This window comes from Metarhizium acridum (genome assembly GCF_019434415.1).
Source record: "Metarhizium acridum strain ARSEF 324 chromosome Unknown scaffold_29, whole genome shotgun sequence".
In the NCBI taxonomy this organism is placed as follows: Eukaryota; Fungi; Ascomycota; class Sordariomycetes; order Hypocreales; family Clavicipitaceae; genus Metarhizium; species Metarhizium acridum.
The window spans coordinates 90,992-143,827 of NW_027094017.1; the positions used below are offsets into that span (position 1 = coordinate 90,992).

Below are 52,836 nucleotides of genomic sequence, written 5' to 3' on the forward strand. Positions count from 1 at the left end.
TAATTCTAATAATTAATTCTACTATCATATCTTTAAAAATAAAAATAAATTTAATGCTATTACTAAACTATTATCCCTTACTAATAACTTACTAAGAAATAGAACTTAATATAAGGGATAAGAATAAAGACTTAAATACTCCTTAAATAAACTCGTATAATTCTAGTTCTTTTAAGTTAAAGTATAATATAATTATATAAAGATTAAACGATAATTTTAAAATAAACGCTATTATTAGTTTTAATAATATTTTAATTAATCTAGACTTATTAATTACATAAATATTACCTTTTAATTATAGTTAAATAACATCTTTAAACTCTATTAATAGTATAAAAAGAAATTACTAGTAAAACGTTAATTAAAATAAAATGTTTTATAAGATTACTTTTAAGGTTTTAAGGGAAACTAATTTTAATTAAAAATAATGTTTTTATAAGTCTTAGGGATCTTATTTAAGAAGTATAAGAGAAGCTACTTTTATAATTTAATAATTATTTAGCGTTAATTATTTATACGATAAACTTAAGATTAATACTTTAATAGTTTTATTTATAGGTAGATTAAATTAGTAATATAAGTTGAAAATATTATTCTAGAAATTAAGAAATTACTTATTTATATTTAAATTTTACACTTTTACGCGTTTTAGAATTTAGAAAATATACTAAAAGGTATTAGATTTCTTAAAGTATAATAAGCTATTATATTACTAGGGGAATTAAGGCCTTTAATAATCTTTATATATTAGGTTTAAGTGAAAAGATACTAGTAATATAAACTATTTATATTACTTTATAATAGCTTTATTACATTTACTAGTTATTAATTATATTAAGATATAAAGTTTACCTTACTTTAATTAATATTATAAATTTTATAATAAAATACCTATATTATTCTCTTTATATCCCTTAATTACGCGGTAATAATATTCACTATAAATTTTAATATAAAGTTATAATAGGCGAATATATATTCTATTTAATATATATTTATTAATAAGATTAATTAATTTTAATTAACTATTAAAAATTAATAATATATTTAAGCGTATATATATTATTTTTTAAGAGTTTATTAAGTATTAACATATATTTTATAAATTAAATAAATCCCTTTATACTAATAATATACTTATTAATTAATATTATATTAGACTTAATAAATATAAACTCTTAACTTTAAGGGTAAGCTTAATAATTATAAAACACGGTGTTTAATTAATTTAACCTTATACGTGGTTAATATCGTACTAACACGCCCTAAAAGCATGTCTAACGCGATATCGCAAACACCCCCCCCCCACGGTACAGTAGGTAAGTACGCAATCTCGGTACGGAGTATTTAAAATACCTACTAGGTATAAGTTTGCAGCAGTTTACAGCTTGCGTGTCCTGCTGGGCGCGGCTTCTGCAGTAAAGTCTGGTTAGTAATACCGCCTAGGCGCCATATTGACATTATTCGAGTGCACCCGCCTGGGTTTGTCGCCTCGGAGCTTACCTGATATGTCCATTGAATGTACGGAAGAGTTGCTCCGTTCACTACCTCTAGGTACCTAGGTAGGTACCTAGGTACTTCAGCCTGAGCCTCAATGTCTGGCAGTTGACAGGCCTAGTCCACTAACCCTCAGCATTCAACACCAGTTGACCCCTCCACCTTCCCCTCCTCCACCGTACTAAAGTTCCAAAAAGTGTCCCGCTTGTCACGGGGAAACAAACCAAACACCCAGGTAGGCATCACCAAAAATTTTTAGGGTCTTCTCGCGCCGGCCCAACCACGCCTTGGCTTTCGTCTCGTCGCAGACCACTATTGTTATTTATTTTATTTTACTTGATTTTATTTCATTTCATTTTCCTTCCTGTGCTCTGGTGTCCTCCGGCCGCTCTTAAACTGCACGAATCCATCGAGATGCCGCCAAAGAAGAAGGGCAATAAGAAAGCCCAGGACGACTGGGAAGCCGATCTGGGTGAAACCATCGCACCCCACGCCAACGAGCCGAATGTCGCTGCTGCTGACGCCAATGTCGATGCTGATGCCAACGGTGATGATGCCACCGGTGGAGGTGGTTTGATGGCCATGCTACGAAAGAACAAGGAGAAGCGAAAGAAGAAGGGCCTGGCAGATGACGACTTTGTTCAAGGCGAAGACGCCCCCGGTGCCGGCCCGGCGGAGCTGAACACCAAGGCACCACAAGAGGCTACCTTGGAGGATGAGTTTGCGTTGCCTGAAAAGAAAGGTAAAGCAGCCAAGGGAAAGCCAGCGGCCAGAAAGGGCGAGCCCGCAGATGAGGATGATGATGATGATGTCAACGGTGGCAGAATTCTCACCAAAGCCGAAAAGGAAAAGTTGAAAAAGGAGCGTGAGAAGCAGCGTAAGAAGGAACAAGTATGTCTTTTCTCCGCATGTCAAAGGCTCTACTTGGGCATCGCCCTATGATGCCTAGCTTGTCCAGTTCTCAGAGCAAAGACCCTATGTCGCCTCAATTCTGCGGCTTGCTAACGCCTGACAACTTTCTCTCTTTCACATTAGGCCGCTAAGAAGAAGACCACTGCTCCAGCAAAGGCTGCAGAACCAAGCAAACCAGCAGCTCCCCCCAAAGATGCCACCGCCGCCCCAGCTAGCCTGGCACCTGCCGCTGGTACGGAGGCGGGAGGGAAAAAGAAGAAGATTCCTGCACATCTCGCCATGCTCCAGAAGCAGCAGGAAGAGCTCAGAAAGAGGAGAGAGGAAGAAGAGCGTATGCAAGCCGAAGCCAAGGCCCGTGCTGAGGAGGAAGAAAGACTTGCCGAGGAGGAGATCAAGCGTAGAGAGGAAGCAAAGGCTCTCAAGAAACAAAAAGAAAAGGAGAGAATCGAGCAGCTGAAGAAGGAGGGCAAATTCCTTACTAAGGCTCAGAAAGAAGAAAAGGCCCGAAATGAGCGTAAACTCCAGCAAATGTTGGCTGCAGGCATCAAGGTCGGGCCACAAGAGTCATCTGACGAGCCCAAGAAGAAGGTGGTTTATGATAACAAGAAGAAGAAGCCCAGAAACGAGAAAGTGAGTGTGATCCCGTCTTGTGTTAGAGTCTCGAGTCTCTCATATCGCGGAACATGTGCTAATTGTATTCTAGGTCGATGAGGACGCAGCCCTTGCGGAAGCTGCGGAGAGAGCTCGGCTGCAAGCCGAGAAGGCGCTCAAAGAAGCCGAGGAGAAGGCCGCTCTCGAGAAGGCAGAGGCAGAGGCCAAGGCTGCCGCAGAGAAGGCTACCGCGGAGAGTGATATTGAGGATGACTGGGAAGCCGCCGCTGCCTCAGAAGACGATGTCAAGGATAATTGGGATGCGGATTCCGAGGAAGAAGAACATTCAGCTGCTACCAAGACAAACGGTAAAGGCGACGTCAAGCCCGATGTGGAGAAGGATGAAGAAAGGGACGACGACGATGACGACGAGGACGATGATGATGATCAGTCCGAATCGGAAGACGAAGAACTCTCAGCTGCCCAACAAGCGGAAATGCAGCGCAAGAAGGAGGCTGCTGAGAGAAGGGAAAAAGCCCATCAAGCTGCCTTGGCAGCCCGATCCAAGGACAACCTGCGGTCTCCTATTTGCTGTATTCTCGGACATGTCGATACCGGAAAAACCAAATTGCTCGATAAAATACGTCAAACCAATGTCCAGGAAGGCGAGGCTGGTGGCATTACCCAGCAGATTGGTGCTACATACTTTCCCGTCGATGCTATCAAGCAGAAGACTGCCGTAGTCAACCAGAACAACGAGTTTGAATTCAAGGTACCCGGTCTGCTCGTCATTGACACGCCTGGTCACGAGTCCTTCTCCAACTTGCGGTCCCGTGGTTCATCTCTTTGCAATATTGCCATCCTAGTAGTGGATATTATGCACGGTTTAGAGCCTCAAACTCTTGAGTCTATGCGCCTCCTTCGAGACCGTAAAACTCCATTCATTGTTGCCCTCAACAAGATTGACAGACTTTACGGGTGGAAGAAAGTTGATAATAACGGTTTCCGCGAGAGTCTGGCTTTGCAAAATAAGGCCGTCCACAATGAATTCAAGAAGCGATTGGACGAGACCAAACTTGCGTTTGCTGAGCAAGGATTCAATTCTGAACTCTTTTACGAGAACAAGTCCATGTCCAAGTTTGTATCTCTGGTACCTACGTCTGCTCACACCGGAGAAGGTATTCCTGACATGCTCAAATTGATCGTTCAGCTCACTCAAGAGCGCATGGTTGGCTCGCTTATGTATCTTTCCGAGGTCCAAGCTACTGTTCTCGAAGTCAAGGCTATCGAGGGTTTTGGTATGACCATCGATGTGATTTTATCAAATGGTATTCTTCGGGAAGGCGACCGAATAGTATTGTGTGGCACGGAAGGTGCTATCAAAACAAATATCAGAGCCTTGCTAACACCAGCACCCCTGCGTGAGCTGCGCCTGAAGTCACAGTACGTGCACAATAAGGAAGTTAAGGCTGCGTTGGGTGTCAAGATCAGTGCCCCTGGCCTTGAAGGCGCCATTGCTGGCTCTCGACTAATGGTTGTCGGCCCTGATGATGACGAAGAAGATATTGAAGACGAAGTAGTGGCAGACCTGGCAAGCCTGCTCAGCAGAGTTGAAAAGACTGGTCGAGGGGTCAGTGTCCAGGCATCTACCCTTGGTTCCCTGGAAGCCTTGCTGGACTTCCTGAAGGACTGTAAGATCCCTGTTGCAAATGTTGGAATCGGTCCCGTTTATAAACGAGATGTCATGCAGTGCGGTATCATGCTGGAAAAGGCTCCAGATTATGCTGTCATGCTTTGCTTTGATGTCAAGGTAGACAAGGAAGCACAAGTGTATGCTGAAGAACAAGGCATAAAGATCTTTACTGCTGATATCATCTACCACTTGTTTGACTCGTTTACCAAGCACATGGACGAAATGTTGGAGAAGAAGAAGGAAGAATCCAAGATGCTGGCGGTTTTCCCTTGTGTCCTCAAGCCTGTCGCTGTGTTCAACAAGACCAGCCCCATTGTCATAGGTGTTGATGTTGTCGAAGGTCAGCTCAAGATTAACACGCCAATTGCCGCTGTCAAGACGAATTCAGTCACCGGCGCCAAGGAGATTATCAATCTTGGTAGAGTGTGAGTTGAACATAATTCCTTGCTTACTCCTTACCTCCGCCCTCAATCAAAGACCTTTTGGGAGGGGGAAAGGGGGGGGGGGGGTTGGACTATATATCGTTATGAATGCTGACGTCTGTCTGTCTCAATAGTACCTCAATCGAGCGAGAGCACAAGCAGATCCCTGTTTGCAAAAAAGGTCAGCCATCCGTCGCGGTCAAGGTCGAAATGGGTGGTCATCAACCCACTTATGGCCGACAGCTCGAGGAAGGTGACACTTTGTACAGTCTGATCTCTCGGGCTAGTATTGACTGCCTGAAGGAGTTCTACCGCAAAGAAGTAGCTACCGATGAGTGGCAACTAATTATTAAGTTGAAGCCACTTTTCGACATCAACTAGTTAATTGGACGGTTAGCCCGCTTCCAGGTAGGCAAGTTCTGGGAAAACTCAACGACAGAACCTGAAAGGCGGCTGTATTTCCTGATTTATTTTACATCGATGTGGTATACTAAATGTACAACGTCGGCCGAAATATCGCTAGCGTTGATGGAAAACGGAAGCAGTCAGTTATGCTGCATTTCTCAAGCTCTTTCCTTTATACTGGCAATTGTTTCCTGGCAGATAGTAGGGGCAGCAGCAGCAATAAGATATGGGCGAGAAGAAATGAGCCATGCAGGTTCCAGAGAGCAAGGTTGCCCCTCAGCCTTCCTTGCGCCAAAATCGTCGGCTTTGATGGTTTAAGCTTGTAATTTCAATAGCTAAGGATGACATTATACGGTTCAATGTTAGACGTAAATTGTTAATATGCCACCATACAAGGAAAGATTGAACTGTGTAATGTCTCAAGGTCTTCTTATCTGGTAGCGTGCCACAGGTGGGGCTTTGTGATGGGTCACAGCCACAGCGTAATGTAATGACTTTCTGATGATACCACATGGATGGAACTCTGCTACGTTAATCCTATGTCTAGAATGGCATAAGCGAACTATGCAGCATGGCGTCAGGTGTGTATGGGTGCAAGCTTCGGCTCAAGGTGCATATATTTAAGTAACGATAGCAATGGCATGTAAGCAATTATTATCCAGCCCTCGCTTTCTCTCGCTAAGAATGGCGTACAGTTATGTCTACGAAAAAAAACACAACTTCCTGGCCTTTAGAAATCTTCTATACTACTTTTGTGATTGGTCCTCTTTTTGCGATATAAACCCCATGGAGAACTTCATTCCACCCTGTATTGTATATTTCATTTTTGATGCGTAAGTGCCATCCATTTCTCCACCATATTTACTTATTTCCCATCTATTCATGCAGATCCTCTTCAAACATGTCTATTTATTTGGACTCCGCAGGCTCTTCTGGCTGGGTCTGAGGGGCGTCGGCATCCTTCATCTCCTGGTCGTTAGACCCTTGCTGAGCAGCCTTTTCCGCCTCAGCAGCCTTGCGAGCCTCTTCCTCAGCGGCTCTTTTGGCAGCCTGCTCGGCCTCAATACGCTCCTGAACGGCACGTCTCTCGGCCTCAATTTTCTCAAAGTGGCGCTGAACGATAGGCCCAGCAAGAGCTCTCAGCTCGTCAAGCTTGGCAATATAGACGCCCTTGGAGGCATCGTCGCCCTCATCATAGAGCCATTCCTAGAGAAATTAGTCTCACGATCACGTTTTTGGTCTTGGGTAATGCGCCTACCTCGGCAGTTTCCAACTTGGCCTTGATACTCGTCTTCTCTTCGTCACTGGCAAACTCGGCGTACTGTTCGTCGAGTTTAGCGCGAAGATCATAAATGAAAGTTTCAAGCTCGTTCTTCTTCTCTTCCGTATCAGCGACGAGTTTGTCCTCCATGACCATGGCTGACTCCTTCTCGCTCAAGGCGGCCTTCTGCGCGGCATCCAAAGAAGAGGTTCCACTGGAAATGGGCAAGTCGCCCTTTCGGACCTGCTTCTTAACCTTTCTAGTCTTCTTAGGGGCATCCTCTTTTTTATCTGTATCCATGGCCTGCAGTAAAGTATCAGATTTGGGATTCACAGGAGGAAAAATTTCATGAACAGGGCAAGAGAAACTTACATCGGGATCCTTTTTCTCACCGTCCTCCTTTTCGTCTTCCTTAATTTCCTCCTCAACTTCCTGGTCTTCGACATAGTAACCATTTTCGACATTAAGGATGCCGTGAATGTTGACGCGAGCCTTGAGTTTGCAAATCATGAACTCATCCTGACCCTCGGCCTTGACGCCCTTGACAGAGAATCGTCCAATCCAAGGGTTCTGCTTGCCTGGCAGGTCTTCGGGCTTGGCATACCGAGCTTCGAGATCGAATGGTTGCTTGCGGTAAAAGGTCAAGATCTTAGTCGACGGAAGAACATTACCCTTGTTGAAGACAGTCAGGCTAGTATCTTCGTCGGGGATGTCGGCAGCTTTCTCCCAGGCAAATTCGATGGGGTAGCTGATGATATCTTGGACTGAGAAGTCACGCACGCGAAACACTGGCGACAAAATCGCGCAGCTGAAAGCGCAGCCACGGGCGACGGCCTCGTCAGCATTCATTGTATAAGAGAGGGGTTTCCCGAAAAAGGCCTGGATACGCTCCTTGAGAGCAGGAACACGAGAGCCGCCACCGACAATCTCCACGATATCAATATCATCCTTGGTGAGCTTAGCCTGTGCCAAGGCCTGCTCGAGAGGTACCTGCGTACGGTTCAGAAGGGGTTCAACCATAGCCTCAAACTCCTGGCGAGTGATCATGGCGGCAACATCGATATCGTTCATTAGAGACTCAATATTGACAGGAGCCTGTTGGTTGGCTGACAAAATCTTCTTCGTCTTCTCGGCGGCGGCGATTGTACGGGCCATGGCGCGTCCGTGAGTGTAGATGTCGACCTTATACTTGCCCTTGAACTCCTTGGCAAGATGGTCAACAAGGGCTTTGTCAAAGTCCCGGCCTCCAAAATTGTGGTCCCAAGCAGTACCCTTGACGGCGAGTTCTCCTTTCTTGAATTCGACAACGGAGCAGGTGAAGTTGGCGTGGCCGATGTCCACGAAGCACACACGACGGGGCTTCTCCTCTGGAGCGGGAAGGTCGAGCTTGGTGATACCCCAACCGAGAGCAGCCGCAGTGTTGTCATTGATGAGGCGGAGGAGTTTCAAGCCAGCAATCTCAGCGGCATCAAGTAGGGCTCGGCGCTGAACATCAGAGAACCACGGCGGAACGCTCATGCAGAGATCTGAAACAGGCAACTTGAGTTCGGTAGCAGCAATCTGCTTGATTTTGCTCAAGTAGGTGGCAACGAGCTGAGTAGCTGTGAATTTCTCCGTCTTGCCGAGATAGGATACCTCGACACCAACCTGTCCATTGATATCAACAAGTGGGGCGGTGATGTACTGCTGCTCAATTTTGACGTCGGGGTCGTTGAAGGATCGACCAGCGAGGCGCTTCAAGCAGCTCACTGTGTTCTTGAGATTGGTGATCTCTTGGGTCTTGGCGGCCTCTCCAATATAGCGATTCTTGGAGCCGAAACCAACCATGGAGCTATGACAGCGAGCATTGTCAGTGTACGAGGAACTCAAGAGGAGGGGGGCATAAGAGCAAGACAGCAAGTTGAACACATGGTTGCTTGTGATGGGAATTGGAGCAGTGGGTCGACAGATGATCGGCATGAACTTACGGGGTAGCTCTGTTGGAAACCTCGTTGGTGATCTATGAGTAGGATGTCTATTAGCACGATGTATTGCAAAATAGGTGAGTCAAAACGGAAGAACGACATGGGCGGAAGGGACAAGGCAGGAAAGGTGCAGGAAGTATCGTCAACATACCACGTCGACGCCACGGTTTCTGGCGACAGCGACCACCGTTTGAAGCGTTCCAAAATCGACACCTGTTGAAGATGGTACGGTCAGCACATTGCTCCCAACTTCTGGTCACACGTACAAAGAGATGGAGGGCAGCAAGGCGCTAGAAGCTAAAAACCGCCAGCGAGCAGCCCATAGCGATGCCCGTCGGCAATTTCCAGGCCGAGGACGAGCATTATAGCTTCCAGTACCCCAAATGCTGGTGCACCTACGTACCCACGACGCTCATTGTGCCTGTAGTTTGCAGACTTGGCGCTCTGCAGTGTGATTTTTCAAAGTCGTTATGTTGTCTCTATCTCTTATCGCAGCCACAGAGAGGGGAATCGGGCGGGACGCGGGGTGTTGACGACGTGCAAGACACAAGTACAGCGTAGCGTGGAGGAGGAAAGCGATGCGAAAGAAGAGGAGAAGGAAAAGGATTCTGATTATTGAGACGTTATAGACGTCAGAGGGCACTCGGCAGAAAAGGTAACAGCGGGAGAGGGCAGGTTCGGGCTTGGGGATGAGAGAAGGCTGGCCGGCAGAGTGGATGCACCTTGTTCGGGTCGACAGGACGTTCGTTGGCTGGTCGAGTGGGCGGTGTGTGTTGCAGTTTTTTAACTAGTGGTTTATTATTATTATTTTTTTTTGTTCTCTTCCATGAACTTCGCAACGGAGGGGTTGAGGGGCAACACCTTTTTTTTAAACACACACACACACTGTACTGGGTACGCAGGGGGAGGAGCCATCGCATGGCAGCTTCTAGTTCTTACGGCGTCCTTGTGGAGATACCCGCCATGACAAGGGGGCATCTGGCCAAGGCAACAGTTCAGAACCATCCTGGAATACGTCTTTGATTAAACTAGCAACCTGCCACATCTGAGCTTTCAATTTCACTTTCTACTTCCAACTTTCAAGGTCAAGATGCTGTACCACGTTGAGGGCATCAATCACCCAGGTATGGAGGTCCCAGGATACTTGGATTATTGGCAAAGCCCACTAAGGTCGGATGGCCGGAGCTGTACCTCCGCCGTCTCCAGTCGCCTGAATACCTACTAGGAACATGAAGGAGTATGTATGCCCCCAGCCCCCATATGAGCATAGGTACCCAGTACCTAGGTACTCCGTACCCCATGGCGTCCGAGCTGGGTCGATGTGGCTGCTCCATGTATGTGGAAGCAGGAAGAAGTTTCTAGAGTCAACCTTGAACGACGACATTCTGTATACCTACCTACCAGGTGTCCAAGCACAGGAGGCGCAAGAGGCCTGGTGTTTTAGTGACTATCACTAACCTCATCAGCTACAACAAGACGGCTCTTTAGTATTTTTATTTAATATATCAGGCTTTTGACAGCTCGTCAGTGTCGTCACAAGTTTAGGAGGTAGTAAGTATATCTTCCACCATCAGCCCTGCAACCGGACGCAACGCGCTGTATAATACACAAGTGGCCCATTTTCCTCTCGTGGGCCTCTTATGAGCACATGATGTCTTGTCAAATTTCATCTTGGCGCATATTAGTAGTACTCTGCACGTCAGCCCCATTTCCATACGTGTGAGGGCGGCAAGGCGGTTGGCGGTTCGCAAACCTGATAATTTTCTTCTCGTCAGGCATTCTGTAGCCTAATCCAGCAGAGCCCGAGCCCGAGCCCGAGCCCGAGGCAGGGCAGGGCCCAACATGCCTGGCTATGCATCGCATCGCAAACCGGACCATTGATGCGCCAAGGCAATGCCAACCAAGCTCGCCTAGTGTCACGCAAACTCAAGAATTGCATCAATGGAATGTACATCTCCTGTTGGCCTTGTATTGCCATTCACAGATATTCACAGCATTTGTACTTGTCTCTTGTTATCGTCAGTGCCATACAAAGAAAACGGATGACACTAAAGGGTTCCAAACGACGAAACCATGTATGGATCAAGTCCGCAATTACACCACAACTATCATCAGTCTGCTAAGATGCCGGCTTTTTGCCAGTGACAGCCAAACTCAACAGTTGGCATTTAAAAAGCAATTCCCACGTCATCAACTTGATTCCTGCCCTGGGAAGTTTCGCTTGCTTGCGGACCGTTTTGCCATCTGGCGTTTAGGCTAGGGCCTGTTCGTGGACGTTGCTCGAGTCGCAGTCTTTGAGCCTGGTGAGCTATGGCGTATTTCCTCTTGTCCTCATCACTCATGTACGCATCACCCTCACCGCCACGCGCCAATATCCCATCAGCATCGTAGGCTGGCCATGGGTTGGCTTGTTCGGAAATTGGCTCAGCATGCTGGAGATGTCGTCTACTGGCGTACGGTACACCCTTGATATTCCTCGGACCGGAAAACTGGCCATCGACAACGTCTGGAGGGCGCACAACACTTCTCTTGCGGACGATTGGAATTCCAGGGCCTTGGTTCTGATGAACTATTGTCCTTGCCTCCTTTGCCGGTTTAAATGTTTCCGGGACAATATTTAACTCGTCGCCTTGCCTCTCTGCCTGCTCCGCAGCTTCTCTGGCTGTAGTGTGTATGTCGGCCGCAGCAGCATCCGCTCGTGGGCCCCCCCACGTCCGTTGCCCAGCCGTCAGAATTCCGTACACCATGTAGTACCAGTTAAACAGGGGGTTTAGGACGAACATTAGAGGATAAAACCATATCTTGAACCTCTTCAACTTTGCGCCGAAATATAGCATAAGGAGCCAGTTCAGTCCCAGAGACACTGCCATAAACCCCACAGGCAGATTGCGGACGCTCGCTGTAGTAGTTAAGAGCGCCAAAACCATGACAAAAAATAAAAGTGCCGTGGTTCGAATGGTATTTTGCATGAACCGCACTAATATCAACGCTGGATATCTCTTCCATAGCCTCCAGTCAGTTAGCATACAGACCTCGTTCGTTATAAAACCCAGGAACCATCGGCGTCTTTGCTTGACGAGAGATGCATAAGTTTGTACCGCTTCTGTCTTGCAAAAGGCGGAAGTGCACATCTGAATTTGATACCGCTGTTTGGCTCCTATCATGAAGAGATGGGTGAGCCAGCGATCCTCGCCGAGGTGACATTTGGCATAGTCAAACAAGTCATCGCACTCCTCAGCCTTGTCAGCAAAGTAGTATTTGGCCATCCTTCTGAATGCTGAAAAGCGGAGCATTGTCAATGCCCCAGGAAGACACGTGACCGAGCCACAGCCAGACTCCACGGTGCGTTCGAATAGTTGGCCGTGAATGTACTCCATGTCTTGGAGCAGTGTAATAATGCTGTGTTTCTTGGTCGTCGAGGTGATTACTCCAGTCATGGCGAGCATTTTTCTTGAATTTCCAGGGCTGAGTTCCATATCGTAAACAAAGTTCTGGAGGCATACTCTATCAAGGATGCAATCTGAATCGATAAATAGGATAAAAATGTTGTCATTCTGCTTGATGTAGTCGGCGTACACGCGATCAATAAGTTCAAAGGTTGACTTTTGACACTGTCTTTTGCCGCCATGAGAAAATCGGGACACTGTGATTCGAACACCCTTGTAAATAACGTCGATGCAGTTAGGATACGAGTCTAATGTAGTTGGTACCCCAAGCAAGCCCAGTGTGTTAAGATAGAGCTCATCTACCTGTTCACCATCAAAAGAAAGGAAGACGTGAATGCATGGGGCAGGATAGTCACATTGGACAACAGAATCAATTGCGCTGATGAGGACGTCAGGCTCCTCGCGATAGCATGGCATGACAACAACGACTTTGGGAGCCGTGTAATCATCCAGAACCCTCTTTATACGCTTTGTGCGCCCCAAATGGTTTGTGACGAGTTGGTAGATGCAAAAGAGCCATGGAACCGTGAGTAAGATGGAGAAACTCCAAAAGGCAAACCACTGCAGGAAAGATGTGACAGCTTCTGGCCACCAGTTTGCTATAGCGGGTGGCAGGGGAAGAGTGACGATCATAATAGGGAGGAAAATGCATCTTTTGATCTCCGAGTTAATTGCAACGCACTGCGGGTAAGGGCATAGCGACACCGAGTCCTGTCTTGCCAGGCAGGCGTGGGAGCTCTAGACTTACCGAAGCAAAACAAAAGCAGAGCCAACAACTAGGCAGAGAGCCCGAATAGACCAGTGCTCTGCCTTTCCGAACACCTTGATTAAGCAGTACATGAAAGCCGCGAGCCAAAGAAACCACTCAAAACAGGCCATCAGCATGAGGAGTCCGACAATGATGGTGTATATAACCTATGTCGAGCAGAATACTGTTAGTTATCTCGTCACGACTACCTTGACGATTGGAACAGAAGATCCAGAAGGGCCTACATCTTTAAGCGGCCAATCTCCGATAATGACAGCCATTATGCCTGCGCAAAACGTTGGACAGTAAACGTCCGGGCTGAAGAGGAATAGGCCCTATTCTCGGTCAAGGACAAATACACGATGGGTAGAATCTGTCTCGCCAGTTGTGCAAGGTGAGAGGCGAGCATGGAGTTCAGGAAGAGATGCAACTGAAAGATCTGAAACAGGAATCCCGTTTTAGCTACATATAACTAGTTACCTAGGCAGTTACACACACAATGGTCCTTGGATCGGGGTGAGGTCTGAGCTTGTGGTTGGCTGTGCACGGCAAGGGGAATTTTCTGGGCCGTCCCTCGCACTCATCGAACGATTCGATTGGTATGCTCAAAATCAGAGAATAATGATGAGGTCCCAAGTTCGTTCATCGATTGGATTTACAACATTAACTTAAATCCATGCGAGGTCCCCAGCGCCTGAATATCTGCTCAGTCGGGTGCTTGGGACCAGACGCACAGTGCCGAGAAAGGCCCAGCGCTGAACCGTGGTGCTGAGTTTAGAACGGGAAGGTACGAAGGCACCTTCTGGGATTGATTCGATTGATTACTTTAGGTACCTATACGTACTTAGGAGGCGGTAGGGGTGTTTTGGTGACTGTGACCAACTCATCAGCTATGACGAGACAGCTTATTAGGGTTTTTTTATTTAATGTATTAAACTTCTGGTAGCTGGTGACAATGTAACCTGTCTTGTGTGTGATAGTTGTGCTGTCAACAGAACCACGGGCCGCGTGAGTAGGTACGTAGTACCCAAGGTGTATTTGACATCCCACGATACTACAAAAAATGGCATGGGTGCCCATCGATTGGCTAGTAATTATGCATGTCACGCCGTTTCTTATGCAAAAACATTAACTAAAAAAAATCCACAAAATGTTGTCGAAGGAGTCTATTGTCTCTCACATTTGGGGGCCCTTTTGGCATATGCTAGTCAAGATCGATCAGCTTGGAGATGCAAAAGCCGGCGGCAGACAATTCGTCGTGCCCATCTGATCTGGTAGCGCCAGCAGTAACATGAGATTGACAGCTGCTCAGCGGCAGGTCTTGGCCTGTACACAGCAAGCCTCGTCTAAGAAAGGCCTGCTCTCTGAACTACCTAGGTGGTCAAGGTATATCGTGATCACCCTCTAGCTGTGGACACTCGGTTTGCATTATAATCTGGAATCAGCTCTCTGAAGCGGCTCCAATGGAAAGATGTTCGTCATCGCGGCGCAATCCAGCAATCCAGTCTGAAGAACTGATGTCACTTTTGCCCGCATCATCCGCCTCAACGTCTAACCGACGTATCATGGGGAACTTTTCTGATTCTGTTCCCGACATTCTTGCGCGTTCGTCCCATCAGCCCATTGGTTCATTGAAACCCTTCTCTCACAACCAGCCACCGTCACGCAGCCCCAAGTGCTAGACTCTCATATGCTATTTGTGCGCTGTAGTTGCTCCTGTTATGGCGAATCAAGTCTTTCTCTGGTCTTTTCATGACCCGTTTTGACTAAACGAATTTTTGGTGCGGATTATAATGTATCATTGTTGACCTTGTGCCGAATTATTACCAATCAACATCACTCAATTGAAGCTTTCTAACCCTCTGACCCCGATCCTTACTCGAACGGTCAACTCGGTTGTGATGAAATGTTGTTGCTTTCTCACTACCTACAGAGAATGTTAGTGGAATAAATGGTACAGGACGGGTCTAGCTTCGCCAATCTTACCTTCCTGGTCTTCGCTTTGTTGGAGATCGTAGTTGAGGACCAGATTCTTGATGCGCTGCTGTTCTTCCTTTTCAGCCTGCTGCTGAGTCTTCATAGCGATAGCGAAGGTAGAATCAGATGGCAGCTCAACAGTGCGAGTCTACGTGTGCGCCATTAGTGAACAATACGATGAACATAGAACCCTTGCATCATGAATACAAACCTGTTGTCGGTTGCCTTTCTTTGTCAAAAGCGAAAAAAGCCATTTTATGGTTCGGAGCAGACGGTTCCTGATCTTGAGAAGCACCCATAGACGATTCCCGATTCTTTGGTCTCACGGGTAGAGGCACATCGAACAGTGGCTTACGTTCGAACTTCCGAGACTCAAGGCTTTCAGCCAGCATCTTCGCATATTCTCGCTCAAAATCAGCCTCGTCTTCGGGGTCAACAACTTCCTCCTGGCGGGTGACCACGATGGCTTCATCATTGAAGTCACTATCATTGGCAGACTCATCATCTCCATCCTGTTATTCTCAACGTTAAAAAAATAAACGACGACTACAACGGTATTCAGCTTACCTCAACCTCATCATCTTCCGAGGCACTTTCTTCATCCCCCTCACCGTCTTGTTCGACGTCATCTACATCAGCATTATCGTCGTCGGATGACGCTCCACTGGTGGCGTCATCTACTTCGGCAGCCCTATCAATACCTGCAGTCTTTTGATCTTGGATTATGGCAAGTTGAAGCGCTTTAGTTGCTTCTTCAAGACTGGTGGCGATTTTCCATTGTGGTCTGGTGAGTGAAAAGACGTCTTGAACGACAAACTCGATGTCCATAGGCAGGGAAGATTTCGTTTGAACATAGTACTATCAAACAATATTAGCTGGCATTCAGTGTCACAAAACTGAAACATGCCCTAGTGTTGCAGCCCTTACCTGGAAGAAAGATAGAAAGTAATCCAGCTTCTTGCCGGCAGCTCCTCGATTAAAAAACATTCCGCAGGTTTCCAACATCGTAGAAATGAGGCGAATACGAAAGAAGTCATCTGGAGCGTCGAATGGGTTAAGTCGACCGGGAATTGGTGGTCCTCCTACGGCAATAATAAGCAAAAAAAAAGAGAAAGAAAGAAAGAAAGAAAAGAAAGAAGGAAAGAATCCTTTGCCAGGGAGCCCATTGTAACTACTCACCATATCCAAATGTAAGAATTTTGTACATGGTGTCAAAGATGACAGGGTGCTCTAGCATCCTGTAATTATAAAGTTCTCCGAGATATTTCACTTCTGCAATTCGGCGTTGGAAGAATCGAAAATCATTTTGTTCTAAGCCTAAGTTGACCGACTCAATAACATTGTCGATCACTTTAACAACGAATTCTGGGTGATAACGGTAGACAGCGCTCAGGAGAATGCCTAGCAGGTGAATATTTCCATACTTCACCTTTCCAGGTTTGGAAAAAACCTTTTCAAGGATAGACACGACCTGGTAAATCTGAGTCAGCAATCTCTGTGTGGATTTCGGTCGGACCTGCGATCATGATCCGCCCAGCCATACCTCAGTTTCTTCCCAGTGGAGCCTCCGAATTTGCTTCAGAATTTTGCTATAGTTGCGTTTAGTCATGTCGCTATACACCAACTTCGCAATAAAGAGTTCCATTGGAGTTCGTTCCTTCTGCTCAATAGCAGGCCGTTCAGGAGGATCGACGTAGTATACAGCATTGTCGATGAGCATACGCTCGGGTTGTCCAATGTGCTGTACAGATTTTTTTCGCTGCAAAGTTTCGAGAAAGCTGGCCATACGTGGTGCAGTCTCGGGGTTCTTGAGAAGGTATCTGCCACAATTTTCGATCAGGTTGCACAAAATTTCGATATTCATGCGCGAAAAGTCGTCAAGGCTGACTTTAAGGCAATGAAATACAACATGTTCAGGTACGACACCAAACTTGGTAAGTTCAGCCAGGTATCGAATATTGCTGAGCCTGACTTGTCCCAAAAAATCCTTTTCTTTTCTCCGCTGCAAGCTTCGAAATTCTGCATCTAGGTAATCAACCAGTCCTTTGGGTACGTCGGGCATATATCTGCCAAGTGTAGCTACTAATCGTGACCAGGACGGGAGTAAGTCGCTTCTCCCCTTCGGAACTTCTGTGAGGGCTTTCACAAGTCGATTGCGAGAGGCTTTGGAGTTGAGAAAGCAAAAGTCAATGGCAGTTTGGTCAATAACGTCCTTGTTTGTAAGCTCTGGTAAACGGGCCAACAAGGCATCGACTTGAGCACCAATAGTCTTATTAGCTATCGCCATTGATTGATCTTCAACAGCTTCAGCAGCAGCCTTTGCGGAGTCCGAGTATTCGGAGACGGCGTCCGTTCTCTTGCCAACTTGTTCCTCGCCGTCGGCCTTCTTCCTCCTGCCGTCTTCAAGTAGAATCGGCGGGACTTTGCCTTTGAGGTCGACGAGATTTTCATAAAATCGACGCTCATCCTCATCTGTCCATATTCCGGCACCTTCGCCCATAGTTCGCAAATACTCGCTAGTCTTGACCAAGCCTATTGAGCCACTGGAGCTGGCAAGGGCATCGTCCGACTCTTTCAAATCGGGCATCTCAGCGCCAATAGCATCAGCAATGACCTGCGCATTAGATACCAGGCGTTCCTGCGCTTTGACCTGCTTCTCGTAGTTCGCTTGGCGGTCCTCGAACACTTCACCGGATTTTACGTAGGCTTCGGCATTTCGACGAGCTTGAGACTGGATAGACTTTTGGTCCCTCACAATATGCGCTGCCACATCGTCAAAATACTTTTTCAAAACTTTCCTGAATCGCTCTGCCATGTCGGGTGGTGTGAATGGTTGCTGATCTAGAGTCTGGTTTAACTCGGTGGCTTCGTCCACCACTTGTAAGATGTCGTTCTGGCTGCTTGTAGCACCATCTTCCTCGACCGTTTTCCGACCGTCTGACCCGGTCGGCTTGATGCCTAAAATATCCCAGCTGAATGATTTAACAAAAATGACAAGTAGTGGCAAATTGGCGTGTTCCCGGTCATAGCCAAGGAGGTCTTTGAGCACTTCTAGGGGGAAAGGTTCAGCAGCACCACCAGCCTTTGTTGAGCTCGCTCGATTCTTGAGCTCAACAGCCTTCCCAGTAGCAGCACCCTTTGTGGCATCATCAGGTTTCGTGGCATCATCCAGGGTTCTGACAACGCCAACCAACCACAGCTCGGTGATGACTCGCAGGAGGGCTCTCTGACGGGTGATTCTTTCTTTTTCTTCTTTCTCGCGGACATCGATGGCCAGACTCTTGAGAGAAGTCTTGTCGGGAGTAGCCATTCCCTTACCCAGTAGCCAGGCGAGGTACTCGGTGAACTCGGTCGGTCCAAAGCGCTGGTGTAGGGCGCTCACAATCTCAACGCCAGCTTCAATCTCCCCCGGAGACTTGAGCCTGCAAAGACCCTCATAGCAGGCGGCTATTATCTCGGAGAGATACTTGTGCAGGCTCAGAGTCCGAATTTCTTGTAAAAAAGTGGCCAGTGTAGCGGGGCTGATGGCGGTCCGAAGACGCTTGATGAAGGCTGTATTTTTTTTCAGCGATGAATCGAGTGAATTGGAAATGACAAGAATATCTGCATAGGGACTAGGTTAGCTAGAGTTCAGTGAGCAGTAGATGATATGAGAGACAAACCATCCTCCCCATCCCATGCCCTCATATTCAGGGTGCGCAGCTCGCCTGTTGTCAAGTGTTGTCAGTCATGGCAACAGATGTTTAATGGTAAGCGAACAGGTTACATACGCTTCCTTTGCCGGTCCATGACAAACCCTTGATGCTCGTGACAAGCCAAACGTAGCTCGAGGATGGCGGTAGATAGTTGACGATGACGATGCACGTGGAGAGGGCAATCAGAAACGGCACTGCAGGTGTTGCTGTCAAAAGCCAATCAGCGAGCAGATTTGCAAGATTTTGTGGGCTGTGCTGCATGTCAAGACATTATTAACTAATGTCTAGTCTAGTAAGTTAGTAACTACCTAGGTACCCAGTGCCTACTCCGTCCAGTTGCACGAAGAGCATTCAAGGCTCCAGTTTGCAATTTGCTCGGTGAATATTGAATATTAAACTGGTGTGTCCTAACAGAGTTAAACAAATTCCGAGGTTGCTTATGGTCGTATGTTTTTCTGTCTAGGGCGGCCGGAGTCAAAATTTTCAATGTTGTCAAATGTCTACCGGGAACCTGGTGTTGCTCCCGTCCCTGTCCCCTTCCTCCGCGGCAGTCACAGAGTCACAGTGCCTCAGGTACCGAGCTACTAGGCACCTACTAGGTGGAATAGTATGGGCCAGCATGGCAAGTAACGTCAACGTTGAAATGGTCTATGTCATCCTGCTGCATGTGCCGACAACTTGCGGGACATGGGACCTATCAATTGATTTGTACCTACTAGTAGTAGGTTCATGTCGTCTGGTGCTTCTACGCTGGACAGACTACGGAGTGCGCGTAATTTAATGTAAAGTTGCGGGAGAAGCCAGTTGCACTGGCGTCCCCAACCCAATGTCAAGGCCATGCATGGAACCTAAGACCCCAGATGCCCTTATCACATTCAAGATAAGCTTCGACGCCACGACATGGGGCCTCCCTACACCAGTTAACAACTTCCAACCACACAGAGGCCTCGGCCGGTCGATAAGTTCACCGTATCGACTATCAACATACGCCTCATTCGAAATGATAACAACTCATGTGCACAAATATCAATCCCTCCAACATGACTGGACATGGCCAAGGTGTCCGCCCTGGCTAGCTGCTTCTAGACTGGCCGCACGCGCCTCCGTTCTGATTAGTCTTACGGAGTAGAATCCCCTCTGTCCGGCCCGGCCACAAGACTAATGATGCGTCGGACGACCTGAAGCATATTATTCCAAAGACTACATTGAAAGCCTTGGAAAGCCTCATCCACGGCACTAAGTTGGCGGTAGCTACCGGGACCGCGATTTTTGTCAGAACTTCCGTCGCTCAATCTTGGCTTCCTGCCCGCGGCGTGGAAAAGGCCTAGTTCGTTTGTCACCACCCATGACGTGAATTCAACCTTCCTCCCTCCATGGTCGGCGTCAAATGTCTCCCTGGCACTAGTTACAGAGTCGCATACCGAGACCGTGCCCCATATCCGATAGTGGTCCGATTCTTTTGAAGCCGACCCAGCCGTTTAACCATCGCCTTTGTCCGTGACCATCGCCATTGCCGCGGCTCATGCATCTCCGGAGAGTGAACCCTTATCTCCATCCACTCCACAACCCCCTGATACCCTTCTGCGTCGCAAATGGAGATTTCCGCGGAAGCAAGCTGGTCTTGGAGTACATACGGTCTATCAAATGCTGTCTCGTCAACGCGTGACGTTCAGACTCGAGAGTGGCATGGCTATGATTGGCAACTTTCCAACCTTAGAAAAGTAATCGGCTTGAAATTGTGCAGTCAAAAAGGGCATACCATGTGTAAGATTTATTCCGCATATCCGGGTGCTTCGAGCTTTGACACTTGATGAGATTCTGGTAATTTCTATCCCGTCTGGACAATCTCGACCTGAAAAGCAAAGCATCTTTATTCCACGCTATATCCTCCGATAATGCGGATAGCTTTTTAGGGACTTGCTATTTTGCATCATACATGTGCCTTCTCTATTCACCCCAATCCGTTGTCCATTACTTGCTTGGAGCGCCTGTTACGTGTAGCTCTATCCTTTAGCCTTCGACTGAACCTTTATCTCCCGCACGCCCTGTGTCTGTTTGAGGTTCAACATGCCCCACTCTGGAAGCAACTCGGAACCGGGTTTACTACAGACAACCGTTGTATTCCCTCCGAGCCCCCCTAGCACCGTGGGAAGATCTCGAAGGTGTAGTGTGGATGGCAATCCCAACGATATCGCCTTCCCTGTATCGCCTACCGTAGCAAACGACGACTCCCCTATCTATCCTCTACCCCCAAAAAATTCGAAAAAATCAGTTCGACCAGAGGACCTCAAAACACCAGATAGCCACGTTGCAAGAGACGCTCGCCTGATTCGACTAACCGGCATACACCCATTCAATTGCGAACCTCCCCTGCGCGACTTATACGATGAAGGGTTTTTGACTAGTGAGGACCTTCACTATGTTAGAAACCATGGACCGGTACCCCGATGTGACGATGGTGACATGGATCAGTGGACATTCACCGTCGAGGGCCTGGTTGAGAATCCATTTACTCTTAGCGTCGGGGAGCTCATCGCATCTTATGAACAGGTGACATACCCCATCACTCTTGTCTGCGCGGGCAATCGCCGCAAGGAACAAAATGTGGTCCGCAAGTCAAAAGGTTTCTCCTGGGGCTCGGCCGGTCTCTCAACAGCTCTGTGGACTGGTGTTGCCCTTTGCGATTTGATAGCCAAGGCAAGACCGAGGAGAGGTGCGAGATATGTATGTTTCGAAGGAGCTGATAAACTGCCAAACGGCCACTATGGGACGTCTGTTAAGCTCAATTGGTGCCTAGATCCAAACAGAGGTATTATGGTCTCTCATAAAATGAACGGTTGTGTTCTGCACCCTGATCACGGCAAGCCTGTTCGAGTCGTTATCCCTGGACAAATCGGAGGCCGCAGTGTCAAATGGTTGAAGAGGATAACAGTTACCGAGAAACCAAGCGACAACTGGTATCACATCTATGATAATAGAGTTCTGCCAACTATGGTGACACCCGAGGCAAGTGCCGACCTGCCGGATACGTGGAAAGATGAGCGGTATGCCATATATGACCTTAACACCAATAGTGTCATCTGTTACCCGGCTCACAATGAAAAACTCTTACTAAATGGCGACTTGAGCACGTATAAAGTCCGGGGATACGCATATGGTGGTGGAGGTAAACGGATTACTCGGATCGAGGTTACTTTGGACAAGGGCAAGACTTGGAGATTGGCCAATATTGATTACCCCGAGGACCGATATCGCCTTGCTCCCGACGGAGAAAGACTATATGGCGGGAGAGTTGACATGTGGTGGCGGGAGACATCGTTTTGTTGGTGTTTCTGGGAGCTCGACATTGACATCGAAGATCTCAAAACAGTGACGGATATCATGGTCAGAGCAATGGACGAAAGCCTCACGGTACAGCCCAGGGACATGTATTGGAGTGTTTTGGGTATGATGAACAACCCTTGGTTCAGGGTTGTTGTCCATAATATCGGCCACGCATTGCAGTTTGAGCACCCTACGCAACCAGCTCTGATTCCCGGTGGGTGGATGGAGAGGATCAAGAAGGCAGGAGGCAATCTCACAAATGGCTCGTGGGATGAAAAGTTGGCTGGCCAATCTGAAGATGTAACGAAACAAGAACCAGAAAAAGATGTATGCATGACTAACCCCAGAGCTAGCCGTCTGGTTACCATGTGTGAAATGAAATCCCACAGTGGTGAACATGAACCTTGGTTCATTGTTAATGGACAGGTATACGACGGGACACCATTTTTGGAGGGTCATCCCGGTGGCTCTGCATCAATATTCGGAGCTGCTGGACAAGATGTTACGGAGGAATTTGTCACAATTCGTAAGAATAGCCTCCCAATCAAGGCGTGCTCCATCCTGCTCTGCTGTTGGTATGCTGTCTATGCTAACTATGGCTCAACTCAGACAGTGAAAACGCCAAAGCCATGATGCCTGCGCATCATATTGGAAAACTCGACGAATATGCACTAGCGCAACTGTCCGGCGAGACTAATGAATGCGATCCCAGTAGACCCGTGTTTCTTGACAGCAAAGTCTGGACAAAAGCAACCCTGCAGGAAAAGATCAGCGTTTCTTCAGACTCCAAGATATTCAGATTCAAACTAGATCACGCCGAGCAAGAAGTCGGTTTGCCTGTTGGGCAGCACCTGGTGATGAGGCTGCGCGATCCGGTAACTCGAGAGTCAATCATCCGGGCTTATACTCCAATTTCTGAAGGTACAGACCGAGGATGGCTTGATGTTTTGATCAAAATTTACCACGACACTCCTGAACGAAGAGGTGGCAAAATGACACAGGCACTTGATTCTATTCCAGTGGGACACTTTGTTGACTTCAAGGGACCAGTGGGAAAATTTGAGTACCTTGGAAAGGGCCTCTGTTCTATATCTGGGAAGTCTCGCCATGTATCCAGGTTTAACATGATATGTGGCGGGTCGGGCATCACGCCGATATTTCAGGTATTTCGAGCCATGGTAAAGGGTGCCGATGACCCCACTGGGTGCATTATTTTGGACGGAAATCGTGGGGAGGAAGACATCTTGTGTAGACGGGAGCTCGACCAAATGGCATCGACCGCGAAGCATAGGTGTAGCCTGCTCCATTGTCTCAGTCGTCCGTCTTCTACATGGAAAGGACGGACTGGCCGAATTGACAAGGACCTGATTTCAACCGAAATTGGACCGCCAAGGTTAAACAAAGATGACATAGTTCTGGTCTGTGGCCCGGAACAAATGGAGAAGGGTGTCTGCGAAACACTGAGGGTTTTGGGGTGGCCGGATGAGAACATTGTGGTATTCTGAGTAAAGTAATCCTAGGCGAAAGGACCACCGTCTTTTCAAGCACTTTTCTTCCTAGATACTAATAGGTACATAAGTACCTAGTAGGTAGGTAGGTACCTAGGTATGTAGTCATATGCTTTTTAGCACGTGTCCTGACCCTGTGATCTTTGTGAAGAGAAGAAGAAGAAGAAGTAGAAGTATTTTTATACGTAGAATAACCAAATTTTCATAACTAGATCTGTAAGAGTTAACGTAACCTATTCCATCTTTTTGCGGAGGATGGTGGCCATTAAGTCCCTAGCAAATGCGAGGCATCGTGTTACCGGGCCAGGCCTTTCCAAAGTTCGCGAAGAGCCTCTCTCCATACTTTTTCACCAAGTTTTTATTCTCTTCTCGTGACTCTGAGGCGAATTCAAGGAGTCAGTCAAATACTTTACAGCAAAATATGGAACATTGCCGCCTAACAGAATGTAACGTCTTGCCCGTCCTTTCTAGTTGAGCTCTGTTATGAATTCCAGCCACATAGGCCGCAGATAAACCACTGGTACTTAGTACATGCAATATTCTCAATGGATAAAGGGGGCTGGTCTGGACACTTGTCCGAAGAGCATGACGAGTTCTTCCACAGGCGTTGACTATTCAAGCAAGGAGAGCCGGATATTAGGTTCAGCTGCTGACATCTAGATTCTCTGTGACGAGACATTCACATCGTACAATTAAAATATATCATGGCCAGTCTTGTGCGAACCGGGTTGAGTACAATCGCAAGAAGGTTCGAATGCCGAGTTGGTTAACGCAGGACGCCGAAACGACGAGCGCCCAGCGTCTTCTCGAATGGATAGCACAGCATACGCATGTGGAACTTATCACACTACTCTGCAGTCGTGACTGTAAGGTCTGGAAGGTGCCTCTCCGTGGTGGCTGTTATTTGTAGTATGGATTCAATACCTGCGTGTGGCATTGTCGAATGCACGCATGCTAACCAGGGCCAATCTCGGCCCATCCATCCAGCCCACCCATGTAAGACACATCACCATGAGGTTATCCGTCCTGCCTCACGCTTTTCATCGTGCCAATCTTCGTTCTTGCTTGGCCTCCGCAAGGTACAGGCTGAGCTGGTATAACAGTCTCAAAGGCCACTGGGCTAAATTCTTCCGGCCCCATTGGGAGCTGATCAACGTCAATTTCCATATTCAGCAGACTCCTGATCACAACACGGCACCCGGCCTTGCTCATTACTTCGTTAGACTCTTTACACATGGCCGATGCCACACATTCAACACAGCCACGCTGGCATAGGCAAGCTTCAACGCGCCGCAGCGCCATGTTCAATAAATGATCTATGTGATCAAATGCCTTCGTGCTGATGCCCGATCCGCTAGCACCACCTTTTGCGTCATAAAATGTGAGTCTTGCAGGCCGCTTTCTTTGCGATTCCTTCTTGGAGAACTCCTTCAGCGCCACTTTACACTCAGTTCTGACGTCTTCTGGCATGCTAATGACAAATGTTGGAAGTAAGCTCATGACTGCATGTTCTGCGGCATGGATCGCTGCCGCCGAATTCAGGCGTCGGTCTTGAAGGATGTCCAGTGCTGTTTTTGGAACATCTAACCACATGCCCTTGCTGTACCGGACAACTGGCGGGTTGTCGACTTGAACGGCATCCAGAACTCGCCCCTTCCTGTCCACTTTGAAATACCCAAACACATTTTGCTGGATCCTAACTGTTCCATAGTAAGCCTGGGATAAGGAGCATGAGATCTTCCGAATCGCCTCTGTCTCTGTTGGATCAATATCTGTGAAGTCTCGCTGGGTAGTTGTCCAGTCCACCTTCACCTTTTCTACCTTGGCCATTTTTCTGTCAGGGAGAAAGTCTCGCACAAGGTACGTATTTCCTTGGTGAAGGAATATGGCTCCATCGTATATGGTAAATGTAGCTCTTGACGCTTCTAGCTCCTCTAATACGGTATTTCGGCCATTTGTGATGTCGATAATGGCAAAATGCTCGTCTTCTGTGTCCCGTATTGCGACATGGCGAGATGGTTGAGGTCGAAATCGATCATGGCAATGATAATAACCCATCTCATCCTGAATCAAACGGGTCTTGCAAACGTCTGATATATCAGCTCCAAAATATTGAGCATCTTGGTCGGGTCTAATTGGCAATTCGTACGCCGCACATTGGATATGCCCTTCCCGAACTAGCATGTTGCTAAGATCGACTTGAAGTTCGCAGTTAGGTTTAGTAAACAGCTCGTCTGGATTTTGCATGTAATGTTGGTCTGTCGGGTATCCATCCCCAACAAGAATAGACAAGGAGTCCTTGTTACGCCGCCCCGCGCGACCACTCTGTTGACGCAAATTTGCAATTGTATAAGGAAACCCCCAACTCATGACAGAGTCAAGAGTACCAATGTCAATGCCCAATTCCAGCGCTGTAGTCGAGACAATTCCTAGCAATTTCCCCTCAAACATTTCAGATTCGATACGGCGGCGATCTGCGGCGGTATAACCACCTCGGTAGCCCATAACTAGATTTATACACTCTGGTCGACCGAGAGACTCCAGTTCTTGCTTGATTGCATTAACCAAGATCTCACACTGGGCTCGAACCCGACAAAACGCTATGATTCGGACGCCTCTCAACAGGAGGGCGCAGAAAAGTCTGGCACATTCAAGCTTCGCATTCCCACGCCCGCTCGCAGGGTCACCTGGATCCTTGTATGGTGTATTCCAGCACAAGAACTCCTTACGTCCCGAAGGGGATCCGTCGTAGTCAATCAACGCCACATTTTTAATCCCGAATATCGTTTCGAAGTGCTCCTTTGGGTTGGCAACAGTTGCAGAACAAGAGATGAAGCGGACTCGCCGGTTCCCCACCGCAGCGCAAATGCGTCTTAGTCTTCTCATGATGAAAGCAACATGTGAACCGAGCTGCCCGTTGTAGTAGTGAAGTTCGTCAACTGGATACAATGTCAAATTAGTGAGTGATAATGCAGACGGATAGGCAGGCATCTACAGACCTACTACGTATTTCAAATGTTTCAGGAAACTTCTCCAACGTTCTTCCTGTGGCAATATTGTGACATGAAGCATGTCAGGGTTCGTGAATATAATCCTGGCTTCTTCACGAATTGTGGTCCGTTCACTCATTGGCGTATCACCGTCGAAGGTTTCAACGACTGTGGCTTCAAGGCCAGGCATATAGACCATCAATTCTTTCAAACTCCGCTTCTGGTCCTGCGCTAATGCCTTTGTCGGGAAAATGTACATGGCTCTGGAGTTGTAGTCTTTTTCAAGCGCGTATAGAACCGGGAGCTGGTATATCAAAGACTTGCCCGAGCTGGTCGACGTTGCCACGACGACACTTTTGCCTTCGTGGAGGTGGTTTAGGGCCTCTGCTTGATGAGCATAGAAGCGGGTGATACCTTTGGCATTATACAGCGCGTTGACAAGATCTTGAGTCAACAAAAAACCAAGATCACCGTAAATAGCCTCTTGAGACTCGAAAACCCTATGGCCGTCCGGTACGATTTGCCCTGTATACCAGGAGCTTTCTTTTAGCTCTTGCACAATCTCTGGTATCGATTTACGCTCCTTCGGGATATTCTCTGGTATGATATTTGGTCTTAACTCTGCTGCGACTTCGTTCATTGGAGATGGTTTCGGGATGAATGCCTGCGCCTGCTCCCTGAGGGTTACATCAGGATCCAGTTCATCTTGCACACACTTGTTCAGAAATATATTTATAGCATTTTTGAACTTCTGGTTTCTCCTCTCAATTAGCTGGGTCATTTGTTTCTGCCCATATATTGGCATCTTCAGCTGCTCGTCGCGAAGTTTGCGGTTTGGCCGCACAGGCTCTCCTGTCTTCTTGTCTTTCACCTGGCGTTTTAGGTCTCCGTCGACGAACTCAAAGAATAGCACCTCTCGGCTACCATTGCCTGTTTTACTGCGGCTGTGATCATCCAGGCTCTCGCTTCCCGTCCATCCGCCTACGGATGCATCATGCGCGGGTGCCTGCGAGCGAGCGGATCCCGAGGGCTTAAACGTGTCATCTCTTTCTGAGCCCTTAATATCGAGCTGTAACATGAGCTCATCCACGTACGCAAAATTGATACCCTCGGGTCGCAAGGCGACTACTAATGCCACCTCTTCCTCCATTAGCGGTCGCTTAATGTGAGTTTCGACTGTCGGCTTTATGTTCTCAAACGTCGTTGCAAGATGTTTCCGGCTGCAACAAAATGTAAAGACTAGATTCAAAGCCTTGTGAGTCTTTTCCAACGCTTTGAACGTATCAGGCCATTCTATGACACAGCCCGTACACAGAGACGACTCCTTCTTCACAGTCGGTTTAAACCTTCCTCCTGATTCGACCTGGTTTTTTTCGTGATCGGCGAATTTTCCAAGTACATCTTTTCCATGTTGTACCAAGCAGGGGCTCTGTTGCTCATTGAAGGAGTGTTTGCGCTTCTTATTAGGATGGCTATCATGAGCATCAGCCTGCTGATCATTGAGATCAGAATCAGGCTTCATCACAAATCAGCGACCAGAAAAATATTACTAGAAAGTTTGTTACTCGTACAGTCGTGCAGAGCAATTTTGCCAAATGTGCAGACCGTACCTGCATCCAAAGCTGCTTAAACCCAGTTCGCCTTGGAGCGTGAGTGGGCTTTCGTGGTGGCAACGCGTAGTCACGTGCGTGGTGCCACGGACGGTGCGCGGGTAACCACCTACCTACTTAAGTACTTAAGTAGGTAGGTGGACATTTATGGATTCTCTAAACAATGTTGTCTACATTTGTCAGTTTCTTTGTATTGCGTCTCTGTATCCTTTAATGCCTGGATATTTGAGTAAACGCCTTCTGAAGCCTCTAAATCACCCTTTTCTTTTATTGATAACCTTCATACTCATACATGTTGTCGTCAAGCCCCCTTCGTAAACAGCCCTCTGTTGCAACGGTACCTTGTGCTACAAATCCGTCAGCAGATCACTCATTAATTTAGTGCGCGGTCGGATTGAACCCCAAGTTAATTGACACACCAGAAACATGCGACTAGTTCCCCCGTAGTTCCCTTTGTATAGCACCAACTTCATTCAGAAAAAGTTTTGAATTGGCTGCAGACATCTGTAACTCAATTAGTACGTTCTGCACCAACCGAAAAGTGTATAACTGCGAAGATCTTACTCTGATTGTGATGCTCACAGGTTTCGTTTCTGCTCCTTCGAAAGCGGTGAACAGGATACCGACAGATTTCAGAGAAGCTTTCTCTTGAAATTCCATGGCGGGGAGAATTGCTGTGTTTAGTATGACTCGGTGGGTTTGGTCTTGACGCAAGATGAGACGAGCAACTTTGGGACCCGCAGACTCGCCCTCAGCAGAGTCGTCATTTGTTTCTAGACATGACGCGTCGAAGCTGCCTGGAATCACAGCGCCATCGTCGTCAAACTCAACGCTTGCATGAGGGACATTGATTTTCAACATGCCAGCTCCCCGCTCTTTCCAGCCTTCTTTCTTGTCCAGACAAAACATCTTTGCCCGTACAGACAGAACCGTAACCTCACCAGCCTCGCCATCATCAACCGCAACTGTTGTGGTAGTCCGGTCAGTGCCAAGTCAATACAATAGCAAACCAAGACCAAGAAAGGTCAACGTACTCTTGTGGAGCTTAGGTCGTTTCTTCTCATCTGCATCTTTCTCCGGCGATGCGCCTCGTTCTTGATCATCGGGTTGACTCTCTTCATCCCCTTCCTCATTATCGTTATCATCGTCATCATCAGCATCGCTTTCCGGTGCTCCAAAGGGCTTTGCTGCTTTCTCGCTCTGGAGGGGCTTTGTACCAGCAGCGCCGAAACTGCCCAATGGTTTAATTCCTGACAGCCCGGAGCCGAATCTACTATTTCCAAGTCCATTAGTTCCTGAGCCGAGTCCTGCAAAGGGCGAAAGGCCTGAATTTGAAGCGAACGACAGCTTCGGGACATGTCCGGCTTGCCCTTTGTTTGCTTCCGCCCCGCTTGTTTCTGAGTTTGATACAGGCTTCACCGACGCAAAGGACGATAGAGCTGGCTTAGTTGAAGCGAACCCGCCGCCTTGGGATGATCCCAAAGTTGCAAAGCCCGAAGAGCTTGATGCCAGTTTGCCGAACGCCGACTCCGCAAATGTACTGCTAGAGCTTTCCTTCGTCGGTTGACTAGGCATTTTGCTATGATTTTGAGTTAATTGATCTACTTCTTCTGTGCCTGGTGGAGGATGCTGCGATAAGTCAAATTGACCTTACGTCAGTCGAAGTCATTTGAGTGGGTGAACGTTTTCTCTTTGGCTGTAACAGTAAGGTTGGACGTACCGACACTGTACCAACAGGCTCTTCATCACGATGCCTCTTCTTTTCCGGCTCAAGCCGCACGGCTCTGTCTTTAGCAGAGTCGGTAGATGTGACACTCGTAGCATCGTTGTCTTGCGAATCTTCTTCCCCATCTAGCTGGTCATGGGCACGCTTCTTCTTAGGCGAGGAGACCTGCTCCTTCAGCTCATCGCTCTTCTCATCCGATATGCCAACAGAAGGCGTTTCCGGGCGGTTTTCGTCGGTATCAGTTATTTTGCCAGGTTGGTCAGAGATGGATGACTGCTTAAGCTCCCGTCTAGTAGCGCGCGTCTCAGCATCTTCGGTAGTTTCGACATGCGTCGGTTCATTCTTGGGGCTGAATCCTGCTCCTTGTACATCGTCGGCCATGACGGGTAGGTGCGTAGTCGCAACGGTGTTCTAAAAGTGATAGTTGACGCGGCGAGTAATGCGCAACCTGCGCAGTTTCATTAAGCTAGGCGCAGAGACCCCGATAAGAACAACTTGGTAGATTGAGAAAAAGTCGTCACGAGATCAGTGGCCGTAGTTTTACCGTATAAAGGGAGCAAAATAGCTATTATAGTGCCCCCTGAAGAAAAATCGGTAGATTATCTGCGTCAAGCAGTCTGTTTGCTGTCAGGATCTTTGGTTGCGTAGAGACAGATCAGGCCCCAACAGGACAGGAGAAAAGAGGCGAGGGCTGCCTAAATGGTGTCAGGGGTCCGTCGTTCCTTGAAGTCAGTGGGAGTGCTCAATCGGTCGGTCGGTGCTGGTGCATTTAATTAGACGACGGCAGGTTGCGGTCTGCACACATATGAGCATGGAGTTCTTTGTCGTCACCACCACGCTCACGCGCGGGACATTTGGATGTGGGAGGCTGCTGCTTGCTGGTCCAATCACTGTGACCTCTCGTCCTAGCGTGCTAGAAAAGCCATATGGCCCTTTTTCACCGCCCACCCAATATGTACTATTTCAGGTGAGGGGTCAAATGGTCACCAGGGCCAAGTGGGCTGGCGTTGGGTTTGGTGCTAGTTATTATGATGAAAAGAAACTGCCATTACAAGACATGTGGTCCTTCCAGTGATTTTAGAGCATCAGGCATCCGACTTTCATAACATGATGGCGCTTCAATATTGTCACCTGGTTAGCGTTGTGCATCATTCATAGATTACCTGGCGATGCTGGCACAGATTTGGGCACAAGCTCTTGAATACCAAGCTCTGAGTGCGCCTGGCTTGATGTCGCCACCAGTTTACTTTGATTAGCGGACATACAAGGCAATGTCATAAAATGAGACCATGCAGCATTAACCGTTTGAAGTCTGTGAATATCCAGACTTCTAAGAAACAACCAATAGAGTACAAAAAAGTAAAGCATTGAGCAAAACTCCCCGAAACAGTCTGTAGCTCTTCGGTCGGGCAGCACTACATCCAACACATTGAACTGTCACCAGCTCCTAGGGATTGTTCCTGGTCACCATAGCGGTATGACTCAGCTAATAAAGCACAAGCATCCGAGACCTACATAGAAGATAAACAGCGGGTATACCGCAATGGCAACTCGGTTTTTGACGACGCCGCTGCCTCCTAAAATGCTCACGCCAGCTGCAAGTGACCATGCAACCAGAACAATGTACACGGGTATCCGTGGAATCCAGTGCAATCCCAACGCTGAAAGCAGCCCAGCAATGACAAGAGGGAACAAGGTGTACCCAATGATGCAGACGCTCTGAGCAAAGGAGCTGAATAATAGTTAGTATACAGCAATCTCTTGGCTTGGTCAGTGAAGGGAAAGGAAGTATGCTCATAAACGTACATGTTGCCGCCTAACAATTTGATCTGCAGAGTGACCACAGCTTCGCCGAGCCAGATCATGGCGAAGACTCCGCTAAAGACAGTATCTTTTTGCTCGGCTCGGGCCGCGATGCTGAGCAATAGACTCAAAAGCAAGCAAAAGATGAGCGGGCCCCAAAGATCCCAGTCACGAAGTCCCGGGCTCATGTTACTTTGCAAAAGCGCTTCAGCATCCATCATACGACTGGCAAGGCCTGTGAGTTCTTCTCTTGTCCCCGTAATACCTGCCCCGCGGATATTAGAGTAGGCGCCTCGTAAACCGCCTTCAGAATCAAACATTGTACCGCCCAGAAGATATCGAGGGTAAAGGACCTCTCTCAACTTGGCCCACACCGCGAGCAAGTCCCGACGTACTGTTTCCCATACGGTCTCGTCTATAGTGTTCTGTGGCGCTCGTCTGTCTTCGCCTGGAATCGAGGACGTGAGATAGGTTTCATTGAGAGGACGTGATGAGGTGGAGCCGATGTTTCCTGAGAGAGGCTGCCGCGCAGACCGGTTTTCGAGAGGGTCGTCAAAGTCATTCAAATCAGCTTCTGTTGTTAGTAACGTGTCGACTGTCGGAATTGGAGAATCGGTAGGTGGTATAGTTTGATTCTGCCAACGGCCAAGGGGGAGGCTCGGTATCACCACAAGTACATACCATCATCTGGGTCAATTAAATCATCATCCTCCAGGGAGGGATGGCTGTAGTTTCCTCTTGCGCTTGCGGAAGTCATGTTGCGCGTCCGTCGGTGCTGAAGATGGCGCAGGTAACTCAGTTGGATTCCCGTGCCCCTGACGGCGAGTGTCCACAGGGCAGCGTAATACAGCAGACAAAACGGTGATTATTGACAGAATATGTCTTATTACGAGGTTTCCCCGAGTTGTGTGATGCGAGATCACTGTGATCCCTTGATGCTCAAGATTGGTATGGAGGGCAGGATGTGGCCAGCTTCGCACTTAGGCACTTGACAATTTGCTGACGTTGCTCAAAGCTTCCAAAATTGCTTGTCCCCCAGCCAATCAGACGTAACGCTGATCTGGGCCTGCCCAGCAAGTACTACTACTAGGTACCTAAGTCAGTGGTGCATGCTCCTGGTATCACGAGACAGGTCCTGAATTATCACGGGCTGTTGAAAGTCTGGATAAATGAAAAATGAATAAAGCTATTATGTCATATTTTATAGGAACTAGATGCCTACTAGGTACCTAGGTACTACTAGAAGTTGCAGTCACCAAGAGCAGGCATCGCGCGCGTACCTACCTACCTAGGTACCTAGTACTCCGTGTCGTACTCCCTGGACACTTGCGCAACGACCTGACAGTGGATCGACTCTCAAGCACTTGCACCAGACATGTCAAGTGTGTGATTCAACGGCTGACATTGAATGCTGAGAGAAGCCCAGGATCTCGCGCAAGTGTACGAGAAGCGTGCTCCAGCGAGGTCAACGAGTTCGATTATCGCTAAGGCTGGTTATATCTCAACATTGAACAACGAGGCTGTCGTATCCAAGCATCGATTCGTTACCTAGGACGTGAACCAATATCAATATCCATCGCACCGCATATCCTCGACGAAATATACACAACTCTGGCATCTCAACTTTGCGGGTCCTCCTGGCCCCCTTTCTGAAACTCCTTGGTAAATCCCTGAAATGAGGCTGCCTGCCCAACGTTACTCTGTGTCATAGGAAGTTGCTCTCCCAACGAAAGTTGTTCGTGACACAGCATTCACAGTAATACGTTCTTCGCAGCTGATTATCAGCGCCTCATGGCGGCAACCGATGGCTCAGTCTTTGAGCTACCAAAATTACGCGTCTCTATTGGATTCGAGGTGACACCATGTCCAATTCAAGCCACCTGACCCTCGGGGTCTTCTCCCTTCAGTTCATCACTAATGGCATCAAAAGAACGACACGCGGTTTCTTGGCCACGACGACAATGTGGCAGGTATTATGAGCCACAATAAGCGCCATTCATTTTTTTTTATTTTAGTTCTAACATTTTACATACTTCCAGAATTCTTCGATATCAAGTTTTGTCCCTATCAGCCTTTGGACTGTGACCCAGTATTTGCCGCTGTGAGCAAGAAACATGTGAGAACATCCCTTCAGAGTATTCATTCATCTTCACTTACTTTGTTAATTTCTTAAAATGGAAATCAAACAAGCCTCTGTCATATTTATTTGCTAACACCCTGCCAAGATTGTTGTCTGCAAGCTTTCACCAAGTACAGGTGAATCCAACCCTTGCGACATCATCAACATTATTCGAGATGACGATGTGCGTAACCACTTCAGCTTGAACGGGAAAATGAATGATTTCTTGGCATCGGCTTAAATTCTGACAGTTCGAGTTATTTCTTCATTAGGATGAGGCATCTGGCTGTTGTTGTACGTGGACAAGGGATCCCGTGTCAGGTGCTCCATACATCTGCGTAGGCGGCGTCGATGCCAAGGTCAAAATATACGACGTCTCAGATGGGAGCCTAGTAGAGGTAATACAAATGCCATTTTCAATAAATTCGAAGGAACTGGAATCTAACTCACTTGTTACAGTGTTTCGTTGGCCATGGAGGGGTGAGCAGCTCGTTCCCTTACCGACTCACCATCAATTGTAATCGTCCATATGCTCACATTACTTCAGGACGTAAACGATTTAGCTACATCACCGATTGAACCGTCTATTATTGCTTCAGCTTCAGACGATACCAGCGTTCGAATATGGAGCCTTGACCCTATCCACAAGGAGCAACCTTGTCTTTGCATCCTCGCTGGCGAGGGTCACTCTTGGAACTTGCTTTCCCTTGTGAGGACCTCTTTTTCAGGCACCACGACCTTAGCAAGCAGACACTGATAGTTCAAGGCATTTCATGACACAGGGAGATATATTTTATCTGCTGGACATGATCAAATAATTAATCTAGTTTGTCTAGTTCCCTGGACTCGGACCACGATCTCCGTACTGACACCACACACTCTCAGTGGACCATTCCAGATCTTCCAACGAACGCCATCACCACCCCTCTTCAAGTTCATTATCCGCACTTTTCTACATCTGCTGTTCACAGCGGAATCGTCGATTGGTGCGTAACCAGATAAACTTGCAAGCGTCTCAAATATGTTTGCTATCACACGTAACTAATCCTGCCATAGCGTCGCATTCTATGGAGACTGTGTTCTCTCCCGTGCTTGTCACGATAACGTTATTGTTCTTTGGAGGATCGAAGGATTTTCGTCAGAGGGACCGCCGCCACCGCAAAGCGCTGCTCCAACACCGCAAAACGTCGTCCCAACCAGCTACGAAGACCCAGATCGCCTTACGAGATCCGCATTTGTCCCAGCTACATCACCGCAATGCCCTTCACAGTATACACGCTTGCTTGAATTCCACACCCCAAACTGCGGTCCCCAATTCTTCATGAGATTCAAGCTCTTCCATGTCCCAGACCAAAATCCCGTACTTGCATTTTGCAATGCAGCAGGGAACATTTTCTTCTGGGATTTTCGGAGACTTACCGTGTATCATGAGGTCATGGCAGGCTTGCAAGGCAAGTCGAAAGCGGCGGTAACTCCGAGCTGGCTCAAACCGTTCACCCCTCGACAAAGAGCGGACGCTATGGGCAGATTCAAAGGAGTTGGTAGTGACAGGGACTCGCTAGCATCGGGCCAAACGGGACAAACGGAAGCTAGTGAATACAGCCCAGAGACTCTAGAATCATGGGCATCTAGATATAGCACTGAAGATCCCCATGAGCCGCTCCGAGCCCATAAGACAGAGTCTTCCTCCACAAACTTTGTCGGGAGGCAAGCTGCATGGAGCCCTGGGGGAGAATGGTGTGTAGTAGTCGGAAGCTCGAACACCATGTTGATCTTGCAAAGATGGGCTAAAGGAGCGCCCTGTAGCCGGAGTACAGGTTGACAGCCAGCTGCAACTGCATATTGTCGAATTATATAGAATTTTATGTGCTTCTGATCGGCAGTGACGCATACAACAAACGTTGTTGCGATTCTTTCTTTAAGTTTGAGCATTGACCCATGAGGTCCATTAATGGTCTGGCAGTATTTCCACCATTGTCGATAATTCTTTGCAGCATGACACTGGCAATTTCTTGCTCCGACTTTATGGCTGCTGAGGTTTCATTCGTGATCGCTTGCTGACTGCCATAGCCTAGGGTTAAAAGCTCAGCAATGAGAAGTGATACTGTTGCCCGTAATTGAAGGAAGTGGTGATTTTTGGAGTAAGGCAACTCGTTGATTAGCGAGTCCATCCTCTTAGAAATATCCTTCAAAGCCTCATGCGCGTGTAACTGGGTACGTTCCTTCTGAATTCGGAAATTTACTTCCGAACCCGGTTGTTCGACGTTTATGGCCATCCCTGACTGGTCATTTTGGTAGACATCCTCCGAGTACCTATCTGATATTTGCGAAGGTGTCTCTTCCGGGTCCAATTCCAGAGCAGTGGTGGGTGAATCTTCTGAGGTATACATGGCATGGCAGCTGTATACTTCACATGTCAGCATTGCAAGCTGGAAATGTAGTGCTGAGGTTTTTTTAGGAAACTTGTGATCATATGGATATTTCTGGATGAGCGCCCCAAGGTAAGCCTTCAGTTTTTTGAGATTTTCCAAAGAGTGCCGTCTCCTTGGAATGCGAATGCGTGTGTAACTTTTTGATCCGGAGAGCATGCCGTCGGTATACTCATGGCTTTCAATGTCAACATGTTGTAGACCCCGGTGCAACAAAGTAACATCCTCGCCTCCTCTCATGATTATTTCGGCACCCATTGCCCAGATATTATGTTGACGAACATCAATGGGTCTGCTGCCAGGCCGAAGTTGCAGCATGATGCCAAATAATCTTGCTGCTTTTGTTATCTCCCCCTGGTCAAGAAGTTGGTGGGTAGATCGTAGCAGAGAATCTAACCGACTTGGTGGATGTGCCAAAGTCAGCCGCTTCTGGTTGCGTTTATCCTTTGCACTTCGGACCACGCCCTCGGACCCTTCTGCCGTTGGCTGCGAGGTTTCAGATACATCCAACTCGTCCGCGTCATCCTCATCTTCTTCCTCTTCCTCTGACACGGTCACTTCAGGCGCCTTACGGTTGATCCCGCGGTGGGGAAAGCACTCAACCCCTCGTGTTGGATCCTCATCGGTGTCTTTGAGACCAGCTAGAGATAGCTGACGCCTCTCGCTGGGTGAACGGCTAAAAGGGTTGATGGAGTTTGGCAAGTTCGGTGACAGTGGGCTACCCTGTGCCCTGTCACTGTAAGAATATGTCCGTTTCCGCTTGGCCGTCTCTTTCGGCGAAGGTAATGGGTATGATGTGTTCCTTAGCATTTTTCAATTATCTGGGTCGCAACCGAAGGGGAAAGCGGGAGAGGAGGGGATTGCTCAAAATGTTTTTATGCTTAGGAAAACGCTCGTTTGACATGGTGTGCAGCAACTAGACCCACCTTCATTGAACGATGTTATGATGCCGACGAGGGATGTACATACTTTGCTGCATCGGCCACGAGTTTGTCCAATAGTACATTGAATAAAGCTTAGTGACACCCAGTATCTAAGCAAATCAATAACAGACCCCATACAACACAAATTCTCGGTTATACGTCTATTCAAGGCATTCCGTTACGGTCAAAATTAAAACTTTGAAATGATCCCAAAAGACGATGGGTCGTCTTTCATCGATGAAAGCTTTCGAAGAATATAGTGAGATGATCTACTTTACATCTACACAACGAGACCGCGTTTCTTACATAGTCTTCCTGTCGAAGTATTCCCATTGGCCATCAACAGGCTTTTCCCCCAAATCCTCCCAACTAGTTGTATGATTAGCGAAACACGCTCACAAAACGGGCATTGACTAAGCTCTGAAAACACTCACATTCTGGCCTTCTCCATGGTGTCAATGATGCGTAGCTCGCCCTCTGCGACCTGGATGACCTCTTCGATAAGGCCGGCGCCAATCTTATGCTCCAGCTCCTGCACCCTACCAGCTGTTAGTTCATGGGTACCATGGGATGTCGCCGACGGGCAATAGCATACTGTTCTGCGGTCAACTGGGGTTCATCTTCCCATTCAATTTTCTCGTGGTCCTGTAACGGCTTCCGCTCAGCCCAGATAACCTGGTCCTGCCTTTCCGCTGGAGTTCGAATGCCCTCGAGCTCACCACCTTCATCGGCTTCTCCATCCCATTCTTCGTAACGTACATCACCAGCTTCATGCTTCGCACCGATTACAAACACACGGTCCCCGAGTTTCACAGTTCTGGCCTCGCTACCGTCAACTCGACCGCTGGCAACTCGGAATTGCTCGGGGTTTTTGCTGATTAACTCTTTGGCCCTGACTGCCCACTCGTTGTAGCCAGGAGGGACGATCTTTTCCACAAGACCCATTCGGTATTTCGTAACAGCCTCCACAGACTGGCGGTAAAGTGAACTCTCAGGTATGGATTGGAGTTTGTTGAGGGTCGTCCCGTAAAGATAGAGGAGCGTCGATCGAGGAGTGGAATGAGTCCATAGACCGGCCAGGCCGGTAGGAGTGCCTGGCTCCAGGTAGCGCGCAAGCACACGTATCGTCGGCCGCATGCTGGCGAGTTCCAATGACTCTGTGCCGCAACGAGCTGATGGAAAGTCTGGGTTGAGTGAAACCGAGGCCAGAGTCATTTGTTGAACACGAACAAGCTCCAATCACAATCACGGATTTGTCATGACCATGTGAATGATCACGTGATCGGAGTTGACCCTGTAGTGGGCCACACTTTGGCTTCCCTGGAAGTAGCTGGTAGACGATGCAGTTGCAATCGGAATAAATACACGCCCAAGGCAAATCTACGACGATTTAAACATAGATACATATGCAATTCGGTAGCGTTTGCCACCAGTACAAACCTGGTCACTCACTAGGCGATTCTCCAAGTGCCTTGCCTCCCCACGTGTTGACACGACAGTCTTCCATCTGCAACTCTTTGCCCGACATCCGTACTAGACAAAAGAGAGGACGAAATGAGAGAAGAGAAGGAAAAGATGCGGCTACTAACATAACTAAGTAGGGGGCACGAGTCGAACCAAACAAATCTAGGTGATAGTGCCGCCTATCACACAACCACTGTCGTCTACACAGGACAACCGCCTCAAATTGATTCTCGACGCATGCCATTAAATGCTGTGTTCATAGGGATGAAGTAACCGTATACGCTGTCTAGCATACGATTACGAGCCTTCTTCACGGCTCTTTCGGTAGCTAGCCTGTGTGATTTAGTGGTCAATATACAGACTTCAACATATCACGAGTGCATCTGAGCATGTTCGACTCACTTCTTGTTCTGTCTGTAGGCCATCAACAATGGGAGCGAGTTCACTGAGAACTTCGTATGCCTTCTTGTGGTACTCAATTTGGGCGGCAATCAGCTCGGACAGGTTGCGTAGTGGCTCCGGAGAGTTAAGGACCTGGATAGAAAATCAATACGTTGAGCATTTAATTTAATACCATTCTTTTCTCTCAGACTTACATTCTTCATGACACCGACAGCTTCTTCAGTCTGAGTCACAAATTCGTCCTCTGCTTTCTCAATCTCCTCTTGGGCCTCAGGGCTTAGTTTCAGCTCCTCATGTTGCTCAGGGCGAGAGCCACCATGTCCACCGAGTTTGAAAGTCGTTCCCTTGGCATGAGCCTTGACGGCATCAAGAGAAAGCCTTGATCGCTCAACATTTTTTCTGGCACGCGTGGCAAAGCTGAGATTAGTGTTCAAGGTGGTATTCCAACCAGCAAGAAAGCTGCTCTGGATTTGGGAGTCTTGCGCCAAACGGGCTTCACCAACTCTCTCCATTGTGATGGCATACTTCTCAAGTGCAGTGGCCAATTGATCCTCACCAGCTCCCGTATGATTCTGATGCAGCAGCTGACTGCTCGCCAAACTGGCGCGTGCGACAGCATGGCTAAAGGTCTTGGGCTGGGGCTTAGCACTCGGAGGAGCAATCAGGGCGGCCTGTGCTTCTGCGGTGGTAGTCGCGGAAGAAAGAAGAGAAACCTTCTCGCTGACGGTGCGGCCAAGGTCCTGGAATGTCTCCTTAATATTGGGCGGATAGTCGTAGGCTTCGTTTGAGTATTGCGAGCTTCGGCAGCAACAGTTAGAGGATGACGCGTGACACGAAGGATGCGGACAGGAGGGAGTGAATGCTCCAACTACTCACGTCACGGCAAGCATTTTTTGGTGCGCTTGCTTCAAGGCATCTACCTTCTTTTCGAGGTCTATATAGTCTGGTGGGAGCTGGGTCTACAGGAGAGGACACGAGGTTAGTGAAGCTGTGAGGACGGGTCCTTACGGTCGACTAAAAATTGGGATACCTTGTCCTCGGCCTGACCGAACTGTTCTTTGGTGAACTGAAAGGTGCGCGACGCAAAGGGCGTGATTTGCGCTCCAAAATCGCTGTGTGGCCGGGCTTGATTAGCTTGTCTGTCCCAACAATTGACCATGCGCGAAGAGCCAAGGGCCTGAAACTTACGAGAGGTTCTTGCCAAAGCTCTTGAAATCCATCTTGATAATTCTGAAAGGCAGCTTTAGGAACTTGTTTGGAAAGCGGGATAGAATGCAATCCAGCTGCGATGGTTGGAGGTTAGATGGAGATGGTTTTGAGAGGTGTCGAGTATGATGCTATTAGGAACGTCCTGTCCTCGTCACAAGCGAAATACTGAGGTGCATGTCCCTCCAGCAGAGACGAGGGAACGGGGCAGGCACGAATGACGGCAACAGGCTTTAGACAAGCAAAACGCGCTAACTTTTTGGCGTGGCTCCTTACGGAGTACATACTCTACAGACAGATGGGACCAGCCCAAAATACGTCAATTGCTCGGGGCGCTCATCCATTTTACTCGGGGCGCTGACGCCCCAATTTTTCTGCGGTCAACCCCGCTGCCAGACCCCATAGTACATTCTCAGTAAAAATGCATGGCAGCTTTACTCAACACTAAAAAGCTCTATTAAAAATTAACGGATTTTTTAATAAAGCTGCAGCCGTATGAATTTTTCAGCGGGCAGCAGCGCTTTTCCTTCTTAACACCACCTCGGCCTGAAAGTGTACAGCGGCTTAAAAAAAATCATGTAAATTACCCAAGCACCTTATCATTTAATTGAGGGCATTTACTGCCATGCATTTGAACTGAAAATGTACTGTGGGGTCTGGAATCGGGGCCGCTAGACCAAAATTGGGGCGTGGTGGGGTATTGAGCGCCCCGAGTAAAATGGATGAGCGCCCCGAGCAATTGACCAAAATACCTACCCTAGGTGCCTAGCACGCGGGTTGCAAAAAAGGCCGCACACCTGCCTAGGTAGGTAGCCAATGTGAGCATTAACCTGCAAGAGAGAGCCCCCACTTGGATACTGCCACGTGAGGCTTGGGAGATGAATGAATCCGGAGGAAGTAAAGGATCCATGCACTGCATTCGGATGTGTGCGGGAGCACCTGGTTGATATCTTGATTGTGCTTTCACGCTCTCTGCACTAGATATGGAACCTGTCTTAAGGACTCATATCGGGGCATGTCTCCGAACGGTTCGTATCAAAACCACACACTGTTATTTATACAGAAAATGGGGCCGATACACTAAACGCACCTCCGCACATTCAGAGGGATAGAATAAGCAGACCTTGATTGCTTATTAATAGTCTAGATTGTTCACTCGCTGTTGGGTAGCATCCACGCGTCATGTTTCCCCAACATGAGACTAATATGACTTATCTGTCCAACATAACTCTCTCTTCTCCCTTCGCCCTTCGCCCTTGGATACGATTACCCAGAGTATCCATGAGCAGGTAATTGAGCGCTCGTTACATAAAGGTTCCTTCTTACAGCCTTTACAACGGTAATAAAACAACAACGCCGTTTCCAGCCGCGAATGGTTCATCATGGCACCGACCCTTCTCTGGATTGGTCTGGGCAACATGGGCAGGGTGAGCTGAATCCTTTCGACTCCACGCTTACAGCTACAAGTCAGTTGATTTCTCCTAACATTGTCGGATAGGGCATGTGCAGAAACCTTGTCGAGAAGGGAGAGCTGAGTTCCCCGCTACTGCTTTACAACAGGTCAGCGGAAAAGGCCGTCGACGTAGCAGCAAAGCTACCTTCTGGAAGAACTGAAGTCGTTGCATCGCTAGAGAAAGCCGTTCTGAAAGCAGATATTATCTTTACCTGTGTGGCCAACGACGACGCAGTGCGGGATCTGTTCAAGGTCATGCTCCGGATGAATGTTCCTGGAAAGCTTTTCATTGACTGCTCCACCATCCATCCCGATACTACAGAAAGCATCGCAAAGGATGTTGCGGATGCTGGCGCAGAGTTTGTAGCTGCACCGGTATTTGGTGCGCCAGCCATGGCGGATGCAGGTCAGCTTATCGGGGTGCTCGCAGGGCCGAGAGCTAGTGTTGAGAAAGCAAAGCCTTGGTTTAACGGAGTCATGGCTCGAGCTGAGATTGACCTCGGCGACCAACCGTATAGCAAGGCCACAACTCTCAAGCTCTTGGGCAATACATTTGTGTTCAGCATGGTTGAGCAACTCGCGGAGGCCCATGTTGTAGCAGAAAAATCTGGCCTCGGAACGGATGTTTTGCATCAATTCATTTCGCACATGTTTCCTGGCCCGTACACAGCCTACTCGACCCGGATGCTTGCGGGAGACTATCATAAGCGTAAGGAACCACTATGCGCCGTCGATGTGGCTCGTAAGGATGTGAGACATGCAAGAAGTCTAGCACAATCGGCGGGAACGGAAATAAAAACATTGGAAATTGCCGATGCGCATCTAGCCAAGGTCAAACAACATTGCGGCGAAGTGGGAGACATTGCTGGCATCTACGGAGCAGTTCGCGCAGAGGCAGGGTTAAAATTTGAGAACGATCCTTGATAGTTACTGGGTTCTCGGACTAAAACCCTCCCGCGTTACCATGCAATATGCATATGCAGTTCAACACTCATAGAACATTGCTAGGCATAAGAATTGACATTCGAGGATCAGGTAAAGGTGCCATACTACAATTTTGTTCTTCTATGAGGAGCCAAAGAGCTGCTTGTCCATGCACTGAGTGGACCAACCCCCACACCCCCGGGGGGGGGGGTGGTCCGGATGCATGACTAAGCCTAATACATACATCCACCTCTCTGCTCGTCTCTCCACCACGATGGCATCCGCTCCCTAGACATGACGTTGGAATCTTTTTCCGAGACCAGCACTAACGTCACGACTCAACACAAATAGATGTCCTGTTCTCGTACACTGTCACAAGGTGTCCGACATCCTAAAACATGGCTCAAGGGTAATTACTTTCCGGAAAGGGCCATCTATTGCCAGCTCGTACTGTTTCTAATGCTCTGCTTCAGGTACGCCGTCTTCATCGGCCTCGTGATTATTGTGGCTCTCTGTGTCGCGTCGTGGTTTCTTGCTCCCAAGGGCCAGAATCAAGTGTATGTGCTTCTTTTCAGGTTCTTTTCAAGTTGTTATTAGACAAGTTGATGACTTTTTCTAACAATTGTCTGCAGCCTCTGGCGATCATCCCTTATTCTTTCTATTGTCAGCTGCTACCTTATGTGGGCGATCACGTTCCTAGCACAACTTTACCCCTTGATCGAGCCGAAGAGAAACGACTTGCGGGAGGAATTTCTAGGTCACTAGGCATTCACTGATAGATTCGTGTCAGAGCCTTGACTGGTTTTGTTGTGGGAACTGGGCAAGAATCAGTCCAACATGGCTGTCATTGTACGATTACATTGCGGTCGATTTCGGCGTTTTTCGTTTTATTCTTTGGGATCAAGATGCAACCATCGCGGGGACCCGAGCGGTCTTTATTCTGTCTCCTGTGTATAGACACGGCTTATATAAATTAGGTAGCGTCAGTGGATATTTGGCAACGTCGGATGACCGCCGAACTTCACTACATCGATCGGCTCTTGTGAGGGATAATGCTTGAAGCCTTTGCCTGCTCATCATGGCAGCTGCTGTGAATTTCAGGCATAGCAAGGATGTGTCTTGAATGTGAACGAACACCATGACTTGATTACAATACCTACTCTCGTTCGCTCTACCGTCACGTCACTTTACAGCTAATCGGCCAGCCCAGTCTCTTGCCAACATCACCAAAGCCCAGAGAGCTTTCCCGTCCGCAGCGACACTACTTTCGCCGATGGAGTCTACATCCCCAAGGCCAGCCGCGGTCAATACCAGTCTTCCCACAGCCCATCTCGACGCTGCACCAGCTATTGCAAGAAGGCAAGCAGTGTAATATTTACAGTCTAATAAGATTCGGAGAGCCTCAACATTATTTGCAACTACAGCCCAGCCCAGTGATCTGGCTGCAGCTGGAACATCGTACTCCCATATGACCATCAAGATAGGAAATAGCTTCGTTGATGATGAGACTAGAAGCGCGGTTGATACCGAGTTGGGTCGTGCGTGTCGCGGCATACTCGCAAATACATTTAGAGGTGAAAATAGTGAGCAGGTAAGAAACCGGATGCTTAGATGAAAGGCCAGCGTCGATAGGGCACATAAGATCAGGAAGAAGAGATATTGTACCACAATAGGTTGTTGCGCGAGCCTGCCTAGATTACTCCCACCAGGAACTATAGTTGGCACTGTCTGTTTTTCAATGCGGGCCCACGTTAGGTAGACATCAAACAGCAGTAGAAGAACACCGAGCCGGATTATCGAAGGCTAGTTTGACAACGAGCGCATGTCGGTCAGCAGATGAACGTTTTCTCTTAACGAGGTTGCCAGCGTGCAGGGAGTGGACTGGGCTGTACCTAGGGGGTGTACGTACATCGAATCGATCGCCATCTCGCATCAAGGTGTTATGGAGGAGGTGCCTATAGACCTGTTTGAGCGAGAGAAATCACCTCATAGTCAACCAAAGGCTCCCAGCAATCAGGAAATGAACTCTGGAGAACATACTTGTGGTTTGATCAAAACCAGGTCTATGAAGAGAACGACGAAGTCGTGCTCCACATACTTGTCACAAAATCGGCCGCAGTTGCGACAGACAGTCAATCGAATATTGTGCCCGCTGGACTTGTCACCAGCGCCAGAGTATTGAGTCCATAGCGTCTTGACGGGATGTCGACATTCGATGCAAATCGGCATTTGATCCACGCCTTTGGTTCTAGGCAACCGTGAGTGGTTCGCGCAGACAATGTCGTGGTGTGCTTGGATTGTCGTGATCAATCTGAGAACACACGTGTCTAGGTAGTTGAGGACATCTGCAGGGTTCTTAAGTCGACCGCGTGGAGCTCCGATGGTCAAGCCTTGCGAATTCGAGATGTTCCAGCGACAACATTTGGTTGAGACTGTTAAATGTCGGAATGACGAGCGCTTAACAGGCTGGGGTTGAGGTCTTCAGTTAGCTCTGCAATTGTCCGTGCTTATTAACGTCAAATGAAGAAAGGAGGTAACTACTAGTAGAGTGCCCCCACCTGATGTCGGTAGCTCCATCCAAGTCCACGGCCCGCCCGGCTACAACTAGACCTTATCACTTTGGAATGACAGGATGAAGCCTCACCAAGCAGCTTGCGGTCTCGAGAGTTGGCAAAATAACCTCCAAAATCATTCAAACATATGCCAGTAACTACTTTCCTGATAAATTGAAGATACAAACATACATGGCACATATAGTCAAGCAGAGGGTGAGATCATTATTTGGTACGTAGACCCTACTGGCTCGCTACGCCAACTGTGATGAAATCAACAAATGGTTATGTTTTTCAATTTCAGAGAGCAGCAAGAAACGACCAGCCAGTCAGTCCTGTGTGGCAGCACATGTCACAAACCGCTTTTATGACAGCCTTTAGTATAATGCAGTTGGCATGTGATGTTAGTTTATCTAGAGAAGCAACGACATTTCGGATGCTCGGCCTTGTAATGCCACAATTCAGAGATCGCGTCTCTTGCTCAGACCTATGTAGGCATTCGCAAACTGTGTTACTCTTTCCTCATGGGCCGCCGACGCTTGACCAAAACAAAAGGAATACTGGACCAAGCAAGGTCAAATGATAGCCCCTGGGGCAAAAGTAGCAATTCGGCTTCTTAAATGCTTCCGTCCCATATCAAACTTCTAGCAGGAAACAAACACAGGTTTCTTCCATGTTCTGTAATCTGTTTACCCTCAGCTCCTTAATCCAAAAATAAATGGAAAATGCCGTGACTAGCCAGAAAGGGTTGCGAAACAAAACGACGCATCGTACACAAGATTACGGCCTTGTAAAAATACATATATATACTAGAGGCTGAAGTCTTTTGCACCAGCAATCCCCATATAGACTTGGACAGCACCAAGAGGACGATTGTCAGCATGCTGGCCAATTCAATCGCCCTTTTTATGAGCGGCCCTATCATCAACGCTGAACTTGGTCCTGCCTTTAATTATTGTACTACCATCGGTCCTCCCCGTAGTCACAGAGTGTCCTGAGCCCAACATGCTCGTGGAAACGTCGCGTGCCGCCTTGCCATCATCACTTGCTGTATCTGCCAACTCGATTAAATCGGTGGCACCTGGGTCTGCTGACAGGCCCGCGGGCCGCAGACGACCTCCCAGGAGCGGTGTACTAGGACGCTTAGCCAATGCTCCACGCAGCCAGTGCTCAACTGCTGCTGCTGCCCTATCTAGACCAGTACCTTGTCGAGAGGTAGAAGACGCATTTCTGCCGTCTCCAAACGGGCTTTCAACAATGCCACATGCGCTTTGCCCAAATCCAAAATTTGCGGTCTCCGAACCCATTACAGACATCGAAGGCAAGGCTTCCATATCGAGACCTGGGATGTGTTTTCTCGTCCAAGAGTTGAAATAATCTGTATCCGGCCCAGGTGCTCTCACAGTTCTGCTCATAGAGCCCACACCACCCGGCCGTCGCATCCATGCAGGCCGGGTGTCAGCTGCCTCACTTCCAGCCCGACTCTGGGAGGACATTGGTGTGCCGGGAATCATAGGACGACCACTGACCGAGCTTAACCGACGAGTGGAAGGGCGTTCGACAGAATTTGGAGCGAGGCTCGATAGGTCTGAGCTCCGTCTTGGAGTGGATATTGGCGATGCAGTCCTACTACTCTTTTTCCGTCGTGGTGGAAAGTACCCTAGAGCTTGTCGTGCCACCCGTACAATTTCAACCGGCTGTCTAAATGAATCGATCTGCACCCAGCGAACGTGGGACCAAGGGAGATCTTCTGTTCGCTCTTGCTTTGCATCTATGTGTGAAGAGTCAGCCGACAGGCTGAGGGTTCCTCTATACGACCCATCGGTAGCAAATAAAGATTCTCTAGCTACCGAGGAATCCCGTGCCAAAAAATCTGCTTCATGTCCGTAGGACCACGACGGTGGATCACATGGGCGTCCTTTTATCTCGCAAGCATCCACAGGGATAATCAGCCACTTGCGCATCTGGACGCTGTCTCGAGACCAAAGACCGTTGGATTTCCGAAAAATATCTTCCCGGCACTTATATCGAAGTATGATACCGGCGTAAGTGTCGCTCGGTTCGACGTTGTGAACGTAAACCAGATGCTCCTCAGGTTCCGGGTCCAAGGGGCAGATCTCATTCGACGTACGACGCTTTGGCTTCCCGGTGACATCGAGGCCACCATTCACCCCCTCATGGCTTTCCAAAATACTCGCCGTTTTTGCGGCTTTCAGAGCATCCCGTCTCTTGGCCAGGGATCCCACCCCAATATCGTTACTCCTCTGTTCCCCTGATGGCGGCGATGGCCCCCATGTCTCTGATCGGGAACCGCGGGGAGTGCGAGGGTATGGTTTTGTCGACCGAATTGCTTTGGAAGACTTATCGACGCCGGAAATCAATGTCGAAGCAAACGCTTGAACTGAGGTCCAGCTCTGAGTCCAAGAATCTCCTAGAAATTGCGCAAAGTCGCCGCCGGTTGAGCCTTGATTTGAAATTGGATCTTCCTGCGACCTTTCCAATGTCAGGGGGACGGCTTTATTCCTATGTGTAGCGCCTTGTAGGGGGTATGAAGTTCCACTGCTCTTCGTAATCCCAGTTGTCATTGACGGCCGGTACGTCTTGTCAACAGTCTCGACGCGACGACTCCGGGGTCGGGCAGCATCCGAGGCCGAGTCATGGGACAATGTTGAAAGAGAAGATGACGTCAGGTAGGTTTGGGCCTTCGCTGGATTGCCTCGGTCGGTCATGATGACCGCGAACTCAGCGACAGCAGCTCGCTGGTTGTATTGTTGCAGCTTCGCATCAGGTCTCTGCTAACACAAGCACTGGACTGGGGGTATCGGGAATGCTGCAGCTGAAAGGTGCCCGATAGACCAAATAGCGAGGACGAGGCAAAATATCGTATAGACAACACGATTAAGAGAAGGTTGGTTCGACTGTATTGGTGATGTTCATGGTCCGTCGTCGGTCGCGATTGATTAGGAGCTAAGAGGACACGCAATGATGAGGAAACAGTGAGTGGTGTCGCCTGTCCGAGGCACCAATGAGCAGAAGTGGGGAGTTCCAAAACGACAAGTAGAGTGGGGCCGCACCTGCATCTCCAGGACATTGCTCCGCCCCAAGTTCGTAGTTATAACGTGTATCGACCTACCTTCTTGCTACTTGAATACTAAAGCAAATAAGGTGGAAAAGAGTTACAGTTAGTTCAAGATGGATAAATACGGCGGCTTGTTGGATCTCTTGCATGAACGCGCGAGTGGAGAGATATTTATACCATCACACTCAGCAGGCAACAAGTCAATCCCAAAGGCTCGGGACATCCTGTTTGGGTGTATTTTCGTGCAGACCAATATGTGCCAACAGCGTTACTAATGTGGTGCATTCTGAACAAGGTGCTACAGAGCACCAGAAGTATTTTGAATCATACCTGACCCATCTAGTTATAACATAGTACATACCATACCTATCTGTTCAGGCCACAGCGGCGCATCCATCCAAAAAGAAGCGGTAGTCCATATGAATGAGATTACTTGAATCCTAGGCGCTGCCTCCTCCGCCGTAACTATTTGCTGAGCGAATTGGTTATAAGACCCATCCATATTTGGTCGACTCTCTTTGCGTATACCAATTTAAACAATTGGTCAGGCGTCTGTGAGCCAAAATAGAAAGAACACATACTCACACATACCAGCTTAGTTGAGGATATCGTGTGCCAGCATTATCTTCCTAATCCTGTTGTGACAAGATCGTCAACCATACACAAGTGCTTGATCCTCGCCAGTTCTTTCTTTTGCGTTTTACATGCGCCTAGATATTAGGGCTCAAAAGTTGGACAGGTTCGACTGAGCCAGGAACGCAAAGGTGGCTTCCGTAAAATGATGGAAGCAGTAACGCGTGTTGCTAGCTTCATGTTTCACCTCAACTCAGGGATACGTCGAGATTCAAATTGCTAGCATCACCGTTGATGCCAAAGAATTGGAACCTGCATACTGGATTAGCTGCGATGAAGGAAGGGAGCCGTAACCAAAGGAAACATTTGGCAATATAAAGAAAAGAAAAGAGGGGGGGAAATGGTAGGGAGGGAAGCCAATCGACTTACCAATCCTCCACATTCAAGGTCGTGGGAGCAGGTTGCCCTTGGGCTGAGCTTGTGCTCCAACTGTCTGGACTTTGTCCGTCGTGCATGCCCCCGTCGTAATTGGTATGCCACATGCCGGCAGATGCATGAAAGCCTTGCGTAGGTACGCCACCATTTCCTTGTCCTTGACCTCTAGCCTGAAACTGGTTGCTTGCTTGGCCTTGTGACATGCTGTTGGGTGTCATCTGCGCCACCAGATTGTGGTTCAGTTCTTGATGTGTTTGTGTCGGAGATAGAGTAGGGAAAGCAGGCATGCTGGAGCTTTCGGGGAAGAGCTGATCAGGTTGAAAATTTTCCCAGAGCGATTGCGACAAATTTGGCGAGTTTCTGGTTACAAGATAGAGATCTGGGGGCGTAGCGGGAACTGAAAATGAGGGATTGAATGGGGTTGCAGGTCTAGTCTGAGGTCGCGAATTGGTTCCGCCCATAAATGTATCTGCCACGCTGGGTCGACTATTGGGAGACGCGACAGTCGGCGGTTGCATAGCCGAAGTATTTTCTGTTTTGATTGCACTCGGTGTTTGAGGTCTAGAGCGCTCATAGGATTCCTGGGGCGTTGGGGCGTTTGCGGTGAAATCGATGGCCATGTCGTCATACTTCCTCTTCGAAACGTCTTGAGCTTTATTCTGCTGCTCTAATTGGGACAGGCTTTGTTGCATTTTCCGATGACGCTTCCCACCCGCCTTTTGAAGGCGTTCTTCTAGCATCTTGTTGCCAATAATGGACTCGAAAAGGGCGTAAACCATCTTACCGACAAGCCAGACCCGTGATACTTCCTTCAATGCTTGCATGCAGCTTCTCAGTCTATCCTGCGTAACTTGTTGGATTGATGGGACAGGAGACCTCATCTGATACACATGCATAATCAGCGCTGAGAACAGGCTGTAGACAATGAATGCCGGACAATAGCGTAATTCCTTGTGTGCGGCGAGATTTTCTATAATTGACGTAATCATTGCTGCAGCTTGAAAAGCAATATTCCGGGATGGGTAAGGGGAGTCATCCGGAAAGCTTCTTGAGCCGCTCGGGGGCATGTGTGCGCGATGCAGGAGGCAGAGGGTTGTATAGTAATTTGAATGAAGTAGAGCAGACCAGAAGTGATGGCGAGGCATCTCCCAGTATACGATCTTGGGGCAATTCTGCAGCCAGTCGGCCAGTGCCATGTCGCTGTGTGTTAAATCAATAGCATTCCTTTGACGTCCCTTGGAAGCAACCGAGTATTGTTGCGACAAGACCAGGCCCATGATTTCGCATAACTTGACATATTGCAGAAAGAACTGCACGTGAATGGGGTCTGGCGGAAATTCGCTGGCTCGGTCCGTCTCGTCCTCGATAAAGTCGTCTTCCGTCAGCATTTCAACGTCAGAGTCGTCGAGATTGATGTGGACGGGACGACCGAGAGCAACGGCGACAGACCTGTCACGAGTGAACAGAGTCCACCATATCCTCTTCCATAGTCGTTTGTCAGACTTGCTGAGTTGAGACTGCTCGACACTCCGGTGCATGCCGGACCCTTGAGCAACAATGGTGGCAACACGACTCCAGTAGAAAACATTTTTGGTGACGTCTTCGGGGCCTTCCCAGTACCAGCCCATGAGCAACAGCGACTGAACAATCGTGACACGGTCATCCTCGTAATTTGCGTCGTAGAGTGCCTTTGCACGTTTGTAGAAGGTTAACGCGGCAGGCGTCGTAGACCCGTTGGCATCCATAAGCTGAGCATTGGTGCAAACCCGCGAGCCGGCTAGTAAAACAGCTTGGAGAAGGAGGAGTGACGGAGGGTTCTTGGGATCTCTATACTGTCGCATAAAGCGAGAGCGGTTGATAACAGGGACTATGGGATGTACCCACTTGAAGTATGCCTCTATGAGTTCGTCACAGAGAGATCGGGGAGGGAGGAGGAATGCTCCTCTCTGATGTAAGATTTCAATCTCAACATTATCTAGCTCTGTCAGCCTGGCCCGTGAGCCCCGTACATTTTCAGGCAGCGGATAGTGCACGACATCCGATGATCCCTGGCGGTCGTGTACAAGTAATGTTAGGTTCGAGGATTCGCCAAGGAAGGCAACTCGTCCAGCTTCTGTGATTGGAGCACGAGTGAACTTGGGCTTCATTACAAGATTTAGGTATGTACCGCTATCGATTTCTTCTTGTCGGACTTGTGCTTCGGTCATGGATGATGAAGGGGTTCCATCTGATGTGTGTGATACAGTGGGCGGTCGCGGATAGGAGGAGGCGCTGCCTGGGGTGGTTTGATGTGGCCGGTCGTCTGCTTCTCGGTCACTACGAGCAATGAAGCGATATGGGTTAGCAAGGGCATCTAGGTTGCACTAACGAGGAAATGCGGTACCTGTCGGAATCTTTGGTTGTCTGGTTGCCAGCATTTTGGGCCTTTTTACGTTTAGGGGTCGGGATACGGCACTCGATTTGAAATGCGACGCAATTTGTGCAAGGAACGCCGAGGCTGGCAGCGTCGCATCGGACCTGAGTAGGCAAGGAGGGTTAGCATATCAGAACAATGCACTCGTAAAAAGAGCCAAGGTTGACGGATAAATACCTTTCGTGCATGACAGGTCTGACAAGATGTAGCGGATGGTCAGCATCAAATTAAGTTGCTATGAAATCAAGAAGCGTGGGGTTTGTAGTCTTTTTTGCCTCGGCTCGTGGAGCTGTGGCAGGGCACAAGAAGACGAAGACGACCCCAACCGACCACGGATACATACCTCACATGCTCTTGACGCTCGTTGCCTAAGAAGATGTATCCATCAGCACTGGTTCACGACTATCACAAGCGTGGGTGCGTGATATGTGCGTACCGTCGAAAGCTCATTTGGTTCGCTGCGTTGCTACCCGCATTATTGGCAGCGGGAGGGGATGCTTTGGCAGAAGACTCGGATTGTTGTGTCAGGGAGTGCTGTTGACTCGCATCACCTGCAGTCATTTCGACATCCATGCGTCCCTTTTTCTTTTTTTTTTTTTGTTCTTTTAGGTGATCAACGTCAAACCAGTTGTCTGGGCGATTCCGCAGCCTGGTGTTGATTCTGGCAAGTTGGCCGACAATGATAATTTGACGGTCTAGTTCAAGGAGGGGGGCGAGGAGAAGGCGTGGCGACCGTACGGCGCAGGTGGAAGCGGAGTGGAGGTGCGATGTGTGCGACGTGTGCGGATGCACATTTGAGAGTTGACGTGTGCTACCCCAGAGGAAAGACAACGGTGCTGACTACTAGGTATTCAGGTGCGAGGCTCAATTGGGAGGTCCAAATACGAAAATCGGGAGAAACAACCAGTCGCCAAGTTCCTGCAACAAGGCTAGCTGTTGTCAGCTTGTTGATGAACAGGCTGCCACTGTAAGAGTTGCGCCAGTATCGTGTGCAGCCGTTCCCCGCAAGTTGGAAGGGTTTCGAAGACAGGGGGCCAGACTCAAGTGAACTTGGCTGACCAACGAAGGGCAGGGAGCAACGGTGCGTTGGAAATTTGAAGCTTGACCCAGTCGTGACGCTGCTGGCTGGGCCTGGCGGCATGAGAGCTAAAGCTTCGAACCATGGATGTCGTTGGGGGGTGTGTGGCCAACTCGTCAACCCACCGCGACGGGTCTGGGGTTTAGTGTTCCAAGCTGAAAACTGGCCGGCCTGGGTCAGGCAAGATGCTTGACTTGTAATGTCAATTGTGCGG

At 48.5% G+C, this 52,836-nt stretch overlaps 19 protein-coding genes across 20 annotated transcripts; 5 read left to right on the forward strand and 14 right to left on the reverse strand.

Moving 5' to 3' along the window:
- Window positions 1–1,439: 1,439 nt before the first annotated feature.
- On the forward strand, window positions 1,440–5,968 carry FUN12_1 (eukaryotic translation initiation factor 5B). 2 transcript variants are annotated; one of them, XM_007816777.2, is made up of 4 exons: window positions 1,440–2,388; window positions 2,533–3,039; window positions 3,113–5,118; window positions 5,250–5,968. In XM_007816777.2, exons 1-4 carry the CDS (start codon window positions 1,912–1,914, stop codon window positions 5,494–5,496), a joined length of 3,237 nt encoding a protein of 1,078 aa, XP_007814968.2. In that variant the 5' UTR covers window positions 1,440–1,911; the 3' UTR covers window positions 5,497–5,968. The 2 variants fall into 2 exon arrangements, with proteins under 2 accessions (XP_007814968.2, XP_065976585.1); XM_066117987.1 differs by having other exon boundaries at window positions 1,440–3,039.
- Window positions 5,969–6,119: 151 nt separating this feature from the next.
- Window positions 6,120–9,544, reverse strand: SSE1_1 (adenyl-nucleotide exchange factor sse1). The gene is made up of 2 exons (XM_066117988.1): window positions 7,154–9,544; window positions 6,120–7,084 (listed from the first exon to the last, which is right to left on the reverse strand). The coding sequence occupies exons 1-2, from the start codon at window positions 8,738–8,740 to the stop codon at window positions 6,713–6,715; spliced, it is 1,959 nt and encodes a 652-aa protein (XP_065976586.1). The 5' UTR covers window positions 8,741–9,544; the 3' UTR covers window positions 6,120–6,712.
- Window positions 9,545–10,913: 1,369 nt separating this feature from the next.
- Window positions 10,914–13,220, reverse strand: J3458_004088 (uncharacterized protein; the record flags this gene model as incomplete). The annotated part of the gene is made up of 3 exons (XM_007816775.2): window positions 10,914–12,843; window positions 12,940–13,106; window positions 13,185–13,220. 3 exons carry the CDS (start codon window positions 13,218–13,220, stop codon window positions 10,914–10,916), a joined length of 2,133 nt encoding a protein of 710 aa, XP_007814966.2.
- A 1,542-nt stretch (window positions 13,221–14,762) lies between these two features.
- Window positions 14,763–15,019, reverse strand: NMD2_1 (mRNA decay protein; the record flags this gene model as incomplete). The annotated part of the gene is made up of 2 exons (XM_066117989.1): window positions 14,763–14,866; window positions 14,926–15,019. The coding sequence occupies 2 exons, from the start codon at window positions 15,017–15,019 to the stop codon at window positions 14,763–14,765; spliced, it is 198 nt and encodes a 65-aa protein (XP_065976587.1).
- A 455-nt stretch (window positions 15,020–15,474) lies between these two features.
- On the reverse strand, window positions 15,475–18,872 carry NMD2_2 (mRNA decay protein; the record flags this gene model as incomplete). Its single annotated transcript, XM_066117990.1, has 6 exons — window positions 15,475–15,774; window positions 15,844–15,998; window positions 16,096–16,387; window positions 16,460–18,519; window positions 18,579–18,623; window positions 18,683–18,872. The coding sequence occupies 6 exons, from the start codon at window positions 18,870–18,872 to the stop codon at window positions 15,475–15,477; spliced, it is 3,042 nt and encodes a 1,013-aa protein (XP_065976588.1).
- Window positions 18,873–19,528: 656 nt separating this feature from the next.
- On the forward strand, window positions 19,529–23,563 carry J3458_004091 (uncharacterized protein). The gene is made up of 2 exons (XM_066117991.1): window positions 19,529–22,461; window positions 22,545–23,563. The coding sequence occupies exons 1-2, from the start codon at window positions 20,679–20,681 to the stop codon at window positions 23,438–23,440; spliced, it is 2,679 nt and encodes an 892-aa protein (XP_065976589.1). The 5' UTR covers window positions 19,529–20,678; the 3' UTR covers window positions 23,441–23,563.
- Window positions 23,564–24,460: 897 nt separating this feature from the next.
- Window positions 24,461–26,329, reverse strand: HRQ1_1 (ATP-dependent 3'-5' DNA helicase; the record flags this gene model as incomplete). Its single annotated transcript, XM_066117992.1, has 1 exon — window positions 24,461–26,329. The coding sequence occupies one exon, from the start codon at window positions 26,327–26,329 to the stop codon at window positions 24,461–24,463; it is 1,869 nt and encodes a 622-aa protein (XP_065976590.1).
- Window positions 26,330–26,434: 105 nt separating this feature from the next.
- On the reverse strand, window positions 26,435–28,166 carry HRQ1_2 (ATP-dependent 3'-5' DNA helicase; the record flags this gene model as incomplete). Its single annotated transcript, XM_066117993.1, has 2 exons — window positions 28,044–28,166; window positions 26,435–27,982 (listed from the first exon to the last, which is right to left on the reverse strand). Exon 2 carries the CDS (start codon window positions 27,953–27,955, stop codon window positions 26,435–26,437), a length of 1,521 nt encoding a protein of 506 aa, XP_065976591.1. The 5' UTR covers window positions 27,956–27,982; window positions 28,044–28,166.
- Window positions 28,167–28,192: 26 nt separating this feature from the next.
- HRQ1_3 (ATP-dependent 3'-5' DNA helicase) lies at window positions 28,193–30,634 on the reverse strand. The gene is made up of 3 exons (XM_066117994.1): window positions 29,764–30,634; window positions 29,078–29,672; window positions 28,193–29,008 (listed from the first exon to the last, which is right to left on the reverse strand). The coding sequence occupies exons 1-3, from the start codon at window positions 30,148–30,150 to the stop codon at window positions 28,476–28,478; spliced, it is 1,515 nt and encodes a 504-aa protein (XP_065976592.1). The 5' UTR covers window positions 30,151–30,634; the 3' UTR covers window positions 28,193–28,475.
- Window positions 30,635–30,743: 109 nt separating this feature from the next.
- Window positions 30,744–32,523, reverse strand: J3458_004095 (uncharacterized protein). Its single transcript, XM_066117995.1, has 3 exons — window positions 32,254–32,523; window positions 31,576–32,143; window positions 30,744–31,501 (listed from the first exon to the last, which is right to left on the reverse strand). The coding sequence occupies exons 1-3, from the start codon at window positions 32,327–32,329 to the stop codon at window positions 31,252–31,254; spliced, it is 894 nt and encodes a 297-aa protein (XP_065976593.1). The 5' UTR covers window positions 32,330–32,523; the 3' UTR covers window positions 30,744–31,251.
- An 840-nt stretch (window positions 32,524–33,363) lies between these two features.
- J3458_004096 (uncharacterized protein) lies at window positions 33,364–34,693 on the forward strand (the record flags this gene model as incomplete). Its single annotated transcript, XM_066117996.1, has 9 exons — window positions 33,364–33,426; window positions 33,503–33,542; window positions 33,612–33,688; window positions 33,798–33,875; window positions 33,964–34,089; window positions 34,151–34,171; window positions 34,239–34,400; window positions 34,458–34,517; window positions 34,577–34,693. 9 exons carry the CDS (start codon window positions 33,364–33,366, stop codon window positions 34,691–34,693), a joined length of 744 nt encoding a protein of 247 aa, XP_065976594.1.
- Window positions 34,694–35,553: 860 nt separating this feature from the next.
- On the reverse strand, window positions 35,554–36,965 carry J3458_004097 (uncharacterized protein; the record flags this gene model as incomplete). The annotated part of the gene is made up of 1 exon (XM_066117997.1): window positions 35,554–36,965. The coding sequence occupies exon 1, from the start codon at window positions 36,928–36,930 to the stop codon at window positions 35,554–35,556; it is 1,377 nt and encodes a 458-aa protein (XP_065976595.1). The 5' UTR covers window positions 36,931–36,965.
- Window positions 36,966–37,030: 65 nt separating this feature from the next.
- Window positions 37,031–38,237, reverse strand: J3458_004098 (uncharacterized protein). Its single transcript, XM_007816769.2, has 3 exons — window positions 37,639–38,237; window positions 37,478–37,582; window positions 37,031–37,412 (listed from the first exon to the last, which is right to left on the reverse strand). The coding sequence occupies exons 1-3, from the start codon at window positions 38,178–38,180 to the stop codon at window positions 37,346–37,348; spliced, it is 714 nt and encodes a 237-aa protein (XP_007814960.1). The 5' UTR covers window positions 38,181–38,237; the 3' UTR covers window positions 37,031–37,345.
- Window positions 38,238–38,346: 109 nt separating this feature from the next.
- On the reverse strand, window positions 38,347–40,377 carry GVP36_1 (BAR domain-containing protein). The gene is made up of 6 exons (XM_007816768.2): window positions 40,098–40,377; window positions 39,940–40,021; window positions 39,786–39,868; window positions 39,104–39,707; window positions 38,910–39,041; window positions 38,347–38,840 (listed from the first exon to the last, which is right to left on the reverse strand). The coding sequence occupies exons 1-6, from the start codon at window positions 40,127–40,129 to the stop codon at window positions 38,805–38,807; spliced, it is 969 nt and encodes a 322-aa protein (XP_007814959.2). The 5' UTR covers window positions 40,130–40,377; the 3' UTR covers window positions 38,347–38,804.
- Window positions 40,378–41,100: 723 nt separating this feature from the next.
- On the forward strand, window positions 41,101–42,810 carry J3458_004100 (uncharacterized protein). Its single transcript, XM_007816767.2, has 2 exons — window positions 41,101–41,542; window positions 41,614–42,810. Exons 1-2 carry the CDS (start codon window positions 41,498–41,500, stop codon window positions 42,490–42,492), a joined length of 924 nt encoding a protein of 307 aa, XP_007814958.2. The 5' UTR covers window positions 41,101–41,497; the 3' UTR covers window positions 42,493–42,810.
- Window positions 42,609–44,967, forward strand: VMA9_1 (H(+)-transporting V0 sector ATPase subunit e). Its single transcript, XM_066117998.1, has 2 exons — window positions 42,609–43,049; window positions 43,125–44,967. The coding sequence occupies exons 1-2, from the start codon at window positions 42,844–42,846 to the stop codon at window positions 43,255–43,257; spliced, it is 339 nt and encodes a 112-aa protein (XP_065976596.1). The 5' UTR covers window positions 42,609–42,843; the 3' UTR covers window positions 43,258–44,967.
- J3458_004102 (uncharacterized protein) lies at window positions 43,652–45,245 on the reverse strand (the record flags this gene model as incomplete). The annotated part of the gene is made up of 4 exons (XM_066117999.1): window positions 43,652–44,295; window positions 44,402–44,455; window positions 44,533–44,958; window positions 45,237–45,245. 4 exons carry the CDS (start codon window positions 45,243–45,245, stop codon window positions 43,675–43,677), a joined length of 1,110 nt encoding a protein of 369 aa, XP_065976597.1. The 3' UTR covers window positions 43,652–43,674.
- J3458_004103 (uncharacterized protein) lies at window positions 45,111–48,055 on the reverse strand. Its single transcript, XM_007816765.2, has one exon. The coding sequence runs from the start codon at window positions 47,771–47,773 to the stop codon at window positions 45,938–45,940; it is 1,836 nt and encodes a 611-aa protein (XP_007814956.2). The 5' UTR covers window positions 47,774–48,055; the 3' UTR covers window positions 45,111–45,937.
- Window positions 48,056–48,248: 193 nt separating this feature from the next.
- On the reverse strand, window positions 48,249–52,611 carry CTF1_1 (Transcriptional activator of fatty acid utilization). The gene is made up of 6 exons (XM_066118000.1): window positions 51,981–52,611; window positions 51,888–51,912; window positions 51,722–51,739; window positions 51,515–51,648; window positions 49,126–51,447; window positions 48,249–49,008 (listed from the first exon to the last, which is right to left on the reverse strand). Exons 1-6 carry the CDS (start codon window positions 52,115–52,117, stop codon window positions 48,945–48,947), a joined length of 2,700 nt encoding a protein of 899 aa, XP_065976598.1. The 5' UTR covers window positions 52,118–52,611; the 3' UTR covers window positions 48,249–48,944.
- Between the last annotated feature and the right edge of the window lie 225 nt (window positions 52,612–52,836).

Excerpts from the sequence above, each read along its gene's own strand:
- FUN12_1 (XM_007816777.2), top strand. The coding sequence starts at position 1,912 with ATGCCGCCAAAGAAGAAGGGCAATAAGAAAGCCCAGGACGACTGGGAA. Across the intron at positions 2,389-2,532 it reads AGCAGCGTAAGAAGGAACAA|GCCGCTAAGAAGAAGACCAC; the intron begins GTATGTCTTTTC and ends CTTTCACATTAG. Across the intron at positions 3,040-3,112 it reads AGAAGCCCAGAAACGAGAAA|GTCGATGAGGACGCAGCCCT; the intron begins GTGAGTGTGATC and ends ATTGTATTCTAG.
- SSE1_1 (XM_066117988.1), bottom strand. The coding sequence starts at position 8,740 with ATGCCGATCATCTGTCGACCCACTGCTCCAATTCCCATCACAAGCAAC. Across the intron at positions 7,085-7,153 it reads GTGAGAAAAAGGATCCCGAT|GCCATGGATACAGATAAAAA; the intron begins GTAAGTTTCTCT and ends ACTTTACTGCAG.
- J3458_004091 (XM_066117991.1), top strand. The coding sequence starts at position 20,679 with ATGCCCCACTCTGGAAGCAACTCGGAACCGGGTTTACTACAGACAACC. Across the intron at positions 22,462-22,544 it reads GGAGGAATTTGTCACAATTC|ACAGTGAAAACGCCAAAGCC; the intron begins GTAAGAATAGCC and ends GGCTCAACTCAG.
- HRQ1_3 (XM_066117994.1), bottom strand. The coding sequence starts at position 30,150 with ATGGCCGACGATGTACAAGGAGCAGGATTCAGCCCCAAGAATGAACCG. Across the intron at positions 29,673-29,763 it reads AGCCTGTTGGTACAGTGTCG|CATCCTCCACCAGGCACAGA; the intron begins GTACGTCCAACC and ends GACTTATCGCAG. Across the intron at positions 29,009-29,077 it reads ACGACCTAAGCTCCACAAGA|TTGCGGTTGATGATGGCGAG; the intron begins GTACGTTGACCT and ends CTACCACAACAG.
- J3458_004095 (XM_066117995.1), bottom strand. The coding sequence starts at position 32,329 with ATGACTTCCGCAAGCGCAAGAGGAAACTACAGCCATCCCTCCCTGGAG. Across the intron at positions 32,144-32,253 it reads TTTAATTGACCCAGATGATG|CTGATTTGAATGACTTTGAC; the intron begins GTATGTACTTGT and ends TAACAACAGAAG. Across the intron at positions 31,502-31,575 it reads AAATTGTTAGGCGGCAACAT|CTCCTTTGCTCAGAGCGTCT; the intron begins GTACGTTTATGA and ends ACTATTATTCAG.
- J3458_004098 (XM_007816769.2), bottom strand. The coding sequence starts at position 38,180 with ATGCGGCCGACGATACGTGTGCTTGCGCGCTACCTGGAGCCAGGCACT. Across the intron at positions 37,583-37,638 it reads CCCCAGTTGACCGCAGAACA|GGTGCAGGAGCTGGAGCATA; the intron begins GTATGCTATTGC and ends AACAGCTGGTAG. Across the intron at positions 37,413-37,477 it reads ACCATGGAGAAGGCCAGAAT|TTGGGAGGATTTGGGGGAAA; the intron begins GTGAGTGTTTTC and ends TCATACAACTAG.
- GVP36_1 (XM_007816768.2), bottom strand. The coding sequence starts at position 40,129 with ATGGATTTCAAGAGCTTTGGCAAGAACCTCTC. Across the intron at positions 39,869-39,939 it reads TCGGTCAGGCCGAGGACAAG|ACCCAGCTCCCACCAGACTA; the intron begins GTATCCCAATTT and ends CCTCTCCTGTAG. Across the intron at positions 39,708-39,785 it reads CAAAAAATGCTTGCCGTGAC|CTCGCAATACTCAAACGAAG; the intron begins GTGAGTAGTTGG and ends TTGCTGCCGAAG.
- J3458_004100 (XM_007816767.2), top strand. The coding sequence starts at position 41,498 with ATGGCACCGACCCTTCTCTGGATTGGTCTGGGCAACATGGGCAGG. Across the intron at positions 41,543-41,613 it reads GTCTGGGCAACATGGGCAGG|GGCATGTGCAGAAACCTTGT; the intron begins GTGAGCTGAATC and ends ATTGTCGGATAG.
- VMA9_1 (XM_066117998.1), top strand. The coding sequence starts at position 42,844 with ATGTCCTGTTCTCGTACACTGTCACAAGGTGTCCGACATCCTAAAACA. Across the intron at positions 43,050-43,124 it reads CCCAAGGGCCAGAATCAAGT|CCTCTGGCGATCATCCCTTA; the intron begins GTATGTGCTTCT and ends AATTGTCTGCAG.
- J3458_004103 (XM_007816765.2), bottom strand. The coding sequence starts at position 47,773 with ATGACCGACCGAGGCAATCCAGCGAAGGCCCAAACCTACCTGACGTCA.
- CTF1_1 (XM_066118000.1), bottom strand. The coding sequence starts at position 52,117 with ATGGATGTCGAAATGACTGCAGGTGATGCGAGTCAACAGCACTCCCTG. Across the intron at positions 51,913-51,980 it reads AACCAAATGAGCTTTCGACG|GCAACGAGCGTCAAGAGCAT; the intron begins GTACGCACATAT and ends ACATCTTCTTAG. Across the intron at positions 49,009-49,125 it reads ACCTTGAATGTGGAGGATTG|GTTCCAATTCTTTGGCATCA; the intron begins GTAAGTCGATTG and ends TCCAGTATGCAG.